The following is a 71,096-nucleotide window of genomic DNA, read 5'->3' as shown; positions in this document are numbered from 1 at the left end:
TTCTCTCCCGCAGGGGAATGCTACATACGCGAAGTATCACATTTTTCTCACGCAAACATTAAACGTTTTTGTCCCTGAACCACATATCAGTACATGCACCTGCTTTTTCGGGAGTTTTAAGGGTTGTTCAAATAAGTACACTACACAGTGTTTTTCGTTATAAGCAACACTACCGACATATCAATGGAATAACCATTTTCATGTAACCCCTATCTCTTCATATCACAAATGGATTTAGGGTAATTCACTTCAATTTACTGAGTGTATCAATGATAATACTATCAACTCTATTACTTTGTCACCAACACTGACGTGGTCACAAAGCTATAATGATGTTGTTGCTGTCCACTTCTATGATGACCTTAAAGATCTTAGGGAAGTAATGAGATTTCTTCCAATTTTGAGTTATTGTCTTTGCAGTTAAAGAGATCATGGTGTAATTCGCTAGGGACACGTGGCTACGATAGTACACTGTCATGCGACTAGACCAATGTCGTTTTGGGCTCTAGGTTGAAACTGTAAATGAACTACTGATTATCTTGTTTGTTCAGGACCTTAAAATATTCCAGTTGTGGATGTTATGCTGAAAATAGATAGATGCTAAGTATCTATTTATCCTGAAAACAAATTTGTCGCCATGTTAGATAAAACTTCAGCATCATAGTATGAGTAGGCGTAACAGCCTGCGCAGAAGGTTCCCATCTGTTTCGAGCAGCAATTATTTGGAAATCAAACTATTTCAACCTTTGAATAAACTTCCTACTCCTTGCATTTTCAAAGAGATACTTTTCGTGAACTCCTTTGATATTTTGTTTGTTTCAATGACCTGAGATGAGATAAGGCAGGGAGTAAGATTGCATGCTTCAGTGTAGAGAGGCAGACAATGGAGCTTAAAGCAATTAGAGCTGAGAGCTTAACGCTGAAAAGGCGAAACATAGTAAGGAAATCGTATTGCCTTAAGTTATTTGAATGTCGGGATAGAGGTTTGCATCATTAATGCTGCAGACATTTAGAACCCAGAAGTTTTGGAACTGGTTTGAAATCACCTGCCATGTTGAAGCAGTTTGCTTGGATGAAGTGGTGAATTGACATGACGTGGTGACATGAGCTCATCAATTTGAGCAAACAATTCGTTGTACAAGGAACTGATACCAAAGTGAGGGTATTGGTTGTCTCACCAAACATGGTATGGCTGAGCTAAAGTGCAGGCAAAACCGGCGACTCACCAAAGTTTTTGAATCTAAACTTCGACTTAAAAACACGTCTTGATTTAAAAAAAATTAAAACATTTGATGACTTTTGACAGTTTCTATATTTTGTACCAGCCCGCATGGTAATTGTTGCGATACAAAAATCGCTACGCCCGGAGTGAGGCGCAATCTATTTCCATTGTAAACGATAATACGTTGCAGCCAGTATGTCCTTGAAATTATTCGCCATCGGACTGACAGATGTTGGCAGAAGCACCTGCACCGCCAACATGTTAGTTTTTGCTTCTACTCCAATAGCTAGGAACTGGCGCCTCGTCATTAAGAAAAACAGCCACCATGAAATAGGTGTATATCTTTTAGGGTAAAGCCTGAAGCTTTAATAAGAGGTAAACGATAGTCTTTATCATTTCTTGCTGATAGCTATACATTTGTCTTGGGTATTTTCTCAATTTATTTTATACAAATAAAATTGGGGAAGGTCAGATCTGCTTACGGGAGCCAATCCTAATGTAACAAACCCCTCTTGTGACCTCCTGTTCCGATAAGCTGATTATCTGCTTCAATCGTGACACGTCTTATCAGGAAATGAGAGCATCTGATTTCAAATTAGAGTATTGGCAAACCGTGTCTAGACTCCACCACCAGGCTCTGTGTGTTAAACTCCACTGAGTAGCGTGGAAATCAAAGGAATTCAATAGTAATCAAAATCTTGACTTGAATGATGAAACCTTTGCTTGTGCCTCTAGTATTACTGACACCTCTAACTCTAGTATCTCAGTTTCAAGAATCAACAAAGGAGCGAGATGATTAAATCGAGTTTCTTGTCGACTAACTGCATGCAATTGTGGTCCAGCATCAAATCACGTTCTATTCCATTTCAATTTCTTTGGGCAAATCATTTGGTAGATACTCTCCTAAAGTGCCTCACAAGGCCAAATTAGCTAGGCTATCAACGATAACTAAAACAGGCGACTCTGACAAACAAGTTGCCAAATTCGTTTCGTTGGGCACCCATACATTGAACGAAATAATTGATAATGAAAAAAAGAAGAACTCTCAGAAACAAAATGGCTGCATTCATTGGCGTAATTGCTATTGCCTTCACATCTTGAGAGTTCTCATTGCTATGCATAACCCTGTTATGCCTCTCTGGTGCTGATAAATCGAACCTCGCCATGTCAGAAAAACCTGGTGACATGTACTATGAATGGAATAACCCAGGATAGCACTTTTGCATGGATGATACCCTGCTACCAAAACAGTCAGAGCTCTGACAAGGATGAATGATCGAGCACATAATTGTCTTAGCTAGTAAAACAGCAACCAACTTTTTTTCGATTGTAGTGTTCCCTTAGTGCAATATTTAACGTTGGAAGGGATTTTCCAGAAAATTATCTATTGCTGTCGGCTTCAGTCCCCCATCGGGACGACATATTTCTGAAACAATTTAAATATTATGTTCGTGGTGTCAGCTGTAGTGGGCATGTGTGGCAGTGGCAATTGTAACATTAACGACAATGGTACGTCGTTGAGGATGATCACCAAATATTCCATTGTGTGGCTATCTATTATTGTCATGTTTCGAGCTGGGAACAAGGATAGACTAGTCATGACATGCTTCATGTCTTGAGTTGACTATTTTCATCTTTTCAAATTGTTATCATCTTTGGAAGCATGTTTAATACACATGTTGGCACGGAAGTGTGTGTGTGGGGGGGGGGGGGGGAGGGGATATTGTGTTATGGTTTGATGTCTAGCTGTCTGCCTGTTTGTTCATGCGGCTATCGGTCCGTCTGTCAAGTTCTAGACCGCGTTTGGTCAGTACTTGGGCTGATGGTCACCAACAATTTCCGTAATAAGCTTATTGAGTTCAGGATCAAAAGGTCAAAGTTCAACTAGGGCACGGTCACCTTTGCTTCTGTGTGTGTGTGTGTGTGTGTGTGTGTGTTATAATCACTTTGCGGGACACTTGTTCGAAATTGAAATGCTTTAGGTGAAAAAGGGCATTGTGTAATCGCACCTTCTTTGCCAATTTAATGACAAAAAGCTCTTGAGTCAGTAAATAAAATATAGTTGATAAATTCATCCGTTTCCTTAGCTTCCTGATGATGATGGTATGGAATCGGTGGTCCCATTACTAAGTATCAGATAAAGATCGGAAAGGTTTATGTCAATATAAAAGAATCAAGATTGAGTTCCTTGCGCACTCAGCCAATCTCGATGATAAAGACGGATATATATCTGAGATTACGTCGAGCTTTCAAAAGAAGTTTAGAAGGAACTGACACAAGGTGCGCTCCATGTGATGAAATATCGCCTTTGACATGTAATCTTAAAACCACTGCGTCTTGACGTCAGTTCCAACACCCCACACGGTTTTAGAGATCAAGCGAAGACTTTTGAGTCTTCACAACGGTCACACAAGCCAAGCTGGTCGCATCTCATCGCATTGCCAGGTCAAAAATATTTGACATGTAATCTTTGAAACATTCTAGGTGCAATATGAGCTGATACATGTACATAAATAAGTCAAGTCATACACTAATTTCAAACTGGCGGCCCAGAATATTAGCGTTTGTGTTTCGCCGACATAACAGAGGATATGAGATCGTTCGGTAAGGCTTACACTAACGCCAACGCTATATTTTTGTGGTGACATTGACCCTGAAAGCTTTGATACGCTATGATCCCTGAACCACGGAGAGAAAACCGAAGTCATTTTCATCAACAAGACAAGATGTGCACAGAATAAAAAGTGGGCTACAAACACTTGGCATCATACGCTCATCATTTCCTTACATTGTTAATGGCCGGAAGGCTTTCCTTTAAATGGCAGATTTACTATTTCCTGGATTGATGACACAATCAGCGTGAAGATTACGAGTCGCACATGACACAAACGGCGTGACAGAGATTACATCGTTCTGACTGATCATTAATTACTGCATAATGTTATTCATTAGGAGGAGGTTGGATATCATGTATTATGATCAAGACCATAACAGTGCATTTTGTCATTTTAGGTAAAACCGCCCGAGAACATCAACTTGTAGTTACCACCCCATTTCAGACTGCATGACCACAAAATGTTAAAGAATACAAAGTGTGCATCACATGACCAAACACATAGTGTATCAACCCTACAAAAGCATCCCAAATCCACCTACTTACTGATAAATCGTCATTAATATGTCTAGTAATCTAATACTACAAAGTCAACATCTCGCATCACGTCCTCTTAATTGTGATATTGTCCTTATTTGTCCACAGGATGCTGTGGTCGAAACCTGATAGTTCTAGTTGATGGAAAGTAGCGAGGATGTAGACGATACTGAGTAGACTATGTATGTTATCGTACTACAGGGAATGTAAGAAATGGCCTGTGTGCGAAAATGGACGCGAATTCCCAATCTGCTTTATCATCTAACTAAGGTTAATCGGGACCCACTTAGCAGTCTATACCAACTCGCATAACAATGGATACAGTGAGTCTCGTCCAAGTTTAAAAGGCAATTTGGTAACGCTCAGCCAATCCTTCAGATCGGCTGAGCAACTCAAATTCTAAGTGAAATTTCCTGCATGTAGAATGTATTGACCATTTTTTGCCTAAATGACTTCTTTTTGGATACATTGATGTGCCCGCAATTTTCTTGAAAGGTCTACTTGAAATGCAATCGTCATCGTCTACTTAACATGCCTCATTTATTCCCATACCAGGAATTGATACAATTTCACCCTTGATCATGCAAGACGATCACTCAAATGATTAGAGTTAATTAAAACATTTTATTCGGCTGCATTGGAGAATCAGTTTTGCGTGCTTACCAATATTTTGCAAAAATCAAATTTAAAAGCTGCCGTCCACTGATTTGAAAGCCATAATGATTCAGTTTGAAACCAAGTGTGTGCGGGAGAAGGATTGAAAAAAACAGTTGAAGTACATTGCAGGCTATGTTGACAACAAAATCATCACATGCTGGGAACGAGCTGCAATTATCAGCCATTATACTTGTCTCTAAAGTTCAAATGGAACTGACTTTGCCTGAATTCAAACACCCGTGTATCTTACCTGCCTATGCAGTAACTAATTAATCTGGCTTACTTTTTTTTAGCAGTTCGGAACGTTTCAGAGCCAGGTGATTAAACCATCAAACTGCGTCAATATGTTTATTCCCAAAAAAGGGATTTGGCGCAACACCGTCAACTAATGGCTTCTGTAATGAATCGGTTTTCTCCAAGAGTATTCTGTGTGTAGTAATGATTTTGGTTGACTTCACCTGCAGGAAGCTTTGTTTCTCATGTCTATGAGAGAAAATGAACCCATTTGATTTGTAATCAAACCTTTATGGTATCTTTGTTCATCTGTTCTTGAGAAATAAGATTACTGGTAACAGCCGAAGTTGTAGCACCTGGTGCCATGCTTGCTGTCTAGAAAGCGAACACAGATTTTAAAAGAAGAGTACAAACAAATTACAAAAAAGACGATCACATGAAAACATTTGAATCGCCTTTAAAGGCCATATATCAAGGTTTTTTGCCATTTTCTGCTGTAAGACGATTTCAAAAGTGTACCTAACACTTTATACAATACAGAAAACCAAATGCAATTAGCTCCATCCATTTTGAAGATATAGCCAATTATGTGTTTGAATTCTAAGAAATCTGAGGAACATTGCTATTTACATTGACATTGCTTTGCCGACACGGATCTAAACAGTGTTACAGGGGAAAAAGAATGGCCGCTTATTACGCCTTAAGCATTGGCACTTATGTATCATCTTTATTGACCAAGTCTCAGTGTTTTAGCAGTTTGTTTTGTATCAGCGACGGCCTTAGGTATCAGTATTGTCAATGTTTGTGAAACACGTCGATGAAGGGCAAGGACAGGACCGACAGCACGCAAGGGTGATTGACTACATTTTGTTCAGTGTCGGAAGGTTTACCATATGGATCGTTGTCAATGCCAATGTCTGCTCTAAAAACGGGCGTTGCTGCTTTTTGGACTTGATGGAGAGGGCAAAAGGCTCGCGGGGGAGGCAAAATTACACCCTTTGAATTTTTCGGCCAAAATAATGGTCAAATTCACGTTTTTAGTGACTTCTACCCCGCTAGCTACGTCCCTGACAAAGCCAGGCGTTCTCCATGTAAATTAAGAAAGAATTTCAACGTGCAAGTCTGACTCAGTGGAGTTCCGTCACATATTATGTATGATGAATGTCCCAAACTGCTTTATTTGACCATATCTCATCAAAACAGCTATCAGCGCCCTACTCCATCACTCCTGTCACAACTCGGCCTGATCAAGATAAAAAGGTACCCTTGACTCAGTTCTGATTCCACCTACTCCTGCCATATAAATGGTATGTCAATTGTTTGCCAAATCGAGTATTATCGGAATGATTAGGTATTCCTTTGACCCCTTAGGTCATTGTGTCTTAATTTCTTATCTATGTGAGCTATTAATTACATCCTGGCGTGACTATGGTCATACACAAGACTTTTTATATGATATGAAAATATCAGATGTCACAGAGTTTACCTAGAGGCACTTGCTCGATTTTCAGACGTCATTGGCAAATCTAAATCTTAAATTAACTGGTTTTTAGAATGCCTGGTACTTTCATGATGAATCGTTGTTTTTAAAATGCAAAGCATAACCGTTAACTGGTAGTTTTTAGCAAACCCGAGTTCTCTCAAAGGATACTTTTTGAGGATACTGGTATCTGGAAGGCACCTTAAAGTGTCCCGTAACTCCGCACGTTAGCAAGCTACTAGTGCACTCCTGGAAAAAGCAATCAGTGGCATTGTCCACTGTCTACAATGCCACAGATAAAGACTGCCGCCCGACAGATTTATCTCGAAACGCTGGTGAAAACCGGATAATAGCCAGTGCTTCTGTTCTTGTATCGTTCAATCCCAGCTCTATCCACATGCCTTCCGATCCAAGAAAGCAGATTGTCTGAATGATATATACACTCCGCCGATTTGCTTTCATCAGGAATTCCAAACTATTCATTATCATGAAGACAATGGAACCAACCGGAAGTTGATTAATAGTTGCTTTGTTGATACACTCGCCATCCACAGAACCTGATTGTACATTATAGCTTCAAAAACATCATTTGAGCTCTTCTTGTAAGCTTTAAGTATGATAATGAGATTTGTTAAAGGGAGTTGGCACTTAGATTCCAGTCTTTGGTTTCCTTTCCAAAAAGCTATGCCCAATTGCCTAGTGGACCCATTAACACTTTGTATTACAACAACTTAGTTGATAAAAAGGCGGTTGTCTATGTTCGTATCCGTTCTCTGTTGTGATCGAACATGTTCAGTTGCCGGCAGCTGAATTCTTCAACTGACACAGCTCAATATATATACTGCCTACAACGCCAATCGTTTAATCATTTGCTCGACTGTCCATATACCAAGTGTTATATGAATCGATTGTATCACAAATGGTCCTACAGCTAGGTCCCAGCAAGGCTTAGAACAACAACAAGATGGGTAAAAACGGCTCAATAGGCAACCAAGAATATCAAGCCTCACACCCATTATCGTAATGCCAACTAACATGACTGAACATGTGAGTGCTTGGTTTTAAGGATGCTCAGGGTGTTTTCCAATAAAGGTATGTGCGGGCTCGTAAGAGATTCTGGTTACGATGTGAGTTGTCACCCGGCATGCCCAGACCTACTAAGTATATTGGAGTCGGCTTTGTAGTAGTTTGGCTGCTTGTGTAGAGTGATCAGTTGCTTAAAGGTTGAGGATAATGGTGATTTTTTTTGACACAGCCCGAAGCTTGCGAAGTCTGTGGGTGAAAATATAATGTTCTGCTCCTCACCCTTAGGAGGATCATATTGACAACTTGATAAATATGCTATTGACTCTCCCCTTTCTCCAGCCATGCCACCAACTGGATCATTTTATTATCTATTGACACCATAGTTAGCTAGATGATAAGGAATGCCCGATCGCTCACCCAATCTTTTTATCGTCACCTGCTTCGCAAATAATCTGTTCCCCAATAGGATATACCACCGTAGATCAGATAGGACAACACGTGTGTTATCAACAAGACAGGAGAGGATGTCCTTCGGGGCCTGGCTGGTTAGATCTGCCAGTCATGGAGGGTGCTATTGATATTCGCTGTCGTTTAGAGGAATATTTATGTTGCAGTCCTTATTTGATGGAGTCGCAAGAGAGGTGTTTGCATAGACGGCTCCGTCTTTTGCCGTTCCTAGGTACGCTACCAGAGAACTACAATGCTCGAATGAACGCAATGTATTACAGGACTATCTATTCATGAAGACATAAGTTCTTTGCAGACCAAGAGTGATAGAGTGTCATCTTCCTTTTACCCTTCCGACTTCGGTCGCTGGCTTTGACTTTGGAGTATCGTTATCCTAGATGTGTTGCCGTCCAAGGCTAACTTACGACATCTACCCGAGTTTGTTTTGGAATATTCAGTAATTATCCTTGGTTGTTGGCCAAAGCTGAGGAGACCTTATCTCTCCCATGGCCTTCTAGATGAATAGGGATTCCCTGGCTGATGAGCTCCATCTTTCCAGAGTTTCCCATGTCCCTACACACGAAGAGAGGGTGAGAGACGAGCATGACTGCCTGAGGCTATATGATCGATCGCGGGCCACAGAGTATTCGTCAACATAGTGCTCGCACTTGTTTTCATGAGGACAAAAATAGTCTTTGAAATGTTGTGCAGGTCCATTTTTAAAGTCTGATACCTATTAAGAGACAGTAAACTATTGTAATTTCGAATTTAGTATACCAGCACTACTTTGAGATTGCAGTGGCAATGAATCTTTTAAGTTACTGACTTGTTTATCCTTTGGCTTATGTGCTGGTCTTTATGGACCATTAGATAAGGAAGTCTCATTAGCAAATGGGAAAGAACGTTATTGCAGTCTCCATAAAATTCAGATAAAGCGGAAAGCTGAAGACAGGGAACATCCATAAAACAAGCGCAATCAGAAGTTTTGAGATTTTTATATTTTTCATACTGGTAGTCAGAGACAAGAGCCGTAATGCCAAACATCCGTATGATATAATGGTTGTTTGCACAGAAAAATATAAAATACAACGTCAGAAGGAGCACTTAGCCCTCTACTGCATTGCTCATTTATGATGGCTTCGATGCGTGCCAAATGTCACATGACTTGCTCGCTAAAGGTGATAACAAGCTCGATGTGGTCTGTGCATTTGGATGATAGGATGATACCCAAGTAAAAATCCTGTCGCGGCGTTACATTCATATCTCCTTGTATCTTGTGTCATTCTTTTAAATTTACCTGTCAAAAACTGAAGGCTTTTCTTCGAGTAGAGTTTGCTTTTCATTTCTGCAACAATTTTTTTTTAAAGAATTGCCGTAAACATCAGATGAAAAGCTGGATCTGCAGTGCACACTTTCCTTGTGTAATACTTGAGATCAAGATGGTGCTTAGGGAAAAAGAAATTGCCTGAATAGACTGCTGGTTCAGACACATGACACATTGGAAAAAAGCCCATAAGACCATGTTAGATCTCTCTTTCTGTTAGGTGGAAGTAATGAAAACTCATTTTTAAAGAATGATACAGGATACAAGATCCTGACAAAATATCCACAAGCCGCAATGGCACAGTATTTTATAAATGTCACTCTTTTTTGAGGAGATGCAATATATGTATCTTAATATAGACGCATCGAATATTTATCTAGGGATGCTGAACTGTAGAGGGTGTTTTATATCAATGCTGCGAAATGCCAAGGCTGAGGCCAACTGTATGCCTGTGCTTGAGAGATGGTTGTGGGTTTGGCCAGGGATCAATGTGCTCGAGAGGCAAAGCAGATTCTGATTTTTTTCCACTTGGCATGTGTGAGCAACGGTTTTTCGCCTTTTATTTCTAATACCTATCTAGCCAAGTGTGATATGATCATAGAATTCGCCTACTTTAATTATTTAGTAGGCCTACTCAAACGTACAGTGTTGATATGCCCCTGTCTAATAGTTCCTCGGGCAATAAAATCTGCCCACTCATCCTTATAAAGATCGCAATTCGTAATCTTCTTACCAATGACAATGTAGCTTATGTCCCTTAAGAAACAACGCAAAAAAATCCCCTAAGTTACACTGATGAAAACTGGTGCTTATTCTCTGCAACTCTGAACTGCATTCTTTCTTGAATAATGTGCCTGGAATGTAGCTGAATGTAGCTGCATATAGCCCATAAAAACGTGCTCATTCAAGGTTTTCTCAAATTAGCTTCAACGTGTTCAATGGATTAGTGTGTATGAAACGTGAGATACATGGAAATCTAGAGACACCGGGGAGTTTTTGCATCTGAAAGTTAACACCCACAAAGTATTGCAAGGCCATTCAAAACATTCAAAATTCAAAAAATGTCCGTCCGTTCACTTGGTTTTGTGACTCATCGCAGAACGGAATATCCAGCGATATGGTTTTGACACTTTCCTGTCAAGACGAATAAAACCCTTCCTGCAATTAAAAAACATCAAAAGCTTTCTTAGTTTTTGCATAGATGTATATTTTATTGAGATTCATGTCCACTTCCTACTTATTTCTGTGGCAGTTTTCTCCGGGGAAATCAGGCGTGTTTAAAGCACGGTCACATTCTCGTTTTCACACTGCAACGTAATCCATTAGTGATGAGTTGAGTACAACAGGTTTATCCAGCCGAAATTGACAATCCCTAAAACGAGACATTTACCTCAAAATAGAACTATGGTAGAGACACTTAAAAATACATTACCGATATCTGTAACCCAAGTCAAGTAAAGATTCTTTTTTCATTGGAACCCTTTGACGATTTGGAAGGTATGGACCGGAGACGTTTTTTTCTGATAGGTATTTTTAAATGAAACTTTGCTTATTTGAAGAGATAAATGGAAAAGATAACTTAAAGATTTCATAAAAAGCCATCCAGAATTATGTTGTAATGACATGACGGCGCCGAAAATGACAAAATGTACGCGATTACAAAGAAATAACCATGGTTATCAAATTGGGAAAGTCATCTTGTGTCCCAATTTTTTATTTAAGAAACCAACCATTCGAAAAATCGGCCCGGTAGTTTTTGCACTAGCAGAACTAAATGACGTTAACACGCTTGCAGGTGGAGTATATTGCATCAGTCTACTAAATGAGTTTTTCCTTATTCAGTAAATAATTTGACTCTAATTCAACTTGAAATAAAATTGACTCTACCCCTGGAGCATTTCTGCTTGATCGTGTTAAGTTGAACAATGAATCAATACAGGAATTAGTAACGACATCCACGCTTTTTCTCTGTATACAGCCAAGAGTCGCCTCCTCTGAGATGCAGCAGTGGATATTTCATCTCCTTTTTCCAGTAGGATGCATATTGAATATCCCGAATATTTTGCATGCATCCTGCTTATTATAATGAGCGTCAGATATGCATTTCATTGTTATTTTTCCATTAGGGAGCGTTGTTTTGCACGTACGTCATGGGGATAACAATTTCAAATTGGTCGGCGCAAGAATATAAGGGGAGCAGCTATGTCATACCAAAAGATTATTCAAGGGAAGAGAGCATAGTGTTAGGTTTTTAAGATTTTTCTTTTAAGTAAGTTAGTACATTACATTGGTATTGATCCTGACGAAAGCAACAAGTAATGCAGAGTAAATAATACAAGGGCCTAATATTTTAAGCCCTTACGCATGTTGCAGGGCAGACATGTATAGTTTTTCAATGTTAACGTGTCTTCCTGAACCCATCAGGGTATTGGCAATTCCTGAACACTTTGGTTGCAGTGTTTTGGCCTGCATCTAAGCTTCGGCCTTTGGGCCATGTGACAAACATATCAAACCAAAGTAATCCCAATTTGCTGATCACAGTATTCAAATAAGCAAAAGAAACATTTCAAAAGTATTGATAAATTTCCCAGTAGAATAATTTATCATCTAACTATGTCACATCGCGGCAATTTGAGTTTGCCTACAGAATAATCGTGTGGTTTTTCTTCATTTCAATTTCACAGCTATTTGCCAAAACAAATGTGACCAACATCAAATAATCTATCAAGTATGAAATCGTTTGTAAGTGTCATTATTAGTATTAGTAATCATCTGAGTATGGTTATTGGCACACGTCATTCTGAGATCATTGGCGAGTGCCGAGCTCATAACCAAGAGGTAAATGATTGAGGATCACCACTGTTTCATCACCGTGTCCTTGAGCAAGACACATGACCATACTATGCTACTTTCCACCCATGAGTGTGAACGGATACCAGGTTTACATGGAGGTTTGACCTGCCATGGAGCATCTTCTCCTGGCGGAAGTCATACTCGGTGTCACCTAGACCAAGACAATGAAAAGTACTCTCAGTAATGTTACACGTTACTGTAACACGTCAAATGGCCAGGAACGAAAGGTACTGGGAAGTGTTGAGTGAATAGTAACTGGTAGGTGCTTTTAGTGGGTGCCCACTTCTTTATCAAGACACAAAATCCAAGATATCAAGCTGTACTTGATAATAATGATAATGATGATACTAATACTACTACATGTACATGAATGAATAAAAAAAGTAAATGAAGAGAAAAAAATATTGTGGATACACGGGGAGTCGAACCCGTGACCACCAGACCGAACGTCCAGCATTCTAACCGTTGAACCACAGAGGTTTTCATGTTAGAGCGGAGATTTTCTTCGCCTGTAATAGCCAGGCTATGGCGATATGAACCTTGTGTGAAATATAGCGCCATTTTTATTTCACACAAGCTTCAGATCACCGATTCGTTGAGAAATTGTTGTGTGGTTGCCGCTTTGATGGAGGACCTGCCAGCAATAAATTATAGTTCGTTGCCTTGGCTGGTTCCCACTCTTTTTTTGGTGGGAATCCGTGTTTTTATTACATTGTGCTAGCTTTAATATAGGTGAGGAATCTGTAAGCACTTCTGCCAAGATATTTGTAGGGAAAATCATCAATATAATATTGTAGGGCAGTTATGGTTTGACAGGGAGGACCGAGGATAGGATACTTTTTCTGTCCTGTCCTGTAGTAGATTGGCTGGGAGATTTCGGCACACTCTTTAGCAGTGTCAGCTCGTCCGTCAGGTATTTTCCTAAATGGAAGCATGCCATATTCCTTTCAAAACGACCGAAATGTTACAGAGGTTACCTACGAGTTTTCTCAGATAGGACTTACTTGGCCATAAAACTGAACACTTGTTGCCTACAATTGGAGAAAGAGCAATGCGTCTGTTGTCGCTCCTCTCATCGTATCTCATTCTCACCCCACAAAATTGCGGAACTTGCTGGACAAATCGCTTAAGATTAGAAATGCACTTCTTTGCCCCAGTCGTAAATTGTCGGCGCACTTCCACTGGGGCTGTGCAACCTAATTTACTGTCCTGGTTAATGACTACTTTCTATGCCCCGTCATGTCACAATGTTGTTTTCGTCGGAAACCAAACATATCATAACAGGTCGACGGAAATTCTTCAAGACATATCAGAAAGACGTTTATTGAGCGCTGATAAATAAAGGTTAGCAGCTTGAACTTTTCTAAAGAATACTATCAATAATGTGTTTTAGAGAGAGCCATGATAATTGAGATACAAAGGATTTGCCGATTGAGCACTGTTGCTCTATTATGGCATCGTCAAAAACTGTCATTAGATAGGGAGTAAACCTCATCTCCTGCTCTGTATATTTATTACCATGTTGTAATAGCTAGGCGTACAGAGTTTTTTTTAATGTCACTGCTATATCAGATGACAGCCTCTGTGACATTTTACTTCATGCTTAGGATAACACACTGAGAGGGTCTCTCATGTTTTGGGCTCCGGTTGTTCAACGGTGTCCAATCGTCACCAAATGTCTCACCTTATCCTCCTGTAATCGATTCCCTTTGCTTCCCAGCGTAGGTTCAATTATTTTGCATCAATAAATTACCAGCATATTTACGCTGAACCTGAGCTGTCACTGCTGGTAATTCCTAGTCCTTAGAGAGGGATTAGTGTCATGACTCTTATTCACAGGCAAAGACGGCTGCATTGCTTGTAGTAGGCACTGCATCCAAGTTCGCATCCACCTCTACATGCAAAGATTGACTACAGCTTCAAGAGCACGAGACTAACAAGATATTCTAGCATGGGCCCGTAGCTAGTTTTTTTATGTATTCGGAGGGGAGGATAAAAGGATCTCGTGGGGGTGTCAAAACTTTTCCTTTTTGCATTCATCTCGGCCAAATCCATTTTCAAAAACTGTTGGTGGTCTCCAGTTGACTCATCAGTGAATTTGGTCTTGTTTGAATTGCTATGAGTATTTCTCGTACACACATGAAAGCAATATTATACTGTGAGATAGTAGAGGCACCTATCAGTGATTTCGTGTAACTTGATCTGGTCTAACTAGTTCCTGTCTATCCCCTTGTAACTGTTTCTATTTGTTCTCGATATTCAATTATTTCTTTTCGTCTTTGTTTAGAGTAACAATGTAGCTTCGAGAATGTGAAGTGAAGTGTAAGTGCTTCGTCTGAAATAATGAGTAATAATTTTTAAAGATTTAACGACATCTTGACTAATGCAATTTTATGTGTTTCCATCTTATTTACCTTCTTGCGAAAGCCTGTGAATCAGTCTATATTTATCAACCTTTTGTTAACGGTAAACAGGTATGAGTTATGAATATGACCCAGGGGGCTTGGCCAACCACCTAGGTCTTTAAATAAACGATGATGATACCAAATGATGATGTTCTTGTGGTAGACAGCGTTATGCTGTTAAAGTGACGTGCTGTTTTGACCTTGGAGCAAACAGTTGGGCAACTCTGGAACATGCCCAGTTTTGGCATTTGTTAGAGTGGGCATACATGTACAGATTTTGTGACTCTAGTTTTTTCACTGAAAGATATCAAGTAATTTTTTTCGCAGAGCGACAAGAACTGTTAAATTTGGGGTTTTGCATGGGATTAATGACTTAATGATGCATGAATTGCAACTGAATGTTGTGTTTAGATTACCGTAACGTTGTGCAACCGTATTACAAGAACAACGTCATTTGGAATTTTGAGTACTTGGATATTTTTTAATCCATACTGAGAATATATCGCAAAATGAAAAGCATCCAGTAAATAACGAAACACATACAGTACTGTAAAACGTATCAACAATACATGAGCTGTTGACGATGTCCTAGGGGTAACGTTTGCTTCAAAGTTCGCTTCAAAGTTCTCTTGGTATTCTATTTATGACATGTAATTAACCCTCTTAAGGTCTCCTATTACCTTTTGCATGCAGATTATGACGAACGTTGACTTCACGAACGTTTTACAGTTATGTTAAAAGGTCTTTCAACGTCTATGGCAGTTAATTATCTGTATAATAAAGGACCAGTTTCAAAGTAGTTTGATGAAATGATGTCAGATATTGTCGATTTATATATTTGCCGACATATTAACTCAATAAATGCATTAGAAATTATACTTTAAATTAAGGATATATCAATCTGTGTGATAGTCTTACAAAGTAACGCAAAGTACAACACCTTTTATCTGTGACTGACATGACTGAAATGCTATTGGTTTGGCTTCAAACTAAACTGATGCCATGCGACCTATTATCTGTGACTGACATGACTGAAATGCTATTGGTTTGGCTTCAAACTAAACTGATGCCATGCTACATGAATAACGATAAAGCTGTGAATCTGCTTGTAATGTAAGGACAAGTTAAAGGCTAAAAGGGGCATGGATGATCAGGTTCATCATTTATAACAAGGTTTCATTACCGGTTGGAAAGCATTGCAACCTGAATCACTGATGGGCGGTATGAAACTTAGTATGCAACAGTAGATCTCCTAATCTCGGTTTTCATGTCATGGCCGTATTCATTTGACATTTGCTACGTGTATGGCATGAATGGAAGAGTAAAATAAAATTTACTTATCAGGCGACAGTGTCCTTCTAAGCAGACCTGACAGTTAAGCATATCATTCACATTATTCCCAAAGTATTATTTTGAATATAATACCTTGGCACCTGATGTAGCATTGCAGTATGAACTTCCTTGTGCCTGACATGGCTCATGAGAAGTATTGATGTCCTCTTACCTTTGAGCATACTGGGATCAGGCTTTTTTACTCCGTTGTCAAATACAAAAATCTACAATATCGATAGGCGGAGTATATTGAAAACCATTGGTTATGCCAGGATGACCTTCGACGTCCTGGTTGGATGCTAATCCACGTGGCCCTCTGCCTTTATATCAAAAACCCTCCATCAGAAAACAGACAGTGCAATTTCCCCATGGACTGTCCTGTGCTAAGTTCCAATTGTTCAGGTCTGGGTGAGACCTAGCGCAACTAATCATGCTAAGTGGTCTTATTGTCATGCAATGTCTGAAGCCATTGGTCATTTAAGGTCCACTGCAAGAGCGATAAACAACATCAACGAGCATTTCATGAATATAAACCTAGTGATTGCGGTACGGTCAGACTCGTTCATGTTTCAAGTGCATCCTAAAGAGAATGGTACTGCTCCGAAATATCTTAAGTTAAAAGTTGTTGTAAAATTTCAGACACTAGACAATCCGCAAACAACACAATAAATATGATGAGTCGGAATTTCAGCTGATCGCATTCTTTAACACAAAAGGTCAAAGACAAGAAATTCTCGTAGCTGTGTTTGTAATCAGTGGAGACGGCCAGCTAATCTTCATGCACCAAGAGATCCTAGTTGAATTACTCTCTTGATTCGGAATTGGAATTTCTGTCTGGCTTGCTTGCTTTTAAATTGCTTTGGTGATGCAACTAACAATGTTTTAGCTGATATTTGCGTGCTTATCAGGATATAAGCACTCCTCTTGCTCTTCAAGAACGATTTTGAATCAGTTGGAAGATGTCTGGAGCATCTCTCTGGCAATCACTGTCACGCTGGGGATTCAAATACATCATATCTTTCAAATCTTTATCTACCGCCACGTCACAATAGTCTCCGGAACAGTTTGTACATGTAAATGGTGCAACTAAAAGACAGAAGTAACTTAAGGAGTGCCATGGACCCCTTTAAAAATCTTCGATAGCGAAATTTCTGCGAATCTATCAATTTGAATCACCACCGTGATGTCGTTATGGAGCCATCACTAGTTTTGAATACGAACCATATGTTACTGTATATCAGTATGCTCTGGTACCTCCGGATTGATATAGTCTCAGCATTTACTTCCATTTTGATAAGCTCATTGATGTCAAAACTTTTATGACAATGAAATCAACGTGTTTGAGACTTTGCCAAGAAACGTTCGTGTCAAAAGGCGGCAATAGGTTCAGACTGATAGTTTTGGAGCCGCCCCTGACAGATGTGGCCATCAGTTCTTAAGGAGTTGTTGTCACGTGTAGAAGAAAAAGTCATCCAACCACCCCCAGCTTTGTCTAGAATAACAGGGTCCACTATTTAGCCTATACTTCTATTGACAACGCAGCAGTCATTATCCCAGTCAATATACTTGTAGGATCGTCTCTTTGACTCTTATCATCTGTGATAGAGGTAGCCACTACTATGAAACAAGTGTTGAATACCTAAATAGTGTGTCACATACTTCTATTGACAACGCAGCAGTCATTATCCCAGTCAATATACTTGTAGGATCGTCTCTTTGACTCTTATCATCTGTGATAGAGGTAGCCACTACTATGAAACAAGTGTTGAATACCTAAATAGTGTGTCACATGATGACATAAAATCCTTGTTAGACTCGAAGGATGTTCTTGTCAGCATTAGATCAGATTAATGAGCCAGCTAGAATTCAACTTGGCGTCAGCATATCAACATTGACTGATTGGCCAATTATACCTGAGGGCGACGAAAAAGGTTACACTGCCTCAAATTTCGTAGAAATAATTTGACAATTTCTGAACCCCCCCCCCCCCCCCCCCATAATATAATGGGAAATAGAGATACAACTTAAATTTGTATCGGTCAAATATAAAATCTGTGTACTTGGCTGCAGTAAAAGATTAGTTCAAATATTGACGTCTGACTGACGTGTGTGAACATATAAGAATCCTGATGACTATTTGACTTGAAATAAGAGACTATTTGAACTATCTGATTAATTTAATCGATCACCACATACCGGCTTGCCTCATTACTTTTTCCGTGACAATTTGCCAACGAATGGACAATAAGACAATGCTGAGGTATCCAATCAACTCCTGGCCGAGTCGTTCACGGTTCCTTGGCAGGAGCTAACTGAGCGCCTTCTGGAGGCTCCGTGCATGAAATCCGAGAATGATTTCTGTGGAGACCAGTGTAATCGTATGGTCTCTCAAAAACAATTTGAGCAAGGAAACCGCAAAAAGTGCTGTTGTATAAGAATCCAATATTAGTATGCTTATTATTTATTTGAATAATGAACCCAAAGTAAGGTACTTTGCCGGTATAATAAAACAGCCATAGAAATGAATAATTTTTGTTAATTATTATCAATTATCCTCTAAAATGTTAGAATGATATTCTGATAAAGCAAGGTAAATAACAGGTCTTTCTAGAATTCTCTTAAGATTTATCCAGAAGGCAACAACAACTGTGAAACAATGGTCCTTTTTTTGATAAACATTCAACAATGACAATAATGTCAACAAAGCAAATTACTCTGGATCTAGCTTTAGCAGTTCTGAATAAATTATTTGGGTCTCACTGGTTTTCATGAAACGAATCAATATCTCCAGATTGTAAGTCTACCGGTAGCTTTAAAGTGAACTTCGCACGCGCAATACAGTGCCCCTCGATTTCGCGCAGCTTAGACGGTATCAGAGCAATTAATTTATGTTTAAGGGGACCCATGTTGTTGAAGGAAAGATAATGATATCTTTCCTTCACATTCTTCAGGAATTTTTCGTAGCCAACGTTGCTCTTTTCAGGACTCTGTATGTGTCTTTGTCATTAGACTAGATAATCTATAGCTACCCTTCCACTTTTCTGGAGAATGCCTTGGGGATCGGAATTAAGTATATGTCCAAGGCTCAGATGTGATATGTCCCAATCGCCTTCTTGTTGAAATTGTCAAGAGACAATCTCTCGAAGTCTGGTTATCTTGGGAAGGTGTGAGGTGGATCGAAAAGCAGCAAGTTTTGATGCGATTGACTCCAGTGAGACCTACATATTTATCTCCTATGGCCGCAGCTGGCACAGGGGTCATCCACCTGTTTTCTCCACCTCCCATGTTATTGAGCAGTTGCTTCAAATTGCCTCAAAGACAAGGGTCTCGACAGACAGACCCATGTGTTTCAGGGTCGGCCTCACCTTCGCCACAATCAATGCTTATTTTATCTGAGGGCATGCCGGATTTGCCACTTGGTTTCCACTAACTCTTGTCCATAGCCTGTCCCACCTTCCACTCATCGGTAATCCTGTCCCTGCGAAGTGTTTTCTTAGATATCTTCATTACAGAAATGGTCGTCTTCCAGTAAACTGTTGACAAATGACTTAAAGTTCTGAGTAGATGTTTCAATGTATAGCAGGTCGAATTTTACAGTGGTCTGGCAGACACTTAGTGGCATCGCTTAGTCTCTACATTCTGAGGAGAAGACACTCGACCTAAAGTGGGGACTAGCAACAATGAAGGGGGAATGTGGGTAACCGGTTTCCAATAGCGATTTCCTACAATCCCGCAAAAGTGCTCTTGCTGAAAATAGATTCTCTGCCAAATATGTATGTAATTTCGTATTTTATGGACCAACCTAGATATTTTTTTCTCGGAAATTTGATTTAGCCTATCAGATCGTCGTTTGTTTTTTTTCTCTATTTAAGGGCTATCCCGGTATCCCGAAAAAGACCATTGCCCCTTCGATAGTAATGTATGTAGTCAAGTCCACCCACCCCGGGTGACCTTTAGTCGAGATGGCAGGTAGGCCTTCAGATTTGTAAGAATTTCATTTAACAGTCGGGAATGGAAAAGAAACAGTAAGGAGTGCCTTCCAATAGTTTAAATTAGACGGGGGCCTCACACAACAAATCGTTAAATGTGTCATGTGCTGTCCTGTTTCTTAATATCATGATATTGGAAAAGAAGAGGTCTTACACTCGGTCTTTACAAACTCGTGTAAACAAATAATGAAGAAGGGAAATATGATACAATGAGGAATAATGGAAGGCGAAGAGAGGATATCACAGTCATGTCCGCAATTAGCAGTTCGGGCAAACTTGTTATCTGGAAGGCATACCAGACAACAAACATAAACGTATGTCTTGTTCATGAAATGTTTGTTAACAAATGTATCTGATCTTCGCAGAATGATAAGCCATGCAGGTAACCTGGCTGTTAGTTGACAGTATCACTGCCTACAAATCACTGGAATGCATGCAGATCATTCACAAAGATTCAAGGTTTCTTTATAACAGCATGATGATGCAAGTCAGGTGACAACCGACAAAAGCATATCGCATACCTTGCTTCAACCTGTTTTAGTATTTCGAACACCAGGGTCAGTAGTCTCCCATTGCTTTTTCTGCGGCTAGTCACCTCGTTAACTTCAGGTGCAAATCTGGTCCGACATTCACCTTAGGAGGGAAGGCATTCAATCTGTCTAAAGCTGCTTTTACAAGAGCTGACTTTGGCCACCTTCTGACTCCATTACATCAAAGGGATTTAAGATTAGCAAATCGATGAAGACCCGTCAATCGGGTAAATCCTCATTTAGTTATTGATGGCTTTGGACGGCATTCTGTTTGACTTTGTGACCCAAAAAAGCCTTATGTGCTACTGGTACTTGGCTATTTCTATCCTATCGGATTTTTTTCAGGAATTGTGATTAATGGAAAAAGTCTCCTCGCCTCGGAGATTGTGAATAATGCATATGATTCCTGCTTCATTACTTCATACATGTACTTCTTGCTCGTCTACAGATATTTACCAAGCCATTTCAAAGCAGTCATCTGGTAGTTACAAGTGGCAAAGTTAAGAATGGATGTTCCACATAAACACAACCTCCACCACCTGTTTGGTCATTTATTCCAGGACGCACCGATATATCATGAAAGCAGGTGTCGAATCTGGGACTTCTAGTTGTCTCCTAGTGCATAATACATCATTCAATATTATTTTCTAGAGCTACTCTTTGTCCAAGTGTATAAAGCTGCTGAGCTATTCAAGGTTAGTAGGCAATTCTGATGACAGACGGCCCTGTTCTAAGATAAATTGATCGTTTTCCAGAAGGGATTATCACTATTAAGTATCGATTTCCCTCGCCCTGTCAAAATGACGTTTGATGGCGAACATCTTACTTGTCAGTGCGAATTATGATGTTTTATTTCCCTCTGGTGATTTCAGCTCCAGTCATGATGGTGTGCTAGAAATGCCTTCTTTTTGTTTTTAAGTCATACTCATATAAAAATGATCTTAACACTTATTTTCAACAGTTCCTATGTAACATTGCACACCGCTAAATATATATTTTCGACCTCAAGGCAGGAAGTCAAAGATAATCTTTATTTCACCAACTTTCATTGCTGGAGTCAACCCGGGTTGAACAACAAAAGATATAATTGTCATCAAGTTGAATCATCTACAGTAAAGCCATTCGCCATGTTTGTGACACGATAAAAGGATAGATACATTTCCATCAAGCAACATACCTTGGTTATTTGCCATGATAAGGGAACCTTTGGGAATAGGTGGACGTTTTCCATTTGGTGAACACGCTATTTCTCCATCTTCTTCTGGTCAAGGAGCTATGACACTTCAGTAAACAACATGTCCGTTTAATTAAGTAACACACGAGATGTCTACAATTGTCACATCTTTGGATGTCCAGCTTCTAATGAGGTGTCACCTTGTGAACTGCTGCTGAAGTTAGGTGTGGAACCTATCGTTATGTGTGGTATATTAGGCAAAGTATAATCAGTTGGATTAGGTGATAATCGTTAGAGGACGGAAGAGTAACAAGTTCCAGATTAACGGTTTGACCCCTTATAATCAGTGGAAGCAGTATATCTTACAATATCACGCAAGGCCAACAAGAATGCCATACCGAAATTTGTTGATGAGGCTCAAAGCTAGTTTTGAGTGGCTGTGTGTTGTCGAAGTTGTGTTTGTCATGTATAGAGTTGTGTTTCATCAAGAATTGATAGCTTCATTAATTGTATTCAGGGGATTGTCCCGCATGAGAGGGCTATGCATATTGTCGGTTTAGCATAAAAAGAGGTTTTAACTAACATTCTGATAAATCTGAGAGAGAGAAAAACACGTTTGAGTGACACCAAAAATGTACACTACAATATGCAGGTTGAACATAGTAATTCTGTATGTCCGTAGTGAGGTCAGCAAACATAACATGGTTATGATGCTAGTAATCATCTCACCCTTATAATTCCTTTTTGACTAAAATGACAGTGTTGTGAGAATATGCACCAAGAATGAGTATTAAATGTCAACCCTGTTATTGGCCACACAGTTGTATGTGTGTGTGTGATACGAAGACTATAATCAGTATATTCGATATACTGTTATGATGCTGATAAGAGTCCATCGAAGCATCTCAACATCCAATTGGCGTATAATTATTTTGCTCATTTCGCTGGTAATTTCCTGTTGAACGTGAAAGGAAAAATGTGATGTCGTTTCCGTGAGACTGGTTATTGTAAAATTGTCGAAGAAAGCATTATGTCTAATCAAGAAAATCCCCATAACACAAAAGCATCAATTTCTTTACCATTTAATCTAATCTAATCTATACAAGTCCACAATTTAGCATAAAATTTAATAAAAACCTTCTCCCCGAGCACCCTCTCGATAACCTACATTAGCACAGATAAATCAACCATTAGTGGATGAAGATAAAATCAATCGTTTGTCTCCAAAATAGAAGACAAGTTTAGGGTTGAGATACAGCATTGACTGATTGATGCGCAAACTGGGATTAGGTATTTTAAATTGACTAAGTGCTTTGCATTCAAAGGCAAACTTGGATGGTTCACAAATTTGAAAATTTCCAATAAAGAAAGTATGCATTTCATATCAATTTCAATGGTTTAGGTTTGGTTGTGTTCGATATAGGAACAGTTTAGAAACCACTTAGTATGTTCTGGCATCTCTATGGTCGACTTCGTCAGTAAATTCACTGTCCTTTGGGGCTACTGTGCAAAAACTACTGGGCCGATTTCTTCAAAGTTTGGTTTTGCTTCAATCTCATTTTGGGATGTACTTTAGGGGACAAGACGGTTTTTACGTCACCCCGATAGGACGACGCCAGCCATGCACTGACAAATGTCTTGGGGGGAGCATGATAATTTTATGAACAAAGAAAATTTTCTATTTCGTTTTTTAAATTAGCAAGATGCACAAGCAACACTTGAGCTGGCTGAAAGAGCAACTCCTGTCGTGTGCTCTTGGTAACTTGTTGCTTTGAATATTGCTAAGTGGCAATTTGATCACTAAAAAGGATCGTCTGTCGTGCAAACATCAGGATGCTGCAGACTTTATTTTCTATATTCATTTTGAATAACCTTTGAGGCAAAAATGATCTAAAGTCTTGAGCTTGTTGATGCTCGAATAGCAAGTTGGAGGTAGATTGTGTGCTCTATACAAAATGAGACAGAGCTCGCGTGCTCTTTAAAAACGTAATGCTCATCAAGGCAGAAATTCTTCCTGTTTTTTACGCGAGTATACTGAGGAACTCGGCAGTTATTGTATAGTATACATCAACAATAATATCAGTTAGAACTAGAAGGCATAGTCATACTTGCTATGTAAGGACAGCGTTTTAAAACTGTTAACCTCGACAGCATTAAAGGTGAACTCTAGGCAGTAGCTAAGGGGTAAAATTGGTGGTTGCTGGTGACTAATGTTTAAAGTGCATTCAAGTGCTGTGGATTAATTTCCATACGACCTAATGTAACTTATGTATATTATAGCCATTGTTCTTTTTCGGTTCTTTGTCCAAAAAGACCAAACAAATCTGCTTTCACCATTGTGATTGAGATTACCTTTATTTTGGCGCTAATGGTGGTGTCACACTGTAACGTTTCAGAGAGACTTATATCTAGCGTACGAAAAGTATAAAATAACACATCGGCATACGCCTAAGATGCCAAAAAGCCTTCTTGTAATTTCTTTATTTTTCACACCTTGTACCATGATACCAGTTTACCTCGTTCAGTACAGAGCCGTTTTTAAGAAACAACAAAAAATAATACTTTTTTTCCTTTCTGATATCATCTGAGATGACACAAAAAGCTTTTAATCCAAGTCGTATAAGTATCAGTTTTCTTTGTGGTGTTATCTGGCAATCACGAGAGGTTTTGTGGATATGTTCTAGTTTTTAGCCACTTTCACTATGATATTGTTAACCCATAAGAACTGCCAGAACTTGGATTCAGTGTAGATAATGCGCAGACCATTTTCACATTTTTTTCTTGGTAGCAATTAGATGTGCGAAAAATACAGCTAGGCTATAGTTTCATTTTAACTCCGCACTGTGAATCATATTTGGTTCCACTCCAGGGATTGCAGTGCAAAGCGTCCCAGCAAATCTCAAAATGTACGATAAAGGGAGCAAACAATGGACTATCTTGCATGTCATGTACTGTATGTACATGACATGTACTACAGATAGTCTTAATACATGATTGTAACATCTTTTCATGTTATATGAAGAACTTTCCCTTTAACACAAGAAATTCTTGGTAAATGTCCTACTCACATTTTCCTGATAGTGGCTGGTTATGACCCCTTACAACAAGAGATCAGGCTTTACAAAAAAATCGTCATATTCATATCGACAGGTGCAGTATGTTGAAAACCGCTGGTTATGCCAGGATGGGCCGTATAGGGTCATCAGTTGAGGCAATGAGATATTATGAGGAGCATTTACAGAGAAGCTTGCTTTTGTTATGAAGCACTTAATCATTATTTAGTATCATATTGCGCAGTTGCCCTTGAAGATAACTGTACTATATTGAGATGATATTTGATGATACATACCTTATCTTCAAGCAAAATGGAAATCTCTTTTTTTATTGAACTCATGACATAATAATTGATCATTTTAGTGGCTGAGGTTAAGGGTATGGATGACGGTTAAGGTGAGAAGCAATTGCAGTTACTTAGATTCCTGCCCACTGCTGCTAATTGGTCCTTGGAGGAGCCCTGTATAGAGGACGATTCCGGGATGCATCATATACCCAAACAGTCGTTGCCAACTATCTGTGTACACGTTTAGGTGTCAGATCGTGTTCCACAAATGACAAGCGAAACTGTATGAACCCAACCGCTTTGATATTGCTAGCTTCTAGTGATACACTATACTTATATATGTACTTATAGGCCCTGGGAACATTTAATGTAACTGTTAAAATAAAATTCGGTCACAGATTCATAATCGAGATGAATCCTTTTGTCATGTTTTGACATATGTTTCTCATACGCCACCGCCTGTTACTAGAATCCATAATATCCCCGAGTCGCTGTAAAACATTAATGTTAAAATTACCGATTCGAGTCGCGTTGCTATAATCAAACACTTTCCCAGGAGCATTTAATGTTGCCTCACTATTAATCAACACTTTAATCATCTGCTCGTTGCCCGCTTTAATCTGGTGATGAGGATATCTTTATTTGGAGTAGAGCTTTTAAACCGTTCAACGTGGTCGATAAAAAAGCTGTTGATTTTGCCAAAGCGGCCGTTTTGGCAGCTCATTAGCTTGCCTCTACCTCTTCTGAAATGTCCTTGTAGCTAATTTTTACCTAAGTGGTTAGTTTCTATGCATTAAATTTCAATTATATTGAATGTCGTTGGCCTCTATCTCTTGTTTATCAATGTCTCCTGCACTCTAGGTCAATGCCTCGCTCATCCATGTAAAAAAGCATCTGCTTTGATACATTTGACGAATGATGCTGTTTAATTTTCTCCAGTCAGTACCACATCCCACACTCGGCTTGTGATGGAGAAAGATACTATACTTTCAAAACAACTTTTTATACATTTTAAGGGACTTTAAGACCGCACTTCCATGTATTAAAGCCAACCCACCGATCTATCAGTCATATTTGTCTTTGATCACTGTTTTTGTTCTGACATTATCAAACACCAAATAGCATTTAAATGGGAATCCTTAATGATCTTCATTCGTTGTCCTCGGGACATCAAAGCTTTGTTCAAATTACCGCAACCATGGCACAGGTAAAGCTACATCCAAGGGACCGGAGAAGCCAACATTAACCCCTGCTTTTCTCATGGATTGGTCGCTTATGCCACTCTAGACGATCATTTCTTGTTATGATTTTTAAATTTAATCAAATTTCGGACATGAAATGTGAAATGTTTTGGCCTTTAACGTTGAAATATCGCGTCAAAATATTTTTCAGTTGAACGATTCGAATTCCAAATTGCAGTAACCAAATTCTACTCGTGCCCATGAATAAATTGCAGATCCAGCTTAGCAGTCTGGTGATGATGGAGAGAAACAAAAAACACGCTGCAGCATTTGCCTCGGCTTTAAAATCATAATCCCAGAAAGTGGCATGTGAAGAAGTCCACATAATAACGAACATGAAATAGCTGCTAGAATTACCACCGGAAAAACACTTTTCAGTGAAATGATACGGCTTGGCAGAGAAACGGATCCTACTGCTTTGAAGTTAAGAGCTTTTGTTGCAGTTTAATTTTGGTGTGGTTTTGTAATGTCACGACCGTCTGTTTAGCTGAAGATGTGTTGAGCTTGCTTGCGTCGAATAACAGAATGAAGAGAGTTGTGTAAAATTTAAAAATAAAAACATGGACCTATGTTGGCGTCCCCACAGCACGTGCCGTATGGCCTGTCACTTTTGAGAATCATGTTGATACACATTGGATATATTTTATTTATATTTGCTATGAAAAGCCAATTTTTGCATTTCGCTACGACTAGTGATCTTTCAATCATCCTTCTCAGCAGTAAATATCGAGTTTCTCTCGGATAAAAATGTATAATCTGCGACACGCCTGATATAGGCTGGGCAACTTAAGGCCATGGAAATAATCCTAGCTCTTTCTTCTGGGCTGCAATTTCTAGAATTGACTTTTGGCGTCATAAGACCATAAACCCCCAATATAGGTTGATTGAATGGCATGTTTATCATCTGATGGTGGGCATCTATTGTTTGTGTCTATGTCGTAGTTGATAGTGTTTTCGTCTAAACTGACCATGTTCTCAAAGTTGTCTCAGTCCTTAAATTGGTCCACGTACACACCTTCATAGTCACGGTGCTTTAAATTTTTGAACCGGACATGTCTTTCATTTCATTATATATGGTTAACCAGTTTGCTTTAGGCAAGGAAGCTATCAAAATGCTATATCAGGAAGCTCATTTGAGCAATTGCAGAACTATTATCTATGAACACCACTTTGTACACTTTAGTTCAGGCGTGACAGGTCTATGGAGTGGTTTAGCTTAGTTTCTATTGTCAGAGAGTATGGATGAGTACGAGATGGAACGTTTTTTGTGATACTGAATGCGATTACGCGCAAGTTGAGGTTATTGGCCTCGTTACACCGAATGAGGTTAAGGTGCCTGTTCGTCGAAATATTGGGTTAAAATGCCTTTATCATGTTGATCAAAGATGGCGAAACACAAACTACCATCATCAGTTTCTAAACTGTACACTAATAGTCTCTGAACCCGTGTCTCGTTGTTGATATTGAAAGGAAATAACTGATAGCATGGAACATGATCAGCACTGGTTGCAGGCGGACCAACCCTGCTCTGGTTGGTGGTCTACAACAATGTTGTTACAGTTAAGAATAACACTATCCGTTGCTACTTTTTCATTCAACCTAAACAACATTCTTTGCCAAAAATGTTGTACATGATAGGGTTACTAACCTCATGATGAACCTGCTGTTGTTTTTCAAGTGACCGCAGACAACATTCGGCCTGAGCTGATGATAAACATAAGAGCTGGGAATGGCAACATTTTCTTTTCTATAAAATATGTTTTTTGTTTAAAACGCTTTAGGAAAAAATAATACCATCAACTAATGAACTGTTCATTTGCTCGTTGGCTGATTTTGTGCTTGTAACAGATTTTTCACATGACACACCTAACATTCCGCTCTAGACTGAAGTGTTCAGTGCAGTTGAATGATTTTTAATTGATCCTGTTTGGAGAAGCCACGTGATTGTGATTTGCATAGCCTGAATGATAGATAGCCTGTCCTGAAGTTCAATTATACAATTTTCTTGAACAACGTTAGTTTGCGCAAACGTTTCCTCTTCTCCAAAGTGGATATTTCCGTATTATTTTCTAGCGGGAAATTTTAAGAACAATTGATTCAGTGGAAATATGCACACTAAACATGACAATTTATATTGAATCGGTCATCTATCTCTTTGCATGACCTTTGCAAATCTGGCAGACGCAATCCATAAACTAATTAATAAACGCGGAAAATATCAATGATTTTATGATGAATGGTTTGTTTAGTTTTATTATTTATTGAAGAAATACCGGATATCAACGTTAGCTAGTATTTGTTTATGCTTGATTTCATTAAATGTTTCACCCGGAATGCAATTGGTAGCTATGTAAACAAAGTGTACTGTTGGCACCAGTGGTGCTGATTATAATTTGGTCATGAAAATGAACATTCTTGCAAAAGTAGGCGCTAGGGCATACAGCAAAAGGGGTCAAGTGGGAATGATAATTTCTCCGATTTCTGGAGAAAAACAATCATTTTATTTGTCTTATGAACTTCCTAAGTTGTTTAAGATCTGCCGGAAGCCTCTAACAGTTGAGTAAAACATCAGATAAGGTGAACTTACAAATGGTTTGTCATATATTAATAAAATCGCCGCACTTCAAATGTACCGTATGCACGCCAGCACCCTGCATCGTTCATCTGTACTTGTTTGTACGATAATAAGCACATACATTTGTTTTCATGACACGACGTGCTAAAGGAGGAGAGTTCGTTTGCTAAATTAGTACTTATACTTCGGCTGTACAGTACTATTGGATATAATTTTTCTTACCTTAGTCAGAAGTAGAGTTAATCCAACTTATCTTGCACGTGGAAGCAGAGAAACCCAAGAAACGTCCCACTTAAGGATCACACAAATCAGATGGCTTACTTATCAAATTTTAAAAAGTTGACAATTTGCAACAACAATTTATCCAATCGGGAACTATTTCAAGTTCAAACAACTACATGTATATCCTGATGGAAAAATGTTTTAAGTTCAAACACAATATATCCAATTCGGAAATTGTTTATAGTTCGAACCACAATATATCCAACTCAGAAATAGTTTTAAGTTCAAACCACGAAATGACCCCAAGTTGTCAACTGCTAGTATCCCATTTTTTATTCAGAAGTTATCCACTGAATATAGTTTTCATACTTATGCAATAATAGTCTTTCAATTTGATCAGTTTATCGAGTTTATAACTTGAGCTCCATCACATGGTGAGTGACAGAAGCCATCACGATGTTCAAAGTTGTGGATGTCGGGGGAGAATAGTGATGTCATCGGGGAGCTTACGTTTCCTAATAGAAGCCATGTTCCTGTACCAGGCCGAGGATGGCGGGGGCAGAAGGCAATGATGTCATCAGCCAGCTTGTGGATCCTGGCGCTTAATGCTGGAGCTTCGAACAGATAGATGGTGACAGCCATTGATTTATTGTATGCAGTAGATTGAATTCGACGTTATGCTTGGCAGAGCTTTCTTGCAAGCTCGGCAGAGCTTGGTTGCAGCTAGATGGAGTATTACCCCAGAGTATGACGTTATGCCTCGCAGAGCTTTCTTGGGCGCAGTAGATTTTATATGACTTTATGATTGGCAAAGCTTGATTGGATTTGAGGAATTTGGATGCAAGAGAGAGCTTCTTGGTTGCAGTTGATGCAATAGGCGCTATGTTTAGCAGCGCTTTCTTGGCTACCTATTTATCAACTTTGATGGCATGGTGATATTTCGGTCACGCCATGTCCTCTCGAATCTGGGCGGGGCTGCTGCAGCTTGGCCACCTTTTTGTGAAAAATGTTTAAACGAGGAATGAAAAAAGCTTTGTAGGGCTTCTCAACTGCCCAAGCTGCGACGCGTTGAATGAGAGCTGTTGTCCTTTCAAGTTGAGAGGTAACTAAAACGAACTAGACTGATAAGGAAATCGTTGTGTGGAAGTTTATCGTCGTAAAACAAAGCACTGAATATCATCACATCCATGAAACTCATGGGTGACTAATTTTGGTAAAGTTTGCAGGCGCCAATAGAGTGCGTTTTAACAATATACGCACTCGCACAACAGCAGTATATATGTATATATCGAATTTAAATAAATCATACAATACAAAATACCCGTCTACATCGTTTCTCTTCGATCCGACCACTTAACTAACTACGAGAGGACAAGCATTTTTATTGCCATGGTAACAGAATTGGGAAAACAATACAGTCGTTCGCAGATGTGTGATAAAGATGGGCTGGCATGCTGCGTGCACCGAGTAAGGTATGTTGACAATCTTTGTAATACTTTTTATCGTCTTTTCTTATTGAAGAGTTCAGATACGAACGCTCCATAAACATTAGCGCCTTGGTAAAAGTGCAATCGAAGTTCAAGATACTGAAAATGCACTCAAAAAGTTAAGTTCGTTGTTGATAAAGTTCTGGTCGGCTCGGGTGCTTCGATAGTTTGTAAGCAGATTCCTTACATCCAAGCTTTTAATCTGTTTTGGCTAGTTCGAGGACTTGCTTTGACTGGTCGTATTGCGTTGCTAGGTGTTGTTAGTATTAAGCAGATTTCGCAGCCTTTACGAAGAGCTACGAACGACGATGAACGAAGTATGAAGTGTTTTTTATAGACGCGGACGGTTTTTGAGGAATTTCCAGAGTTCTCGTGCTGCTATGAGAGTTGATTGGGAGTCGTGTAACTGAATTTGCGCAGGATGACACCATTATATGGCCACAGACCTTCCGCACTAATTCGTCTTTTGGAAGGGTTTCAGAAATATAACTATAGTGACTCATTGGAGACTGGCACCATTTTTCCGATTTTCGGTTGTGCCTTCCCGTTGTACGCTTTCTAGCATACTAGAAACCTGTTTTTGTACCAATATAATTTAACATGGTTCGAAACCAATTAACGGTCCAATGTATAAATTCTGAGCTGAACGTCTCATATTTTTTATACAAGACATTTTACGGTGCACTGTACCATTTATTTGTGCACACCAATTGCACTTGAAACTTTTAAAATCGTCCAGCATAAACCTGGCTTTAACATGAACGAGCCCAGCTGATTAAAAATTTATATGTGGATTTTAGGGCTGAGTGTATAACGGACGTAGCTTCCACAGTGCTTCAAGTGACAGAAATTCAATTTCAGCCGCGATAAATGTATATTATAAAATTACATTGTACTACTTTATTGTCTTTTGTTCACCGACTAGGGATGTTGGAACTTTTACACTTGATGGCTGTGAGTGCATTGCATCACAGCATTTTACATTGCATAATACAGTATATAGCTGTTCAGCCAGACTTGCAACAAAGTGGGTAAATCGTCGGCCGCAACCGGGTAAGATCAGACCGGTGATTTCTTCACGCCTAAACCTGTGCGCGGTTCGCTTAGAATTTTTAAAAGCTCTTGGAAATGTTCGCATTGACAGGCGTTTCATGTATAAGTATAAGTTTTCCTGGTATGTTGAATCGGCATATTATATTTATTTGTACGTTTTTTTCGTTAAACAAGATTTATTTCTCGAGAGATCCCTTGCACGCATCCCTCTGTAGAGAATACCGTCATCATCTGCCAAACGAAACTGTCGTTGTTGAAGAGACCACCTTCGAACTGACAGAGGGGCTAAGGCGGTGCCGGGGACAATACAGTCTACATGTTTTAAATATAGGTAGGTTTCGTAAGCCTTACAAAAAACGTAGCGTTTTATCGACGATTTGACTCTGCTTACCTTCAAACTTTACCGTTCGAACGGATTTCGAAACAGCAACTATAGATGCAACGCCGTTGACTACCAAGCGCCTCCCTGTTGAGTCAAGGTCATGCGTCATCACCAAAGGAATGTCATACTGCATAAGAGCACGATTTTGCGTATTTTAATAGCATTTCCATAAGATTTGGTCATGAAGCAAACAGAGAACAAATAAAAAAACATTGCTAATAATACTCTTGGCGCATATCTCGCTCATTGATTATTGCATCGTGTTGGGAGAGGCCATTAGGATAGGCCTGTTCTGTCATTTAAATGTCAGTCTTTAAGCATTTAGTGATATTGGAAGAGAACATTTGACCTCGAACGATTATTCATCCGGTGATACTAATTTTGTAAGCCGACTTGTCCCGTCGAAGGGTAGATAAACCTCTCCATGTAAAAAAAGAACAACTTAAGAGTGAAAATGCATTTTATTCCAAAGTTAAATGTGTCCATCTGAAAATAAACTATTTCTTTACCAATTCTATCAGCCTGTTGATGGCATTTTCCAACAGATTTAATACGTACCAAAAACTATCTCGCAGAATGTTCCACGGTCAAAGAATTACACATGGGCTTGGTGCAAAGGTGTGAAGGCATCCTGTAGACGGGCATGATGGCTAATGAATATAAAAGCATGACCAAAACTCTATGCAGTTCAACTCCGAGTTTACAGTATATTCGAGAGTATGAAAAATTCTACTAATGATGGTGACTTGACAAATCAATTTAGCAGCTGAGAACTTCAACGCCTCGCAACATGCTTCAAGGTCAAATTTACGCACAGGTGGGAACGTATTCCACGATATTCAACTAAGTACGACAGAATCCCGGTATACCCAAGCATCATAGCTAAAAGAGTACTGCCAAAGGCTCTGTTCGCATTATCCTTTTCCAGATATTGACTGTAAAAACCCGAGAGTTATTTGTGTAGCTTATCGATGCTAACGAAATTTGCACATGAATTATTAAATATTGGGGAATCTGCACTGTAGTAACATCGCACGGCTATCAAGGTGATGAAAAGGCCTATGCGAAACTCACAAAGCACAGCAAGCAATCGATTATTATTGCTCTTTTATAACAATGACGTGTGTACAGTTTGAAGCAACAAATGAACTGGGTACTGAATCATCGACATCGACAAATGCTGCAGAAGATTCCTGAATTAATGGTACATTGAATGCAGGAAAATACGATAAAAAGGAAGACAGCATTCACAAATGGTAAAAGGAATTCAAGGGAGTAGGCCCACTATAGTACCCGGTGTCCGCATGCACATGGTAGTTCGAAAACATGATAGGGCAGTGTTCTGATTTAAGTTGTCTCATTGGACGTATGTAGTTTTATACGAATTCGGATACGCCAAAATATAAAACTAGGGGCAGTCCATGGAGAAAGTATGAAGGATTACGAAAATTGGCTTCCTTGGGATGGTACGAAGATCTTGTGACCTTTCCTTATGACAACGATCGGGTTACTAGGTAAGCGTACGTGCACTACCGAACATGCAGAGTCTTTCATTAAAGAAAGACTCAGATACATGTCGTCTTTCGGTTATTCGATGAAGTCTAATAAATTTCCTTTCCTTTCTTTCAGGTGAATACATGAGACATCTGACGTTCTCTGAGAAGCTGAATCACAGACACGGCCATCAAGATGATGGTCTCACGCATGATGATGGGCCGCGGGGGGAGGCGAAATGCTCCCAACTCGGCCACGTCCAGGCAATCGCACGCCCGGTCAACACATTCCAATGTCTCCGTGGAGACCACTCACAGGTCAGACCGAGAACGCCAAGAAGGTGACAACTACATCGTCGCGAGAATATCTACCTTATTCCCTACATTCCTCATGTTATCCGGAATATTGCTGTTCATCACAGGAATACCTGTGTTAATCTGCGGATATTTTCATACGCTTAATTATCCTTCAGGCCAGCGACATGGGCCTGCTCTTATTGTCTTTGGATTCATATTCGCTCTGGTAGGTTTCATTTGGATGAAAGTCCGACAGAATCGCGCGAGGAAGCTGCTGAAAGAAAGTAGAGAGAATCAAGTGAGAGACAGTCGGGTATCGGACTCGAGGCGGAGTTCCGCGGCGGCGAATTCAAGTGCATCAGTGAGTAGACCGCCAAGTCACGCATCGTTGGTGGCTGCAAAAACGGAGGATGTTAAACCTAAGTTGGATAAAAACGCCACCGAAAATCCTCCGGATGTTGGCACTGGACTACCAAATGATGGGTATGAGGTAGATCTTTCTGACGTCGACGAAAAGCAGGACATCGAAAAAAAATACTGAATATGACTTTGAACCCAATGCAGAGGAATATATCTGTGATTCGTGGGATCATGCTGTAGGCTACCTCTCACAAACCTTGCACGGAGGACAGAGGATATACCCTTATGATATGAAATCATTATGATATGATATCAGGAGTTAATTCCGTCTTCTTTGTGATTGATTCGGTTTCGTCAACACAACGTAGAGGCAACGACTGCAATTTGTGGAGGCGTTTCATAGGGTCTCGACAACCTGTAGATTATCATTAACGACATATACTTCACGACTAATATCACTACGTATGAAAAAAACATGCCACTGACTATTCATACACTAGTATCGACGGACGATCTTCTTGCGTACGTACGCAGGCCGTGGTCTGGACTGTTGCGTGCGCCTGCGTACTGGGGGAAGAAGTACTGCCATCGGAAAGTTGTTCGTTCTTACTAAATAAAATGAACGGTGGAAAACACTGTCTATAGCAAGGAGCACTGATATGTATCAATAACTTTATTCTCTCGGATTGAGACAATTAGATTGTTTTATACGAACGTGTCTGTCGTTGTGTTAGGCTATCTGCTGTGGTTGCAATAGTAATTATTTCCGTCCAATATGAGAATAGTATGTAGATGCATTATATATTGATTGTTGATGGATAAACCAAAAATAACATGTTTTAGTGTAAGTCGACCATTATCTTTTCTTAAAAATGTTCAGTCTAGCTCATGTTATATACAACACTTCATCAATCATCCTGAACCTCATGATCTTTACTCCCTTTAAGCAAAGTGGAGCTGCCTCGCCCAATTCGCCGTCATGTTGCGAATGTTTCATCTCTCTTACCGTGATGGCAAAACAGTGGAGATTGCAGGGCTATTCGGTTTGTTTGTAACTGTCTTGTCACTGGGTCGGCTAGACGCATTACTGCATCTTACTGAACTCATCGTGTTGACAAGATGGTTGGGCAGCCAGGTACCGTTAGGTCTGGTTGTGGCTGTTGTGGCCCTCACTGTGTCCGCCAAACAACTGAGCAGCCATGCCCGATTCTCCTGGCGATTCGGTCTGGTTGTGACAAGTCCATCTCTCTCACCGTGTTGGCATGACAGAGGCAGTCCCGAAACTGATAATGAATGTTGTCTCTTCAAGGCTACTGGTTGTGACGAAGTAACCACTGCTCAGTGAGAATAGAAAACTTATCAAACTTATCACCGTTTTGGCAAGACGCTGGGGAGTTGTTGGGCCCGACTTGATGGAAAGCTCATCTCTCACATCGTGTGGGCAAGACGGCAGTGTAGCCATGTCCCATTTGGCCTGTGGTTCTGACAGTCTCATATCTCTTACAAGACGATGGAGTTGCAATGGCCGATCAATTTAGTATGGTTGCGACTGTCTCAATACACTCACAGTGTCGGCAAGACGGCGAAGCTGACATGGCCGATTCAGTCTTGTTAGTGTGACTTTCTCATTTCCATTACCCTCTTTGAAAGACGGAGAAGCTGCCAGGTCCAATCCGTGGCTGTTCCATCTCTCCCACAATTTGTGCGACAATATGGAACAGCCAGGGCCGGTCTGGTTTTGATCGTCCCACATCTCTCCTTGAATTGTTGGAAAGTACGAGCCTCATAATTGGGGACTCCAGGGACAAGGCGAATTTTCACGTCCAACAAATGGTGCAAACAAAGAATTTAAGTACTTCCTCCCCTCCTTTATTTACAAAATGAAGTATCACAGCATGCCGAATAATATATCACAACATTACAAAATAATTTCACAAACATTTTATCATAATATTAACATTTTGTGCAATGCACAAAGAAAAATATGATCACAGGGTTTAAAGTAGGAAGAGTTCATCTAATCCTGAACAAAACATGTTCCATATTTTAAACTCAACTTCATAAATTACAAGAATCATTGTTCATTCAACCTTTTTATTGCATCCTTAGCTCAGTCTCTTACATTGTTTCTTCTTGCTGGAGTTTTTCGATCTAAAACCTTCTCACTCTCATTATCTCTCTCAATATCTCATCTCCTAATCCCTTTACTCAAGAGGACTCATCATTTTTTAATCAATCGTGCTGCCTCACTTAGCCCACTTTCCATATCCAGGTCTAATGGCTCGGGAGTTGATTACATCGACCACGACATTGTGTTTAAATTCATTCCATTCTCGTTTTAATTCCTGTTGAATATATTCCTCGTGGATCTCATCCTGCAACCATAGGAACAATGAGAAATATTTATATATGTACATAATAGATAAAGTTACCTATGTGATTATTGGCTTGACCTTTTCTGACGGAGTATCCTCCTGTTACATATGAGTATCCAGTTTCTGCACCGCCGATATATCTGCGAGGTTTTCTTCAATAGGAAATTAGTTATATACTGGTAATGTAGGATGAAACCAGGGCCCCATGAGGAAACCTACCCTGTGGAAAAAGTCCTGCTCTATCAGATAAAGAAGGCTTTTCTGGGAATCATAGCGACAGAAGCTTGTTGATGTTGGTATCAACCCACTTTAACCACTCTTTTCAACAAGGATTAGGAAAACTTACCTCATTAGCATCTCCAAATGTTTTCTTGCTCGACTGTCGCAGCAACTGGACAGTCACATCATCGATTTCTGAAAGACACAATGGTTGCTTTAGTGGAAGGAAATGTACTGTTCAGTCAGAGAGAGTCGCTCTCTCCATCACTGACCAAGTAACAAAGATACAATGTTAGAGGTGACCGTGTAAACATTGATTTCGAACTCCAGGTCTTACTCCAGCGCCATGACAGATATTAGCAGCCTTACCATGAAGTTTAGTAGGTTCAATGACACCCAATTCCAGCGTAGATGCAGTCACTAAGGAACATGTAATCGGCTCATCATCCAGTACACTGATTTCACCAAATGAATCAGACTTCTGAAGTTTGCCAATCACCACTTGTTTTGTTTTGTTTTTCTGAAAAGAAACAGCAGTTACCGGTACTTATTGGACAGAAAATCAAAACCATTTGTTGGATGATAAAAACCAGTTAAATTACCAAGTGTGTTTCAAATAAAATGCATTTTTGTTGGGCAGTCACCTGGAGCTCACCAATCAAACCCCTATGGGCGTTGCTGCTCAGCAGGCACCAAGGACACTCTCAGAGTCCCTATGGTCTATGTCCAGTAATGCAAGTTGCAGATGATCAATTTTACCTGTTTTCCATTCTTCAGCGTGTGTACGATTTCAACTTTCCTCAGCACATGACACTCTCCAGACTTGATGAAGGCAATGAATGGAGATCGGTACCCTTCACTCACGATAACTAAAATCGGAAAAAGGACAAGTTAGGATACATTTTGATACATAGTGCAAGCGGTTTCATCATTTTCATCAAGATTTTCACAATACTACGGAAACCCTTCGACTTTCTCCGTCATTGTCTTGTTGTACACTTTGTTGCTGCCACTCCACAGTCCAGAGACCCACTGTGTAGACAAGGATGATAATCATCCCACAGTGCTTGAATCAAGTACCGGTACAGAAAATGGAACGAACATTATATAAAAGCTAATTATCATTTCTATTATTTCGTTACCTGTATTAGCAGGGAAGGTAGTCCATTCAATGAGATTAGCAACTTTCAGCAATGGCTGTCTGGACCACAGTTTATAGTTTTCACATGATTGCAATAGATTCATCTTCTCGGTTTTGTCCCTTGTTTCAATTTGCTGAAACGAAATAACATCTTAGATAATCAGGAGAAGTCACAAGAAAAGAATCTGATTTGATGCACGTCTAGAATTAATCATAACAACATCTTGGTACAATACTGCAACCTATCAAATTGCTGCTAGGGATAACTCTTTTGAAATTTTTGAGTGGAGACTGGTCAGAACTTTTAAGTAACACAATATCCACACAGAGGGCAATTCAGATGTGCTTGAGTTAAGACATAGGTGAAAATACTAACTTCTATGACCTTGGTGTAGTCAGAAGTAGTTATCTTGAGGAATTCACATACAGGCTCCGCCGTCACTGCACTCAAAACTCTGTCAAATAAAAGTTCATGAAAGTTAACAAGATATTGAGAAAATATTCCATCTTCGTGGCTATTTCTGTCACGAAATATAAACTCGATAGCATCACGATTGGTAATTGATCCCTGTGATGTCAAACCTTAAAGCTACCACCAGGAGAAAGATGGGATAACATATTTCACCTACCTGCTATTTGGCTCTCTACCTTCCAACTTTTTTAATGTTCCAAAACACTTTCCCACTCCCAGAAGCTCAGACTAAAAAAGAAGGTTAAACGATGTCATCGGTGCCTCTTTTTATGCCTCCAATTGATCCCAGCTGATTATTAGACCCTTTTGTTACACCAAACTATGGTTAATGGACCATGGTAGTTTCACTGGTGGTTCTTTCATTTCAATGCACTGTGCAATGGACAGGATGCAAAGGTAATGCTAAAACAGACGTTGAGAGTTAGCAGGCCAAAAACTAGACACAGGTAAATCTTGGCCACCTTATTAAACGCTCGAGTAGGCATGGTGTAGGCATGATGGATAAAACATGATCTGCCTTCTGTAGACTTTCTGATCCCTTTCCACTATCCCTTGATGTTGATGATTACATCAGAAATTCAGCAACTATTCACGGTACCTCTCATGAAATATTAAATTACATGAACCCAAATACTTACAATTTTAACCTCATCTTTCCTTGGCGTTTCCAAGTCAGAGGATGGGCTAGTGATTCGTCCATTGGAATCCGTGGGAAAGTTAAGATAAACGTCACTGAGTGGACACACCGCCCCTTTCAAGATTAGGTGGAAGCCGGTGTTTCCAAAAACTAAAGCAAAAACAAAAAATTTAAAGGTAACCAATGCATTGAAGTGGAATCGACAAGAACACTAAGCAATCCTAAAACTGATTGACAAGGGTAATGCGTAATCAAATCTTTTGCAATGAAAATCATCTATTACACTTTTTTTCATTGCATCGCACATCACTCCCTCCCTTCTTGAATCAGTCTTTCTATATTTCATCTTCAAAATTAGACAAGCGATGTCACCAAACTTATGAATGCATATCGAAGGTATGGATGAATGAATGAATGAAATTAGCTTTTATAGCTTTTAACTAGCTTTAAGCTTTTAAACTTACTGGTGATACCAGGTTCCTTCCATACATCCAACTGTGCAATTACGCAGAGTTCACGGAGGACGTTGTCTGGGATGTGATCATGAATTAATGGAAATGTCTTCAGGATCTGGTAGATGGTGTCATTTTCATTTGCATTACGCTCGAACGATCTATTCAAAAAATCAAATCAAATCTACAGTGAATGAAACTTAACACACTTTCAGTTTCACAGACCAATGATGTCCCCGGCACCCTGCCCATGTCAAAACAATCAACAAAGTCCAGCGAGTATCTTGCAAATAGCTGTCACTTATTTGTGGGGTATTTTCAGCTTCATGAATTGGAAACATACAGGGGAAATCTACTTCAAATTTTTCTACCAGATTCACGAAAGACTGGACAGGGTGAGAAAGCACTGAACTATATGTATATGTAGTAAGATACAAGCCTGGCTTCAATTTTTGTAATTTTTTTAAATGATAAAATTGTTAGTGATAGTACCAGGTAACTCACATTTTCCTGAGTACTTTTCTTAGTGTTTTGATGCCCTGTTTTCTGATTTCTGCGGGATCCTCACTCTTCCTCTGTTTGTGTAGCTCTCCCAACCAATCACTGATATTATGACTCTGAGTATCAGATTCTTTCTCCTTCTCTTTTCCAACCCCAGACCGACCAAATTGGGTTTCTGTGGGCCCTGGAAATGCACAATAATCATAGTCAGCTTCCAAGATTTCTATCATGATAGCGACAGGTCCAGTGCTATGGTTCTAGAGAGCAAGCACCATTAAGTAGGGGGTTTTATTTGAAGATGAAGCGTCTTACAAAAAATCTGTCAAGGTTCAGCAATATGCTTGTTTGTCACACTGTACCCATACCTCCTGGAAGCCCACTTCTAAGCAATTTTTAAAAACAATCATACATGTAGTGAACATTTTTAATGGACATTTACCTTGGACAGATCTTGAGGAGCTAAGACTGGTCATCGAAGACGTATCCTTGTATGATAACCTGCATGAAGATAGAGAGTCTCAAAGCATGAATGATGGTGTATAAGCCTCACAAAACATATGAAAGGATGATTAGTCTCATGATCACCTTCTAGTGTCATCCACAGAGCAGTTTATCAGTCGTTCTCCTCAGCATCATTGGATCACTGGTAATCTTAATTGAGGATGGATATTTTCTGCAAGATCACCTTCTCAATTAGTTGCTTTTACTGTTTCTCCCAACCCACACAAGTTTGAAATTGTATTATTTTACCCCTATCTCAAAATGTACAAATGTGGAGAATTTTTGATCTGGGTTTCAATTTAAACAAACTGGGAAAACTGATTTTGCAGGGAGATGGTTCGGTAAGACTAAGAGTACCACCACTCAGAGAGACTGTCATTTGTAGTGAGAATAAGATTGCTTACGCTTTCAGTGGAAGTTTTCCATTTCCTCTGGAATTAGACTTTGTGGCAAAAATCTTTTTATACTCATTCATGAACGTTCGATGGGCGTCATCAGATGTTGCAGAATTGTTCCTATTCTTCAGCCCATCTATTTGGCAGAGCTCTCGTAGTTGGGGATAATCAATTGTCACTTGTTCATTTCCAGCCATGTTTCTCTTCAATTCAAGTCGCTTTCATGCAAGATCTTTCCTGAAATTGTGAATATTTGACTTTGTTGATATAATGGTGGAAATGACTAATGTTAGCATGCATTATCAACAACATATTTGTTCGACCTATATCTGCACTGTTTTAGTTAGGCTACTGAGAAAGAGTTTACGCTACGGATTATCTGAGGCACCTGCAACCAAGGCCAAGGGTGGGGAAGTGGCAGAAATTGGCTGGCAAATTAATTATGGGGTCAACCATTTGATGAATGAAGCACTGCTAACATGATTTCAGAAACACTTAAAAGCTGAACCCATATTTCACGGATTATACCTCTCAGAAAATATGTAGCTTTAGTATACGGTCATCCGGTAATCGTGTCCATACAATTTGTCAGCGGCACTGTCAGTGTCAGTCACAGTTTTGAGTGTAAGAAAAATTGACAAGAGAAAGAAATGGTACATCTCTGTCCAACGTCCACGACTATAAGTTGCGGTGCTGAGTTTACTTGGTAGAACACAAACGTGTTATTGATAAAACCTTCCTATCAAACGCAAATGTGCCCACAGCAGTTAGAATATTGAGTTTATTAACAAGCACCTGTTACAAATTTTCATCCGCCATGTCTAAACAAGCCTCGTTTTCGACTGTTTCCAACGAGTGTGACTAAGTCGCACACACCAGAGCTTGTCATGTGACTAGTTTCTCTGAATCTATTGGCCGAGCGTAAAGGTCTGTGCTTCTGACTGATAGTGTTTAGCCCCTTTGATTCCACGCTCGATCTAGCATTTTCTGTTGTTTGCATCGTTTTGGTTCAAAATGTTCTTGATGTACTATGAAAATGAATCTGGAGAGAGGATATACACTCTCAAGGTATATGACCATGCAATTGGTTACCTTTTATTGTATTACAATACTCGATATCCATAGAATAGTAGTTTTGCATTATTTGTATAAACTGAGAAAAATGCACGTGCAATGCACACGTGGTTGTATGGATCCGTTTCCTGGATGGACCTTAGCTTACCCAATTCCGGACAAAATGCTTTTCAGTATAAACAGAAAAATTTGATTCTGTTTTAAATATTTCAATTTCTTGTCTTTCAGAAAGTGGATACCGAGGGGAAGCCGACCGTCTCGGCTCACCCGTCAAGATTTTCACCCGACGATAAATACTCCCGGCACAGAGTAACAATCAAGAAACGATTTGGACTTCTGCCTACTCAGCAGTCGAAACCAGTCATGTAAAATATTCAAAGAATTTATTCTTTGTTATCATTGTCACGTACCTCAAGTCACCAGATTATGTCATCGTCCGTCGTTGGCCTTCAAGTTCATCCCTGAAAGACTTTAGAATGAATATCGTATGTGGAAAACTGAGTTTCCATAATAATATATGAAATCCTACATTATGATGTGTCATTCATAAGGACTTGTTGTGAAGCTATGACTTGAACAATACTCTATCAAGTGCATAATGTGCATGTAACTTGACCGGTACATTATGTATTAAACTGTATAAAGTTATGCAGCCAAAGGTTGGCACGCTCCAAAGGTTTGAAGGACATGATTTAATCATACACTGTAAATTAACTTGGCTACTATAGAAATTATGTATCAAAAACAATTAATTCGAAACTGATAATGCGCAATCAGAAGATTTGTTGCAGGTTTTTAGATCGTCAAATCTATTCAAAGGTGAATGAAACACCTTGGTTTTTTAGTTTGAATGTAATTAAAGAGACCAGTATTGTAACCATTGTGTTATTTCATTCTTATTCTGAATTTATTTACCAGTGGTTAAGTTCCAAGTTGGCAGTCAACTCATGGTTTTCCAGTTTGAAGGTAATTTTAGATACTGCAATATGATTGCATTGACTACGATGCCTACGGATACAGTCACAAATAGCAGCTTCATGCCTCGACCTTAGAAGGCAGAAATGGATTCACTTTTGGTTGATTGGAGCCATCACAACCATGCATTGTTAATAGGTTTGAATTAACAGGCACTGGCATATTCAGGCAAATGGTGCAGTCTCGCAGGGATGTAACTGACTATCGCCACCAGTTTTTTAAGGTTGCCAGAACATCCAGCTTTTACATGGTTGCAACCCACTTACATGTATCACTGTCTTACAAGCCCGACACAGCCAGTTGGATCAGGCTCACAACCAGTCGTGAGGTTTGAAAAGGCCTGTAATAACCCTTGTACTAGCTTTAAACAGTTAATCACAACCTGTCTTGCTTTTGTAGGACAGTATGTTATCAGTTTTGCCAAGGCTGAACACTCTCACCTCCAGTCTTGGACCTATCTCACTTGGTTAGTTTTACAGATTGTCATAGGAGTAACCTGACATCACCAGGGATCCCTCATAGTGGAATACTGTCAATATCTTATAAATTGAAGAATGGAACAGCCGCTTGTCAAAATCAGCTGAACTAGAATGGAACAGAAGCCGCACGTCCTACTCTACTCGTATTGGTAGAACACACTGTCACTAATCCTACTGAAGTGAACAGCAAATGCTCGCTCACAATCGTGAATAACATTTTATCGACAGAGAGAAAAGTTACAATTGATTCAGACTGCCAACAAAAGATTTAACCTCCGCACCGGTTTACATGATTGATCTCTCTTTAAGAGTTGGCACTCTTGCAGGATGTGGGATGCAGTTTGTTAGAGAATTGTCATTCACGTACTTAGGTTTTATTGAAGAACAACAAAGTGAAATTGTAACATATATTTATTTTATTGATGGAATATAACTTTTTAACATAAAGCAGTTGATAAAAGATGATAGCAATCACTTTCACAGTATAAAAGCAAATTCATCACAGTTCTCTCATAGAGGACAGCCATCCCGCAATGTTGAAATTTGTTGACTGATTAAAAATTAATGTTCGTCATCAGTGTGCAGCTCTTTACATAGGAAATCTGCAGCTAAACATAATTTACTACTCGAGTAACAAGATCATTTGAAGATTTTTTTTTCTTTCTCCTATGGCTACAAACAACATACATTAACATACATTAACAACATATATTTCTACAAATGAAAGTTATTTCCCAATGAATGTGTAATTAAAATCTACTTCCATCCTACCCCTCTCACAAGAAGGGGACAGGAAAGATGCAGTCAAAAGCCTCAATGCTGCAATTAACAAACTCCTAATTTCTAGCACCTACAGTTTTTTACAGTTGCTCAGTCACTTGGGAAGTGTACAATTGTGATATCCTTGACCATGTCTTGTGCAAGTTTTTTGCTTGAAGTCACCAGGCAACTGCGTTCCAAGATGTTAAGTGTACTCCCTGCAAATGTTGTGGGTAATACAAAATTAAGTTTAGGAAAAAAAATTAATTAATTCAAAAACAAGCTCTTTCAATCAAACAACCGTGGTGCTGCTAAAATTTATTGTCTTCAGGGCGGTTGCTCCTCTACCCTTAGTGTGTCCCCGGCCGGTGTGGAATCGTTCTCAGAGTCAGTTAGTTATTGTGCTGCTTTTTGTAAGAATGAGCATGTTGGATCGGTAATACACTGGTAAGAAACATTTTAAGACTTGAGTCATTCGGATGCCCACTTTGGGCGCCAATATAAGATTGGAGTTGTACTTCGGCTATCTCATTGAACAGGGGCACGAATAACTCTGGTCTAAATAATAGAATATATCTATCATGATTAATCCCAATCGTAGATTCTATGACAGAAACTTATGCCTGTGTATCTGAAACCTCGCCTTACGACTTACCATCTGGCCCACAGAGGGTACCACCAGCCTCCTCGACAATGATCACTCCGGCTGCCATATCCCAGCAATGGATACCAAACTCATAGTAGGCATCTGCCGCACCACATGCCACCAGACACATGGACAGTGCCGCAGAACCAATAGCACGTATCCTAGAAGTTGAAGACAAAAACTTCTTTAGAAGATAGGTTATATCTGAGTGGTAATGGATTTTTGGAGTTATGTTTGAGACTGTGAGAGTTAAACCTGTTGACTTTTCAAGTATGCAACTTTGGTTTAGACGGCCCTGTAACAGTACTTTCAATCTGATTTTCTTTTGCACTGCAATGTATTCTACTTTTGTGAATTTGGCCAATAGCAAAAAAATTTAAATGCAAACGAAAATTTCTTAAATGTACAGTGGCTGGAGATTGAAGGACAAAAATTGTGACTTCTCTTCCACTTACCCTCGACTGTGTTTCTTGTGGCGTCTCATATTTTCATAATGACAATCAATATCCTCATTTTTAGCACACGCACCTGTGTCAATTATCAACAGCGCTTGACTATAATCTGAAAAGTAGTAGAATAGGTTGTTGCAAATTATATGCATATCATGGCCTTTCCCGTTCACATATCTTTTCAATAATTAGCTATTAAAGCTATTTTACATTTGACAATCTCTGTTAGTTAGGTATCACAGTTCAATTAGTCCCTCTGAGCATCATTGAACTATCTAATGGTTGTAAGCCCAGCAGTCAACCACTATAGGCCTGTTTATGTAGATGCTGTCCTGGACTTTTCAGATTTTTGCCAAGGGTGCCAAGGGTGAATCAGTTTACCCAGTGAGCTTTGATTGTACATTCATGACGAACAAGTCATTCAATCGTGATATGAAAGTTACTGCATTTAAAGGCAGGCCATTGATTGTCCCAACCAAAAGAGGGATTTACAACGATATTTGGGAAAACAAGAAATTTTAGGCCCCTCTGTGATAAATATTTGTACCATTGCACCCAGAAACATGTATCTTCTTGTCATTACAGAATGCTCCATGACCTGCCCTCGCTGTGTACATGTCATCAAGGACTGGGTTGTAAATGATGCCGATCATTGCCTGAAAGTTTCATGGAGAACAGATATAAACAAGAATGAAAAAAAGAGTAGTTTCTTGATAGGACATACAGGTAAAAGAAATGCCCAGAATATTGTGGTGTGAACAATGAGTGAACCAGGCTGTTTTCAACACTGAACTGTTGTTGCTTGTAACAGAAGATTTTTGCAATGCCTCATTCCAATGAAGCAGGCCTATGAAAATAGAAACGCTACTAGGTTTGCTCACCTTTTTGTTCACAAGAAAACCTATTGATATGCAAGTGAAGGGAAATCTGAAAAAAAGAAACGGCCATCGATCAGGACAAAATTATTAGCAGTTAATGGGAGCAACGCAGGGTGATATCAACATGAAATATTGCAGGAGATCATATTTTATTCAGGAAGCCTGTGGGTGATGTTCCTATATATTCCATGAGAATTGCCAAACAGCTTTGAATTCTGATAGCTGGAGATTTATTTCTTGAGGGTGTTACATTTCCTCCATCTTGTACCAAAAGCCAGATCATATCTACACATTAGCATGACAATGTTTATACATGTAGAAGACCCTGCACTCTTGACAAGTTGGTTTTTCTCATTCAAGCACCAATGAGAACTGGCCCAAAGAACAAGACACACACTTACGTATGAACAAAATTTGTTGTGCCATCTATGGGGTCTATGATCCAGGTTGGCCTATCTGTCAGTTCACATTGAGCACCAGCCGATGTTGATTCTTCTCCAATGAAACTAAATGAGGAAAATATTGGTCACATCCACCCTGAAGACACAATGAGACATGTTGTGAATGTCCCAGTGCTTTGTCTCATCCCTTTTGTGTAAGTTGTCACAAGCATACACTCCATACATGTGTAGTCTTAAAGGGAGACTATAGGCATATAAGCAAAGGGCAAGATAGTGACACAAAGTCGCTGATATGGGTCTGTAGCCCATTAATTGAACCCCAAGCTTCTGCTAATAGGCCTCCTTTAAAGTCCTACACCCTTTGTTAGAATTGTGAAATTTGCAATAGAATTTAAACTCAGCTTTCAGGTGTCATGATTTCTTACCAGTGACTTGGGAAAGTTTGCCTTATTGTAGAAAATAGACTGTCTTCCACCCTTTTATCAGTCTCGGTCACAAGATCTGAAAATGATGCCTTCGTCTCAACATTTTTTTTCTGGGAAAATGCATCTTTGATCATCTAAAAAGAAAATAATATGTTACTGAGAAACTATAGGCAAGAGCCAGGCCTGAGGGTAACCAGGGCTAGGCAGGACAAATCAAGTTACACAAATTAAGTCACAGATGCCTTGGAGGAATTATACTTGTCATAATGTCAAGTATAATTCCTCCAAGCAGATGCTAATGGGGTTTTAAGATCTCACCGGTTATGCATCAAAACTTTCATTGTATCAACTGTGCATACTGTGCTGGTCATCCAGAGGCCACAAACAACTTGACCCACTATCCAATGCCTATAGTTCCCCTTTAAAATAGGCCTACCCCTAGGCCCTAGTGTCTTACAAGAAAGGTCAAAGTTCATGCTGTGATTGTTGTTGCAAGTTTACCTTTCCTGCTTCAAATGCTAGCCTCTTGGCAACTTTGAAGCATTCATCGAGATCTACTTCATCTGTAGACATGTTTTTAACAGTAAAAAAAGATGATTATTCTTTAACGGAAATACAATGTATTATGTACACTGATATGTGTGTGATGTCTGCTGTTATTGGTTGTTGTTTTCGTGATGATTCCACTCTTGCCGTGTAATAGGAAAATCTGTCCGAGGGATAAATTGTCCGGGGACAATGGAATGATTTTTGATGGTGCTTTTGAAATCTAATGTATTGAAGGTCTTTCGTCTCTGTGGAATTATACTTACTCCATCACCAACAATAGGGTAGAACAATTTCAAGGGTGACATATAAAACTGTTCCATGGTGGATGGAAGTGTAATCCATCGCTTCACTCACGGACAATGACATCAGCAAAAGTGGATCTTTTCTTGGCTGATCAGTTCCCAGAAGGGGATTGCAAAAATTCTCAATTATAAATCTTACCACCATAGACTGGATGGGTAGCTGTCCTTCCAGTGTCCAAACTGTTTAGCAAGTCCAAGTGCTTCTTCATTCACAAAGAAACAAAATACACTGTGTGAAAGGCATAATCAGTTTATTGAGGCATTTTAAAACGAGGCAGTTTTTTGATACATGAGATAACATTATTGAGTTTAGCACAGACTTAGTCGTTTTAATATTACATGTTATCCATTAAGGAAGGAGAACAACGAGCCAAATTTGAGTTTTGAACTCACGTGTGGAGCATCCTTGTGCGCCCAAGCTTTTAATAGACCCCCTCCAACAGGTTCAACAATCTCAAATCCCCATTTCTTTTAGCTGTGCCCTTCTATTTATATCTTGAAGAAACACTATGACCACCATCATGGAAGTTTATGGTATTGCAACAAGTTAACAGTGATCCTGTCTTCACAATTGGGATCAATAATCACATGCAAAGAATATTAACAATAGAATCATGATGTTAAGTCGCCGATATCTGCCCTGAAAAGTGATTTTAAAATGACCATGATCCACAGAGAGCCTCCTCAACATGACAATTGAAAACACACACTGTTCAATGATGCAATGAAGAATCCAATGTAGCACTCAAACCAGGGAATTCCTGTAAACTTGTATGTCCATTTAAGCACAAATTGATCCCAGCTTGCTGTGCCTGCAGCCAAAAGTAACTACGTACAGAGAAGCAATGAAAAATGTCACCGTTGCATCTGCTGTCTCTGAGCCTTGAACTTTGACACTCGTTTCGGAGGTCCTGTATCTGTTGCTTTCAAAGAGTCTGAAACAACTGGGGTTGCCGAGGTGGCTTTTTCTACAATGGTCCCAGAGAATGCCTTAAAAAGAAAATCAATGTTTGATATAATTCCTTTTTTGTTGGACATGGTAATCAGAACTTTAACCCACAACAGCACTTTTCCACACCTTTTTTGCCGTTTTCAAAGGCCTTTGTGGTCAGTATGAATTGCAGACCTCGTAATTTATATCACAGTAAGTTGAAGTTGTTACAACAGCCTAGTTTCTCACATTAGCAGCTGTGGTCGCAAAAGGCTGATGAATCTTTGAGCAATATGAAATAAACTCTGAAAGCATCTTCAGTGTCTGGACAAATCACACTCTAGCCAAGAACTACAATTCAAGGTGAAATGGCTTGTCTATTGCAACAAACTGGGCATCTGAAACTTCATGACTATGGGAACTCCATACTTTAGACATACCGAAGCTGATCCGGGGACAATGATCTTCTCTTTCACATCGGGCGGCTTCGTATCTTGACTGGGGAATATTGATGAAGGCTCCTTAAGTATAGACTTCTGAGAGGACACAGAGCCAAAATACTTATATATGTCAGCAGGAGATTTTATATCAGACGTAGACTCATCTTCAGTGGGACTTGAATCCTGCAAAGAAAAACAGTATTGTGATCAGAAGGGGAGTAAGCTGGTCAAACAGGCATGCTTCGTCTTACTGGAGTATCCAGTCTTAAGTACCCGACACTTTGGGCACTTCCAGCAGCTGGATAAAGGGACGGTCAAAAACAAAAACATAATTTGTCCTTCCATCAAGGAAAGCATCAACAAGTACCAACTGCGTCCTCATTAGTATGAAATTTCACTCACTTTTCCAACATCTGATATTGGTGTATGTTGAATTTTTATGGTCCGAGATTTCGAGTCGCTGTGTTCTACACTCGATGCTTCCGAATCTTCTTCGTAGCCGCTGCCGTTACTATTTGTTGACGCATCAGAAGCCGCCTCATCTTTCCATCGAACCTTCTTCCCGCTATCTGTTGAATCTCGTTGTCTATCGCCCGTCACATTAAAACTACTCGGTATAAAAGTAGAACTCGTATCTGGTGTATCAGGGAGTCTGAAAAAGATTTTTTCTCTTTCATTCTTTGACTGACTGCATTAATTAACCTATATGTGTATCCAGACTGTATTGCCTTTTTCACCAAGTGCTGACAGTGCAGATTTTCGAACTGCCCAAAATGCATGAATCAAGTCCTTTTGACCATGGTTGCCTGTTGTCTATTTCAAAGCACCTTGGTTGCAATGAAGCAGTCATTTCGATGTAAAATGCAACAACACATTAGCTCCACTCCACTCCAGTCCAGCATTATAGTCGCTCGGCATATTAGACTTAACTTCAACCAACAAAGGGTCCTCAAGTTATTCAGACTTTCTAATTCCTACCTTTCTAATTCTCTGTTTGCCTTTTCCTCAAGTTCTAGTTCATCCAATCTCCGCCAGAGGTCCTCATCACTATACTCCACAGGCTTTTGGACTCCAGCAGCACCTTGTGATGCTCCTTCTTTGACTTTCTTCCTATGTAATCTTACATTCATCCTGTGGTGCTCTATAAATGAAATGAAACTTGAATGTGGAGAAACACGAAACAACTCAAAATCTATCTTTGAAGATTCTTGTCATGACGTTCTGTCTTGTGTTTTACTAATCTAATCCTAGTACACCAGACTGTATTTCTTTATATCAAACATGCCTCACATTCAGATTATGTCAATTTCTTCTCCAATAAGACCGCATCAGCAGGAGCTCTATTGGAGTTGGACTGCCTGATGCTTTTTACCTTTCCATAACTTTTCTTGTTCAGGGTCATACTCTTCTTTGATTTCAAAAACACCTTCCTGGGACTGAAAAAAAGTTACATCCAAGAAATATGGTTTGAATATCATTATTGGATCAAGAACCTTACTTTGTTCAAAATAGTTTGTTCTTCATAAACATGTAAGTTCTTCATGAACATGTAAGCACTTGAAGCACTTGTTCTGATTAGAGTAAAAATCCATCTTTTATACTTTCAACGTGATGTGTGCATTGAATGATAACAATAAATTTCTACAACAACCCTTCCTCTGTACAAGCCCTGAAAGGGTATGTGACTAATCGCACCTGCTAGCAAATTTGATTGCCCACTAACCCATAGACGCCTTGAGTAACATACCTGAGATTCATCCCTGAACACTGAAGTGAAATCCCGTCTTGAGAGCAATAACTTCTGTTGGCTTTTCAGATCGGCCATCTGTTGGTTCACCGCTGCAAAACAAAAGCTAATGTAAGCAAGAATCTTGGTTGGATGTCAAAGGCTAATTGTGCATGTCAAAGGCTAAATGTCACAATCAAAAAATCCACCCTGTTGGCCTCACCTTTCAATCTCCTTTCCACTATTTCACAAGCCTGTTTGGCCGATCGTTCAACAAACCAGTTGTCACCCAATAGCACTAAAATTTCATTGGTGTGTCGTAGCTGGCCTGGCATGAAAGCCATAGGACCAAAAGGCACCTGAAATAAATCACAGAATATGAATACAAATCATAGCATAACTGAACATGTCAGAGCAGAGGCAACTTCCCATCATTTTAAAGAGCAACTGAAGTCAAGTGACCGGACCAACACCAAGATCATAAAAAAATTCTTTCACAAAAATATCAAGACTTCGTGACTTGACAAATCAAAACTTACCATGACTTCATGAGTTACTTTATCAGGAAGAGTTTTCAGTCTATCCTGTAATGCTGTGTAATCGTTGTGGAATTTATCCCTGAAAGAATATTTAAGGCAAATCAATGAAATTAAAAGGAATTCCAGATCATGACTGATACGTTTTCTTAGATCTATTTCCATTATGACTATTCATGATTTGGCATGTTCCAATGAATAAAGTTCAAGTCAGTCATCGGCATCAGGCATTAAAGTGTCTTAAATATTATGGTGAAGACCCTGGACGGTGTACTGCGTCTTTCATTCTCATGGCCTAACAGTCAAGACTTTTTTTTATATTTTAGATTCGAAGGAACTTTCAAAACATTTACCATTTTTCCAATGCTTCCTCTGTGTTTTTTAATGCGTTGATTTGTTCTTCCTCCAGGCGGCCAACATTGGCAAAGTCATCAACTCCAGCCATTCTCTATCATACTATTCTGGTTAACCTTGACAAGGACTCGCAAAATGGTATCCTTTACATTGAAAGATAAAAATACTAGTATGAAGTACAATACAGACTACAGGTATACAAATACTGTACATACCAAGTTTCAGCAAATTTGCATACAGGTCAAGTACACTACGGCAAATACCTGGAGCCGAGGATATCTTAGTGCAAATGTACGGGGCCAGGAAAGCCAAAATTCAGTCTAATAAAAACTTGTGCAATAAACACTGTTGGTATATGAATCACAGAAACAGTTGTTTGAACAAAAACATATTCTTGCCTTGGATACTAAATTTAATGACCGTCACACCACAGAACTGGATATATTTGAGATGAAGTTTGGCGATTCTTTTCCGCACGTTTTGACATGGGCGCTGACATTTTGTGTCTGGTCAAAATGAGGAATTAGCCAACGTGACTTCGATGTATAAATGCTCGTTTTCCATATTTTAGAGGAATACTTTCATACTGAGTGCTTTCACTATATATATAATTACTTATATACAAGATATGTATTTATACTTGTTGAGCTCAATTCATTCTATACAAATTTGGCTGGATTCACTTTCCCGTCGCTTGATGTTTCTGAGTGTTACTTTTATACCCACCCGGTAAAAAATGGCCTGGTCAAGATTTTTCGTTGGAAATTACTTGGCAAATCTCAGTAATAACGTTATAAATCCGTTATTATCAGACCCAAATACATATACAAGGTACTAATCATGTCATGTAGAAGTCCCCATGTATCGTTATTTGTGGTAGATGCATTCTTGAATGTTGAAAACTTATTGGAAGGGTCAGTTTTTGCCCGGTCCCGTGAGAATTCAACCTCACCACCAGGATAATGAATCAAGAAAGGTTGTCAAATAGGCAGCAGGAAGATATAACTAAGATTCGGTAACACTTCAACAGTCGGTGCCCCACACAGTGCCATTGGAGACTGGACTGGATCGAGTCTTAAGAAATTGACCATTTCATTGAGTCTTTGATCCACCTCTACACAATATATTCCTATTTTTTATAATCATTGACTGACTTCTTCTAGGCCCCTCGTCCTCTTTGATCAACGAAGATACAGCAGAAGAACCAAGACTCCTCCAAAATGGTTGGCACGGCGATGGCCATCTGTTTCTAGTAAAGGAGAGCTCACTCCCGATAATCAGGAGTTCATAAATAAGCTTGTGATTCAAAAATACCAGAATATTGAGAGTCCACTGAAGGATGGTCCGTGGGAACGAGGAACATGGAGCCCAATGTGAGAAAATAGTTTGTTTGATACTGTTCAATTTGCATATTTTTCAGGAGGTATTTGATACTGTTAGTGTTGGGGGGGGGGAGGGGAAAGCAGGGCCACATGTGGCGTGCCGCGTCTGGTGGAGTGGTGGAATTCCACTAGACATCACTGAAAGCCATTGGCTCTGTTGTGTTTCCTGATGCTGTCTGCCATTACATTAAGCGTGTCTTTTTTTATAGCCTAAAATCTCTCAGATTCACAGGGAAAACATGCCGCATTACTTATCTTTTTGTTTCCATGACTTCACTGATTAATATATGGTGTTTTGATTCCAGGACGTTCAGATGTGGGTTGTTGGGTATCAAAATTGGTGTTCAACCTCAGTGGTTCAAAAATGGGAAGAAAATATCCACGACATTGATACAAATCGTTGACAACCATGTAATACGATATACACCTCCAGATCAACTACCAAAGAACGCCCCATACTCTGTGGTGCATCCTTCTTGGCGCGGAAAATATGGTTTCCAGGTTGTTGGAGCATTAAGCACTGATCCACAGTGGGTAAGTTTTGTCAAAATTTAGATGATTAATACTTAGAATATCTTTCATGGCCTATTTTCATATTGTTTATGTTTATTCTTTATCCTACAGTTTTCAAAAGAGTACAACAATCTGTTTAAAGATGCTGGTGTCCCACCTAAACGGAAGCTGTGTCGATTCCTAGTCACACCAGATGCAGCAGTACAACCTGGTCAGTTCTTTTGTACACCTTCTTGGTTTTGGAGTTTGAAGAAAATCTTCTATCTTGAAAAACTATGCTCCTCCAATCACATCATGAAGTGATAGGATAACATTGCTTGAAAGTATTATCCTTTTTCTCGCCTCTTTTTTCTCCTGTGTCCCTCCAGCAGTTTCCCCAAAAAAAGGAAAAGGTTTGCAGGCTAGAATTTGAAGCTTAGGGCAGCAAATGCACTTTGGCCAAGGCTGTCTTGCATTTGTCAGGGGCACGGAGGCCAACTCCGACCTATTTTTGAGGGCACCAGGGCACTTGGGGCAAGCTGGTGATGACTTTTTGGAATGCCAAATTTGAAGAGGCAGTGAGACATTTGGTAAGGGAACATGTCTAATTGCCATGATGCCACAGTTAATTTCGAGACCAGGATTTGTCCATTTATTGAGCCTATCCCTAATTATTCGCAGGTACACCTCTGTCAGTGAATCACTTCAGTGTTGGAGACTATGTCGATGTCGAGGGAAGAACGTTAGTATATCTTCTTTAATGCTGAAATAATCATTGGCAGGGTGTGAAATAGGATAGTTTTCAAACATCTTTGGCAGTGTTGTTACAGGGTGGTCCACCACACAGACCCCAAAGCACCAGTACCAGTAAGATGGGGAATCTTTCTAGAAGAAAAATAAGACCGACATATCATGATTCAGTTAAGCAGTTTTAGCTCGAGATCAAGAGCATAAATGTATCTTGGGCGTCATCATAAATTCAAGCCATTCTGTTATATAGGATTGACCATGGTTTCCAAGGTGTTGTAAAGAGATGGGGTTTCAAAGGTGGTCCAGCCTCCCACGGGAATACCAAGTGGCATCGCAGGCCAGGCTCAATCAGTGGAGGGGTAAGTTCAGGAAAGTGATTATGAATCAATTGATCAATTGCGATATTGAACATTTCAAAAGGTCTATAACACTGAAGATTCCATTTCCCAGCATTTCGGCTGTAAAATATCACTGGCTTTAATAAAAACATGTTACACTAAATGTATACTCCACGGAAGCAGTTAGAACCAAGTCCCCTGTCCTCCCCGCTCTGACACATTTCTGGTGGTAACATATTTTTTGTGTGTTGTTCCCCATCTAGGATTCGTCTAGGGTTCATAAGGGGAAAAAGATGCCTGGTCATATGGGAGAGGAGAGGCGTGAACTCCGAGGGCTCAAGGTTAGTACTGCTATTTTGCTCTTGTCTGGGCTACCAGCGCCTTGGTAATTCTGGGGAGCGTACCTTTATGAGACAAATATCTGCATAAATAGAAACCAAAAAGGTCAGATGCTCTGCTACCCTTGTCCATTTCAGAGCTATTTTATGCTGTTAGTTATGTTGTGTTTCCTTTTTAAATTGTATTTGTCTTGTTTCAGATTCTGCGCATTAATACTAAGTACAACATCTTATACGTGGTGGGCGGCAATCTACCGGGACTAACCCATGGTTATCTTAAAGTCACAGACTCTGTCCTTCATTATCGAAAGGCACAACTAATTGAAAATCCACCACCGATGCCAACGTGGCATGCAGAGGACTGCCAGGAATCATTGCCGGAGGAATTATATGATGAATCTCTGTTTCAATTTACGGATAATTCCCTACAATTGAAAGAGGAAAGTAACTGATAGACTTTGGAATATGGATGTTCTCAATTCTTTAAGAGTTTTTGGTGTCATCTTCTCAGCTTAGGAGACTTTTGTTGACTCAACATTTCTCCAATTGAAAGTACGATCTTTTTGGAATACAAGCATTTCTTAAGGAAGTTCTGTGCTTTTCAGAGATGGAGCTCACTTGTGTGAAAAAGATTAATGTGATGTCTCGTAAAGAGAGGCTGACACTAGACTAAATTCAGCCACATCTGCCATGTATCAGGTTGTGAATGAAGTATTGTATTTGACCAATCATGTTTTTGTTTAAAAAATTGAAGAAGTTATCAAAGATAATTTTGTCGTATGAACTCAAATATTAACAATGAAACAATGAAAATCAGTTTTCTTTTGTTTTCTCTGTAAACATGGGAATTTCTGAAATTGTCAATAGGGTTCGCTGTATGAGGAATATGAAACCGTACTGAGTCTGGCACAACCCAGCCCCTTTCTTTGCATACCAGACGCCAGAGGACTACAAATAATGGCCTCCTAGCTCCTATCTCTTGTCCCCCCGGTATGACAAGTAGTTCAGAATGAGTCATGGACGGACAACCAGTTCAGAGACAGTGACACAACTGGTCTAGTGACGACATGATAAGTGTTGACCTCCCAGCTTCAGCCTGTGGTCCCCCTGGCATTACAACTACTTCAGAATGAGTCATGGACGGACAACCAGTTCAGAGACAGTGTTGACAGTCCCACAACCAGTCTAATGACGACATGGTCAGTCCAAACTTCAGCCTGTAGCCCCCTAGCATTACAACTACATGTACTTCAGAATATTATCATCACTGGTAAAGACTACAAATAACGACCTCCTTGCTCCTGCCTGTAGTCCCCCTTGCATGGCAACTACTTTTTAGAAGGAGGCATGGACGGACACAATCAGGTCAGGGATGGTATATACAGTAACACAAAGACAACAGGACAACCAGTTTTAAGTCTGCATGGACAGCAACAGAAACAAGTCCTCATGGACAGTAACAACGAGTTCAGAGACCCCATTCGGAGACGGCATGGACAGGATCACGGCACTATTGACAGTAAGCAACCAATCCAAGAAGAGCATGGTAACAAACTGTTCAGAGACCACACGGACGATCACACAACCAGTTTTAAAACAGCACAGGTTGATGAACAACCAGTTTGAAGAGGGCATATATGGAGAGTAAACCAACTATTCCAGGGACAGTATGTTCAGTATCACAACCAGTCTAGAGACTGCATGGACAATAACACGAGTTTGAAAACGGCATGTATGCAGCCGGTAGACCAACCTGTTTGAATACAACATGGACGATAAAACAACCAGTTTGAAGAGAGCATGGACAGTAAAGTAACCAGTCCAGGGACAGTATCACAACCAGTCCAGAGACCGCATGGATGATATCACTGCACAACCAGTTTGAAGATAGCATACATGTAGACAGCCGGTAGAACAACCAGTTTGAAGAGAGCATGGACAGTAAAGTAATCAGTCCAGGGACAGTATCACAACCAGTCCAGAGACCGCATGGATGATATCACTGCACAACCACTTTGAATATAGCATGGAAAAGAGTCTAGGGACTGCATGGTCAGTATCAAAACCAGTTCAGCAGGACATCATGGTCAGCACCAAGTCCAACCCGGGAATAGTGTTTAAAGTGACACTGTACTTCAGAATGAGTCATGACGGACAACCAGTTCAAAGACAGTGTGAACAGTGACACAAGTGACGACATGGTCAGTTGACCTCCAAGCTCCGGCCTGTAGTCGATTAGCATGACAACTACTTCAGAATGGGTCATGGACGGACAACCAGTTCACAGACAGTGTGGACAGCGACTCAACCAGTAAGTGACGACATGGTCAGTTCACCTCCAAGCTCCGGCCTGTAATGGACAGACAACAAGTTCAGAGGCAGTGACACAACCAGTTCAGTGAGAACATGATCAGTAACATAACTCTTTTATTGGGACAGTATGTACGGTAACACAACCAGTTTGAAGACCACATGGACTCTCACAACAGTGCTTCAAAACCATGCTGTATAAGACAAATAACAACCTCCTCGCTCCTCTGCCTGTAGTCCCCCTTGCATGGCAACTACTTTTTAGAAGGAGGCATGAACGGACACAATTAGGTCAGGGATGGCATATACCGATACAGTAACACAAAGACAACAGAACAGCCAGTTTTAAGTCTGCATGGACAGCAACAGAAACAAGTCAGAGACCTCACGGACAGTAACAACGAGTTCAGAGACCCCATTCAGGGACAGCATGGACAGGATCATGGCACCATTGACGGTAAAGCAACCAATCCAGGAAGAGCATGGTAACAAACTGTTCAGAAGCCACACGGACAATCACACAACCAGTTTTAAAACAGCACGGATAGTAGAACAACCAGTTTGAAGATGGCATATATGGAGAGTAAGCAACTATTCCAGGGACTTCGCGGTCTAAGGTCGCATAATGTTGCAAATGCTGGTCGTTGCACCTCCTCCCGGACTTCGATTTTAAAGGTTGTTGTGCTGGAACTAGCTAAGGGGGTAGGTCCCCTGATTGGAAATCCCTCGGAGTCTAAGCTTGGAATCGTCGAACAGCTTGGCCGAGCCGAGCAGCTGCCAGCCATGGAATTGCAGCTCTAACTCCTTCTCAAGCTGAACTTTGGCTCTCTTCTCCTCTCTACTGGATCAAGACTTCTTGCTCCCCCTCTAACTTTTATTCTGGTCTTTAAATGGCTTTACTTGTGTTTGTTTGCTTACATCCCGTTTTCGCAAAATAAGAAGTGCGCCAATGCGGAGCCGGAAATTTTAGAAATGTCTCAGGTGTTTGTTACACTCCGGACGCAGGTGACCGGCTTCGCGTTGTCGCACGGAGGACGATCAGGATGACCCCGAAATGGACAGCAAATGAGTCTAGGCCGGAGATGTCTTGTTTCCTCCCGATCAGGACTGTGTCTCTATTGTTGACTTTATATGGAGAAGAACTGGGCGGTGGGCTCGGAGAGATTTGATCAAGAACGAGCGCCATTCGTAGCAAACACAGTAAAAGTTTTGAACGGACAAGGCTTAGGCCTGTCATGAAGGACATTGTCACAACTTTGTGTCACAACCAACTATTCGTCCCGCTATTCAATGATGAATGACGGTGAAAGAGGCTCTCAAATTTTTTTCGGAATATATCCTGAATTCGGAAAGGTGACAGAGAAAAATTACCAGGGAAAGAAATTTGATTTAGGGTCTAAGTGCCGCCGAAAAATTGCTCCGGGTGTTCGCCCCCATTCTCCAAGCGTCGTCAATGGTGATCATCGTTGCCAAACCTTTGGTCTCATTAGGGAGTTTTTGTATTCATACGCGGCCAACCCGTAACCGTAGTTTCTAAAAAATCATAAATTTTTTGGTCTTCACAGTAGGCCAGTGTTGATTTAGCAGTTGTTTGGCAAAGACATTTTTTTTGAGTTTCTAAAACCTGGAGCTCGGTACTCAATAGGCGGCTAACAAGAAACTACGCAATTTACTGTTGTTGCCGATGTAGGCCTATGTGTTCACTGAACTTGGGATGTGCGTCGGCCCCGTGTTGAACTACCGTCCAGTGCCAGTTGGTGCGTTTTTCGCTGATTTATGCAAAATTCAACATATCTCAAACTTCAATGGTTGACCCTCAATTTTCTTTTGATTTTTGTGTAGCGTAAGCAACTGTCTTTCATGGGAGAATGGCCACTGTAAGAATTATTCAGGAAGAAATGTATGATATTTGGGGTTTTCCGTGATTGTCCGGCCCAATTGGCAATATTGCCATTTAATTTGGGATGGTGAACAGAGGAGCAAATGCGATGCTTATGGCTTATTTAAAGAAATAGAATGCCCGATTTAACATCCTGCAGAATCAGGTGAATCGGGTGTTTCAAGTGATATACGACACAAATGGGTTGTCATCATGCAATCACTATGGAAACACATTTTAAAATAGATGTTACGTCCTATTAATGGGTCACGTCACCATCGCGTACATTCGGGAAAAACTCCCTAACGAGACCTTTGACAATTATTCCAGCGGGTGCATGTAAATTGGACTTTTGGCCCGGCGCCCGGGAGATTGGTTCGCGCCATCCGCGTGATGATAATGACGTAATCACACGATCGTCTGACCCACGTGCGGAATTCTTTATGTTTCGAAACTTCTCCGTTTAATTCTCTGATTTCACTTCTATTTCGTGAATGAAGACAACTTTCGGATGGCAAGTTCATAGATAAGGTATCTTAGCTAATCTATATTCCGATGTTTTTGCGTTTCTTGCGTTATCGGGGCAATGATAAAGGAATTTTGTGCGGTTGGAAAAAAAATTGATGGCGGCGTTCCGGCCGCTCATGCGCGCCGATTTTTTTCGTAAAAAAACCTACGATTCTGTGTTCTATGATACTCACCACAGTGCCGGAGTCAGGTATTCTTGTTCTGTGTGTAATTCTGCATCTGGTAAACTGAATTACGTGGAGATTTTTACCATTTTTGATGGTGAAAATCATGCTGAAACTTACCAGTCCAGTGCGATAACTGAATACATGTACAATGTTTCGGCGTCCATTATGCATGCACTGCGAACCATTGGCACGTGTTACTGTTAGCTGTGTGCATGAATAACATGCATTGACTGTGTGGATGTGTGACATTTGATTTTCGCGAAAACAGGGCCTATAGTAGGGGAGAATGGGGAAAAAAATGATTCTAGCGGGTGGGGGACTGGAGACGCTACAGAAAGCGTTTTTTTCTCTTCAGGTTTGAGATAAAAAGCTGTGTTCTAACCCAGAGTTTCCAGCATGTCTACGGGGTATAGGTAGGCCAGGGAAATAGACAACCTGCAAAAATTAAATGTGGCCATTTAGAAAAGACCCTGTTCACAGGCAAGGTATGTTTACCTTGGCATAAAGAAAAAAATATACAAGCTTATTTAAGCAGTTTACTTGAAGTTGTCTAGCCTATGTCTACCAATTTGCATGATATTTTGAAGGCTTTTAGTGATGATCTGATTTAATACATTACTTTAATGTCATGGTAAACTTACGTTGCCTGTGAAAAGGGTCTTTTCAAATGGCTGAAATCTATTTTCGCATACTTTCTATTCTTCCGGTTACTGAACTGTTCTACTCTCTCCCTGACTCCCTGCCCCCAAAATGTTGGCCCAGGAAGGGGGCTGTGCCATAGATTGGAGGAAGCAGGGGCCAAATTGTCTCCCCTCAAGGGTCCGACCACAAATCGACATCTGGGTTCAAATTTCAGATGTCCCTCCATGACTGCCATGACAGATTAGTGTCACAACCACAAGTAGTGTTGGCTGAAGAAGGCATCGATAGGAAGAGGGGAGTCAGCAAATTCTTAACAAAAATTTATTTCATGCTTCAGATGAGTTTTTGCCAGGAGGTGTTTTGACAACTCCCATACATGTTAGCGAAACTTCAAACGTGGACAATTAGATTCCTTCAGCTATTGCATGCTGCAGAAACTTCTGGATGTTACCACTGCTTTGTGTGATATTTACACTTCGATATTCATCTTTAAAAAACTAGACTTTATTGTTTCATTGCAGTCCAGCCAGAGATGTTTTCACAAAAGTATAATGACAAGTACTGAGCTATGGATTCAATACACCGCACCACCATCCCCATTTCCAAGCAAGAACCATCAAGATCTAGAGAATATCAAGGTTAAAATGTAATTGATTCAAAATTGGATCCCTGCCTCCTTCCCACGGGTCTGCAAAGACAGACTTTGTACAGGGTAATAAAACATTTCCAAGTGGTACCTTTGGGACATCTACAGTTGTGGCCAAAGACGACACTAATTACATAACATGAAGAAGTGTACCCATATAGTTGAGGGATAGATATGGAGAAGTTTCTGGATGTTGTACTTCGAATTCAGCATTCGCTCTGGACTAGGAGGGTTTGTTCTCCAGAAAGTATCCCATCTTTCTTCAAGGGAGATAATAAATTTTTAGTGCCCCACCAATTGGGTTTATTGTCCTAGTGACTCCATCTTTGGCCATCTGGCTTCTGGATGTGATTGGTCATGCAGACACATTTTGATATTCACTTTATAACTTTGAATTGTTTTACTCATATTTTTTATTGCAGACCGCGTCATCAGAATTGTTTTTCCTTGTGTAGCGAAAAGTGCTGAGCTATGGATTCACTTCACCTCAACGCCATCCCCAATTCCTAGGAAGGATCAATTCATATTGTGAACTTATAGAGGTAAACATTTTAAGTGTCCGTTTCCTCGTTGAAATATTCCACAGTCCTAAATTTCTGTGTGCTGTGAGGTACTGCCTACTTCAATTCAATGTTCATTCAATAATATTAATACGCCAAGGCGGTGAGTTCCAGCCTCGTTCCCATCATCTGATGCCTAAACAATCTCGCAAAGGACGATATAAATTTGAATTGCATTTATTTGAAAGGACAGATTCCAAGGTCATGCCTGACCAGACCATGAAATCTGTGTTCAAAGAGTCTGAAAGAAGCAGGTGTCTTTCAATTCCAAATGCAGAATGGGAAGAGACTTGGAGACAGTACTTAACCAGCAAGAGAGGATCACATCTGTGGCCAAACTAAGATGGTCAGTTGGTATGCGAGATTTTATTTGCATACTAATGGGACAGATACACAGCCCTTTGCTGGGCTATAACCATGGGACCCATCCCTGTTGCATAAAATTATATTGTCCTATTCCTTGCAATCAACAAAATGGTTTACTTCTGCAGGATCAACAATGAAGACAAACGGGCAACAGCAACTGGCCAGGATGGTGCTGGCAAGCTGCGACAACATGTACAACTGTTGGGGGAGAAACTGGAGCCAAGCATATCCGGTATGGTATTGCATAGGTTTTCATTGACAACTCTGTGAACTTTGTGAACCATACATGTATGTCATGAATGTCTTCACCCAAGTTTATGGAAAGACCATGCTCCTCATCCATTGTGGAACATCAGGTCACAATGCATCTTCATTTCTTTTGGTCTTTTGCCGACTGCAAAAATCACCAATTTTCTCCTTTTCCAATAATCCCCAGGTAGCTGGGCGTCTATTATAATAGCTTAATGCTACCTTGATTAGATATTGAGGAGATGTATGCTTCAGCATGATATCAAAGAATCTTGCATTCATAATGGCCTACAAATTACTTGCATGACAATTCGAAATGCCTGAAGATCTTTTTCAGCCTGTTTCAAGATCAGGGTCGTGGCTGTCGCTGAGGTTGTCCAAGAGAGACCCGATGCTATATTACTGTTAAAAAAAGACAAAGCAGTTTGGTTTGGCATGGCTAAGTATTGATTGACAAACTATCAAAAAGTTGTGACTTATTTCTTGTCTGTTGTCTGAGAAACAGTAATGCCAGTCATTGGAAATGTGACAGTGACAGCTTAATTGACAACAGTCAGGAACAAAAATTTGATGTCGGGCAAGGACAACGCAGAGTTGGCACCATCTTGGATTAACAGACCGACTGTACAAACTTTGCAACAGCAAAATAAGCCAGTGACAGTGAGGATGGGTCTGTGACAGGATGCCTAAGCCACATATCTTCAAGGTAGCTGCCTCTGCTATGATGATAATGAAAGGATGAATGCCAGCAGGATGACTTAAAAGACAGAAATTTTCATGTGTAATGGCCTAAAAAATTTAGGATGGTCCTAATGGTTTTAGCCTTCTGTTTCAGCATGGTTTTAAGATTGAAGGACAGGGATGTCACAGAGGTCTGGAAAAACTATTGCTAACTGGGATGCCCTCGCATTTGGAACACCTGCTGTGAAGCAGGACTGGGGACGCACCAAGAAAGATATTTTTTCCTTCCGGCCATGTTGCCAGTGCCACAAAGAACAGAACTGAAGTTGGTTCCAGTTTAAATATGAACTTGAATTATCAGAGGCTGTCCAAAACACTCTGCACCCTACAGTTAAAGGACGAAGCAGCTTGGTTTTACCTGGGGAAATGTCCACTGACTAGGTGCCAACATAAACATGATAGAGGGCACTGATAATTAGATGCCCAATTTGCCTCTTTGGCAAGTTGTAGCATGTTTGTTGTTTCGTGAGAAATACACTGTTTTAAAGCATGCATTTTGAAATGATTCCTTTGGCCTGTGCAAGACAATGATGCAGATCCTAGAACTCGGTGAGACGGTGACAGCAGGTTAGGAATTAAGAAGACTTGTCAATGCATGTTTTAAAAATTCAGAGGAAATTTGGCTGCAGTCAAGACGTCCTTGCAGTGAAAAGCTTGAGGTGTTACAAGTTCAGGCATTCTAATAGTTTGAGTTATTTTTCAACCTGCATGGTTTCAAGGAAGATGAGATGGAGAGATACAATATACATGGAGAAACATGTGTCCGTTACACAATGGTGTGTGTGTGTATCCTGAAGAGGGATTCAGTTGACTTTTGAAGGAGCAAGTCAACAAGTCGAAAAGCTGTCTAAAGCATTGAAGTTTCTTGCCCTTCATTCAGGCAAGAGAAGTATGCAGTCTCATACAGCTTGAAGTAACATTCATGTCTCTGAACCTGGCTAACATAAATTAAATCTTGATGCCTGCCCAAATAATGAACAAAAATCTGCTCAACATCAAATCAACTCGGACAGTGGACTTGACCTATTATCTGGAGATGGTGTTTAGTATTTTATCAAATTGAAACACCATCCAAGGAATCTTGTGATGAAAAACGGCAGGAGTTCCCTGTGTGGACTAAAGGTAGGTTCGCCTAAATAAGGCATAAGAAACTGGACAACAACGCAGACAATTCTCAACATTTTATCTTGCTGAATGTATGTAACAAGTTACTGACAACTATTCACAGAGTCTGAGCAAACGTGGTGGTTGTCTGTATTGCACTTCAGACAACTGATCTGCTTATGGCAGGTCATGGCACTTGTTTCTAAAACAGCTTCGTATTTGCCTAGTGTCTTCATATTTGGCAGATGATTATTTATCTAGGTGTGGAAAAGCCAGGGGACCATTCTGCGTCATTGTTTATTTTGTTCAGAAAATGTTATTAATGAAAACGGTGGTCCTATTCCAGCTCCTCCATCTGATGGCACAGACTAGAAAAAAAAGAAAAGCTACCACACCATCGTACTCCTGGTAATCAAGCCAAGATCAGTTCACATGCTGAGGGTTGCAACTCCAACACCACTAACAAGATTTCACTGTGTTCAGCTGACTGCAGCAAAATCTGACTCGAGAAAATGATGAAGAAATCTACAATGTCGTTGCAAGGACAAGCAATCTTAGAATACAAGGTTGGTGTGAATGTGAATCTGTGCAGGATAGATGTACTGTGGCCTGCCTGCCGGATAACTTATTAGAAAAACAAGTTTGTCCAAAATTACGAGAATAATCAGTCAAAAAGTTTATGGAGATTTTATTCAAAACACTGGTCAAGTGCTGTCCTGTAGGTGTTCCTTAAATAGAAATTTTTACATTCTAAAGAGTTGTTGGTCAGTAGTGCTGGCAAGTTTCTGGCCACAGTTTCTTTTCTAGGGAAAGGAAAATATGTCGATCTTTCGACCTTGGAGGGTGCCCCCGCCAGTAACTTATGTCGATATTTCAACCAGATGTGGTATGTGGTTTTAGATACTGCCTAATAGTAGAGCGTATTTGATGAGACCGGCCATTTGGGATCAAAGTCCCTGTCCCTGATCGACAGAGGCTCAATCATCAATTGCCTGTAGACCACTTGGCTTTACAGTGTGCCTCTGTTAAACGTGGCCATGGGAAACACCACGGTTAAATGAGTGCAAGAGGAAATCATTGAAATCACTTGACAGAAAACTGTGCTGAACATCTTTTTCCTTTACTCACATTCGGTCCTTATCATTATTTCAGCTTTGGTTCACCAGTTACATCCTCGGATGATACAGAACATGCAGGACATTGTGAACATGGAGAATATCAAGAAGAACTGAGTGATGCCGAAATACCTGAAGATTTACTTTTTCAGCTAAGAATCACTTGTAGGCCTAAAGGTTTGAAGTTATACCTAAATTCCTCAGGACTACATGTATGGCTAATACTCCTATTAGGTAGCCTGGAAAACATTTCATCCTGGATGCAGAGAAAGACTAGTTTAGATTACTTGTTAAGTTAGTTTTAGTGTAAGTTTTCACTGTTAAGGATACATACACCGATGTGAATCACAGTGAAGGACCTTCTCAGGCAAGGAACCAACGTCTTTGTATTGCAGCCACTGTAGCTTAGGTAGTATAGTGACCTAGATGTAGTTGTTTCCAGTTATTAAAATCCATAGGGTTAGTCCCATTAACCTTGAGTCTGTTGAACTGGGTCCATTGAATATAACAAAAATAATCGATGCCTATTTACAAATGAAATGAAGAGTCTGCATTTTGGTACAACTCCATATAACTGTCGGGTGATTTGGCTCTGAACTTGTGACACTCAGATCGGTGTGAAATAAATCATTATCCCGCCCCTCTGGGAAAAATTTGCAGCCAGATTGCACCATTTCCTGTTACTGTCTGAGAGATGGCAATGTCAGGGGCGCATGACGGTGGTATAAACCTATTGCGAATGGGCAGCACAATTGGGTGTAGGATATTCCGAAACCATTGCACACTCCTGAATCTGCGGTGGGTTGGTACCCCACGCTACGTAAGGAGTAGGTTTCCGAGTAAAACTTGGTCCACGTGAATGGGTCGTGCCTTAAAAATGATGAGAAGTTGCGAATTGACGCCCTGTGAAGTGTCCTTCGACCAGCTAGTGCCAATCCGGTCACTGTCTCCAGGTCACCATGCCTCGGTCAATGAGCGGGCGAAGCACCCAATGGCTCCGTCAGGAGTACATCGTCAACTTCAGCCCGTAGTCAAACCGGTACACGCACGAATATCTTAGTTGAGAGTGGGGGACATCAGTAAAGTGCTTCTCATCGGGGTAATACAGTACCACTGTATACAATGACCCCATTTTTTGTTGGATTCATTTCCACTGAGGAGTGGTCGATAATGAGAATTTCAGGCCAGTCTGATTATCACCAGTACAGAGGGCAATTATCTAATAGTTGTGTGGCTTTCCTTCAAACTGTACACTCTTTCATGTCAATTGTAAATTAGTGTTGCTTGATAGTGTCCAGGGTCTTTTTATCGAAGAGGCACATCTGCATACCAGTAATTATGTGCAAACATCATTTTTGCTTTGAAGCAATATCGTTGCTACACTCCTAAAGCAGTGGCTGTCTTCAGGTCTTTTCTGTGTCGCGGGCAAATATGCATACCAGTGATTATATGTATAATTAAGTTTTGCTTTGAAGCAATATCAGTGCTACACTTGTGAAGCAGTGACAGTGTTCAGGTTTTGTCTGCCTCGCTGATATATCTGCATACCAGTAATTATGTGCAGACTTGGCCCTTTCTTTGGAGCAGTACAGTTGTAAGATAAATCCTGTTTGTAATTAGCTCAGCTGAAAAGCTGAGCTATTCATATGAGTAAATGGTAGAATGAGTGTCCGTCTGTCTGTCTGTCTGTCTGTCTGTCTGTCTGTCTGTCTGTCTGTCTGTCTGTCTGTCTGTCTGTCCGTTAAACAGGCACGTTTCAAAACTATGGCGGATAGGCGATAGATTTTCCCTCTGAGGCGTTGAGACCCTTCAGGACTCGTGAATAGACCAAATGTGGGTCCGGCAGGATGAGCGGTTTGGCCACTAGGTGGCACCAAGCGAAATTTTCCAAAAACTTTTCCAGCAGCTGATTTCTCAGTTGGGGATCATGAATCAAATCTAATTTTATAGAGCAAAGCTTTCTCTTTCATTATCAATAGGCGTAGTTCATGAATTTCTCACCAGGTGGTGTTACTGGCGCAATTTAGTGAGCACCCTCCAAGAAGAGCATTTTAAATTTCGCGCGAGTTATCCCACGTCCAATCACACATGCAGCGAACGTCACGTCTCGAGTCTGCGCAGTTCAGACGTAAGGAGACCATGCTATGGAATAGATCGCGTTCTGTCAATTCAGAGGTAAGTTCTCATTAAATTCACAATTTCATAGGCGACAATATTTGGCTGCTTGTGTTATTGCATGTTGATGACATTAGGGAAGGCTTGGATTGTTTAATTGGATGTGATTAATTTGAAATAGTTCGTCGACGATCGTTGAAAAACGATCTGCGAAATGCAGCTTGGTTGGTCTGAGAAACGATGTCAAAGTCCGGCTTTAAATCATGGATTTCTCAACAAATAACTCTTGTCACATAGCAGAACTAATGTGAATAAACAAGACAATAATAAACATCGTTCTGATATCATCGGGTAAGGTTGCCAATGTACATAAACAGTGTAATTGAGGATCGACGCCAGCGATTTGAAATGTCAACAAACAGTAAATGCGATATGATACACACTGACACTTGCACACTGTACATAGCACAATGCTTCAAACGGGGCCGATTCATCACTCTTATCACAATGTATTCCCAATCATATCAATGAACTTCCTTGATCATTCGGCCCTAGCGCCTTATCAGTTGTTGTTGGCCTTGTATTTGATATAAAACTTGGCTAGCTTACCTATTCTATCAAAATTAAAATGTTATCTCCTCATCATGTTTTGCAGGACAGGAATGATCTGCAGCTGCATTTGAACATATTTGGTGACTACATCTCAAAGATGACCAAGAGAGAGGATCGAGCTATGACTTTGCACATCCCATCGACTTCGGTGTTCACCAGTGCAATCATCAGAAGAGCCAGGCAATTCTAGTATTCAAGTATTTCATTCTGTAATACTTACCTCAAAATTTACTAAATAAAGAAAACCGCATGTGGCAGTTGGTTAAAAAAATCAAGTCTATCTGTTTAAAGTTTTTACTTGCTATCATTATTATCAACATTTCAATGGTGGCATTCTGCTAAGGTTTGTTAAGAGTTTCACTTGACTTAAGCAGGGTGTACACTAGTAAAATATTAGCAACATTTTACCAACATTTTACCAACATTTTACCAACATTTTACCAACATTTTACCAACATTTTACCAACATTTTTACAACAATTTTGCAACAAGCCCTTCAAGGCCCTGTATTTTACTAGTGTACACAGGCCTTTAGGCAATAATAGAGTTGGGTAGAGCATTTTGTTAATGTTACCCTTTTAGTTAGGGAAACTGGTGCCTTCTGCATTAGGTGGACCCCACTTACTCATCTGTCAGACCGGCCTCACACGTCGGCAGTAGAGTTTAAGGTCCAGTCTGCGAGATTTACCCATTTCTACCCAGCCAAAAGCGGGTGATTGGGCTAGTCTCTCCATGTGATTCAATTCGCATGGATTCTTGTGTCCCGGTGCTGAAAGGATCCCTCCACAAGGGCAGACTACATCCGGTGGCACTGAAGTATGGAAGAAAGACAGAAGACGACCAATTTGCGAAAAGGATCATCATCATCATCATCATGGTAACAGCTGAGGATGAATCATGTTGCTGTGTGTAGAATTGATGGTCCAATATAGGTTAGGTTATCTGTTTGCGCACACATTGCAAGGGTGGAGCTTGCTTGAAGTAGATTGCGCCAGTCTACCGTAATTCACTGTTACACATCCAGAAGCTAATATCCTTAGGCTTTGAGTCCTTAGTTTAGTAGAGTTTGACGAGTAATGTAATATATACGAACAACGCAGCAACAACTCAGCTGAGCGCCAGGCCCTTGGGCCTCTTGTTTTATAAACTAGTTGCTCATTAAGGGCTTACGAAGGTTTTGATGCCTAATGCTGGCATATCTGCATACCAGTAAATATGTGCAGATTCATTTCTTGCTTTGAAGCAATATTGTTTCTACACTCCTAAAGCGGTGGCAATGTTCAGGTCTTTTCTGCCTTGCGGGCAAATCTGCATACCAGTAATTATGTGCAGACTTGGCTCTTCCTGAAATTGTAGGACTGGGTCCATTGAATGTAACAAAAATAATCGATGCCTATTTACAAATGAAATGAAGAGTCTGCATTTTGGTGCAACTCCATATAACTGTCAGGTGATTTCGCTCTGAACTTGTGACACTCTGAATGGTCTGAAATAATCATTATCCCGCCCCTCTGGGAAAAATTTGCAGCCAGATTGCACCATTTCCTGTTACTGTCTGAGAGATGGCAATGTCAGGGGCGCATGACGGTGGTATAAACCTATTGCGAATGGGCAGCACAATTGGGTGTAGGATATTCCGAAACCATTGCACACTCCTGAATCTGCGGTGGGTTGGTACCCCACGCTACGTAAGGAGTAGGTTTCCGAGTAAAACTTGGTCCACGTGAATGGGTCGTGCCTTAAAAATGATGAGAAGTTGCGAATTGACGCCCTGTGAAGTGTCCTTCGACCAGCTAGTGCCAATCCGGTCACTGTCTCCAGGTCACCATGCCTCGGTCAATGAGCGGGCGAAGCACCCAATGGCTCCGTCAGGAGTACATCGTCAACTTCAGCCCGTAGTCAAACCGGTACACGCACAAATATCTTAGTTGAGAGTGGGGGACATCAGTAAAGTGCTTCTCATCGGGGTAATACAGTACCACTGTATACAATGACCCCATTTTTGTTGGATTCATTTCCACTGAGGAGTGGTCGATAATGAGAATTTCAGGCCAGTCTGATTATCACCAGTACAGAGGGCAATTATCTAATAGTTGTGTGGCTTTCCCTCAAACTGTACACTCTTTCATGTCAATTGTAAATTAGTGTTGCTTGATAGTGTCCAGGGTCTTTTTATCGAAGAGGCACATCTGCATACCAGTAATTATGTGCAAACATCATTTTTGCTTTGAAGCAATATCGTTGCTACACTCCTAAAGCAGTGGCTGTCTTCAGGTCTTTTCTGTGTCGCGGGCAAATATGCATACCAGTGATTATATGTATAATTAAGTTTTGCTTTGAAGCAATATCAGTGCTACACTTGTGAAGCAGTGACAGTGTTCAGGTTTTGTCTGCCTCGCTGATATATCTGCATACCAGTAATTATGTGCAGACTTGGCCCTTTCTTTGGAGCAGTACAGTTGTAAGATAAATCCTGTTTGTAATTTTATAAACTAGTTGCTCATTAAGGGCTTACGAAGGTTTTGATGCCTAATGCTGGCATATCTGCATACCAGTAAATATGTGCAGATTCATTTCTTGCTTTGAAGCAATATTGTTTCTACACTCCTAAAGCGGTGGCAATGTTCAGGTCTTTTCTGCCTTGCGGGCAAATCTGCATACCAGTAATTATGTGCAGACTTGGCTCTTCCTGAAATTGTAGGACTGGGTCCATTGAATGTAACAAAAATAATCGATGCCTATTTACAAATGAAATGAAGAGTCTGCATTTTGGTGCAACTCCATATAACTGTCAGGTGATTTCGCTCTGAACTTGTGACACTCTGAATGGTCTGAAATAATCATTATCCCGCCCCTCTGGGAAAAATTTGC

General features: G+C 40.1%; 4 protein-coding genes and 2 long non-coding RNA genes across 12 annotated transcripts; 3 read left to right on the top strand and 3 right to left on the bottom strand.

Moving 5' to 3' along the window:
- Nucleotides 1-36,139: 36,139 nt before the first annotated feature.
- LOC135495806 (cyclic nucleotide-binding domain-containing protein 1-like) lies at nucleotides 36,140-41,804 on the bottom strand. Of its 2 annotated transcripts, none has more exons than XM_064784744.1 (13): nucleotides 41,763-41,804; nucleotides 40,977-41,204; nucleotides 40,511-40,569; nucleotides 40,075-40,255; nucleotides 39,583-39,731; nucleotides 39,120-39,268; nucleotides 38,639-38,709; nucleotides 38,386-38,464; nucleotides 38,011-38,143; nucleotides 37,628-37,737; nucleotides 37,238-37,388; nucleotides 36,996-37,063; nucleotides 36,140-36,649 (listed from the first exon to the last, which is right to left on the bottom strand). In XM_064784744.1, the coding sequence occupies exons 2-13, from the start codon at nucleotides 41,162-41,164 to the stop codon at nucleotides 36,521-36,523; spliced, it is 1,467 nt and encodes a 488-aa protein (XP_064640814.1). In that variant the 5' UTR covers nucleotides 41,165-41,204; nucleotides 41,763-41,804; the 3' UTR covers nucleotides 36,140-36,520. The 2 variants fall into 2 exon arrangements, with proteins under 2 accessions (XP_064640814.1, XP_064640815.1); XM_064784745.1 differs by lacking the exon at nucleotides 41,763-41,804 and adding an exon at nucleotides 41,496-41,750.
- A 2,095-nt stretch (nucleotides 41,805-43,899) lies between these two features.
- On the bottom strand, nucleotides 43,900-47,709 carry LOC135496188 (inositol monophosphatase 1-like). Of its 2 annotated transcripts, none has more exons than XM_064785358.1 (8): nucleotides 47,555-47,709; nucleotides 47,054-47,187; nucleotides 46,629-46,733; nucleotides 46,231-46,276; nucleotides 45,897-46,005; nucleotides 45,356-45,461; nucleotides 44,910-45,061; nucleotides 43,900-44,472 (listed from the first exon to the last, which is right to left on the bottom strand). In XM_064785358.1, the coding sequence occupies exons 1-8, from the start codon at nucleotides 47,624-47,626 to the stop codon at nucleotides 44,366-44,368; spliced, it is 831 nt and encodes a 276-aa protein (XP_064641428.1). In that variant the 5' UTR covers nucleotides 47,627-47,709; the 3' UTR covers nucleotides 43,900-44,365. The 2 variants fall into 2 exon arrangements, with proteins under 2 accessions (XP_064641428.1, XP_064641429.1); XM_064785359.1 differs by lacking the exon at nucleotides 47,555-47,709 and adding an exon at nucleotides 47,511-47,536.
- Nucleotides 47,710-48,150: 441 nt separating this feature from the next.
- On the bottom strand, nucleotides 48,151-52,387 carry LOC135496187 (unconventional prefoldin RPB5 interactor-like). The gene is made up of 9 exons (XM_064785356.1): nucleotides 51,891-52,387; nucleotides 51,541-51,619; nucleotides 51,225-51,360; nucleotides 51,023-51,114; nucleotides 50,648-50,711; nucleotides 50,254-50,416; nucleotides 49,678-49,927; nucleotides 49,276-49,458; nucleotides 48,151-48,894 (listed from the first exon to the last, which is right to left on the bottom strand). Exons 1-9 carry the CDS (start codon nucleotides 51,980-51,982, stop codon nucleotides 48,760-48,762), a joined length of 1,194 nt encoding a protein of 397 aa, XP_064641426.1. The 5' UTR covers nucleotides 51,983-52,387; the 3' UTR covers nucleotides 48,151-48,759.
- Nucleotides 52,388-52,624: 237 nt separating this feature from the next.
- LOC135495774 (large ribosomal subunit protein uL3m-like) lies at nucleotides 52,625-55,995 on the top strand. The gene is made up of 8 exons (XM_064784685.1): nucleotides 52,625-52,722; nucleotides 53,055-53,264; nucleotides 53,579-53,807; nucleotides 53,898-53,997; nucleotides 54,447-54,507; nucleotides 54,766-54,874; nucleotides 55,117-55,194; nucleotides 55,392-55,995. The coding sequence occupies exons 1-8, from the start codon at nucleotides 52,628-52,630 to the stop codon at nucleotides 55,641-55,643; spliced, it is 1,134 nt and encodes a 377-aa protein (XP_064640755.1). The 5' UTR covers nucleotides 52,625-52,627; the 3' UTR covers nucleotides 55,644-55,995.
- Nucleotides 55,996-59,811: 3,816 nt separating this feature from the next.
- Nucleotides 59,812-67,106, top strand: LOC135496344 (uncharacterized). Of its 5 annotated transcripts, none has more exons than XR_010448655.1 (7): nucleotides 59,812-59,911; nucleotides 61,239-61,355; nucleotides 61,786-61,905; nucleotides 62,415-62,521; nucleotides 63,374-64,401; nucleotides 64,730-64,949; nucleotides 65,536-67,106. It is a non-coding gene; the product is annotated as an uncharacterized LOC135496344 (long non-coding RNA). The 5 variants fall into 5 exon arrangements; XR_010448654.1 differs by having other exon boundaries at nucleotides 62,876-64,401; XR_010448656.1 differs by adding an exon at nucleotides 65,191-65,269 and having other exon boundaries at nucleotides 62,415-64,401.
- A 225-nt stretch (nucleotides 67,107-67,331) lies between these two features.
- Nucleotides 67,332-68,500, top strand: LOC135495921 (uncharacterized). The gene is made up of 2 exons (XR_010448612.1): nucleotides 67,332-67,673; nucleotides 68,269-68,500. It is a non-coding gene; the product is annotated as an uncharacterized LOC135495921 (long non-coding RNA).
- Nucleotides 68,501-71,096: the final 2,596 nt, after the last annotated feature.

Source organism: Lineus longissimus, chromosome 11 (genome assembly GCF_910592395.1).
Source record: "Lineus longissimus chromosome 11, tnLinLong1.2, whole genome shotgun sequence".
NCBI classification, from domain to species: Eukaryota; Metazoa; Nemertea; class Pilidiophora; order Heteronemertea; family Lineidae; genus Lineus; species Lineus longissimus.
The sequence above is the reverse complement of the archived record's forward strand: the minus strand, read 5'-3'. Positions and strand labels throughout refer to the sequence as shown.

Excerpts from the sequence above, each read along its gene's own strand:
- LOC135495806 (XM_064784744.1), bottom strand. The coding sequence starts at position 41,164 with ATGGCTGGAAATGAACAAGTGACAATTGATTATCCCCAACTACGAGAG. Across the intron at positions 40,256-40,510 it reads CTCCTCAAGATCTGTCCAAG|GGCCCACAGAAACCCAATTT; the intron begins GTAAATGTCCAT and ends GTGCATTTCCAG. Across the intron at positions 38,710-39,119 it reads GGAAAGATGAGGTTAAAATT|TCTGAGCTTCTGGGAGTGGG; the intron begins GTAAGTATTTGG and ends CTTCTTTTTTAG.
- LOC135496188 (XM_064785358.1), bottom strand. The coding sequence starts at position 47,626 with ATGTCTACAGATGAAGTAGATCTCGATGAATGCTTCAAAGTTGCCAAG. Across the intron at positions 45,062-45,355 it reads CACAAGAAACACAGTCGAGG|GATACGTGCTATTGGTTCTG; the intron begins GTAAGTGGAAGA and ends TTCAACTTCTAG. Across the intron at positions 44,473-44,909 it reads TACCCTCTGTGGGCCAGATG|GGAGTACACTTAACATCTTG; the intron begins GTAAGTCGTAAG and ends CAACATTTGCAG.
- LOC135496187 (XM_064785356.1), bottom strand. The coding sequence starts at position 51,982 with ATGGCTGGAGTTGATGACTTTGCCAATGTTGGCCGCCTGGAGGAAGAA. Across the intron at positions 49,928-50,253 it reads GCAAACAGAGAATTAGAAAG|ACTCCCTGATACACCAGATA; the intron begins GTAGGAATTAGA and ends AATCTTTTTCAG. Across the intron at positions 49,459-49,677 it reads CAATATCAGATGTTGGAAAA|GATTCAAGTCCCACTGAAGA; the intron begins GTGAGTGAAATT and ends TTTTCTTTGCAG.
- LOC135495774 (XM_064784685.1), top strand. The coding sequence starts at position 52,628 with ATGGCCTGGTCAAGATTTTTCGTTGGAAATTACTTGGCAAATCTCAGT. Across the intron at positions 53,265-53,578 it reads CGAGGAACATGGAGCCCAAT|GACGTTCAGATGTGGGTTGT; the intron begins GTGAGAAAATAG and ends TTTTGATTCCAG. Across the intron at positions 53,808-53,897 it reads TAAGCACTGATCCACAGTGG|TTTTCAAAAGAGTACAACAA; the intron begins GTAAGTTTTGTC and ends TTTATCCTACAG.